Source organism: Phoxinus phoxinus (assembly GCF_949152265.1).
Source record: "Phoxinus phoxinus genome assembly, chromosome: 23".
In the NCBI taxonomy this organism is placed as follows: domain Eukaryota; kingdom Metazoa; phylum Chordata; class Actinopteri; order Cypriniformes; family Leuciscidae; genus Phoxinus; species Phoxinus phoxinus.
The window spans coordinates 604,767-676,855 of NC_136898.1; the positions used below are offsets into that span (position 1 = coordinate 604,767).

The following is a 72,089-nucleotide window of genomic DNA, read 5'->3' on the forward strand; positions in this document are numbered from 1 at the left end:
GGAGCTGTTGTTCAGATCACTGACACTGTGTTTGACACACACACACACACACACACACACACACACACACACACACACACAGCTTATTTATGTGTGTTAATTATAATTTATCATCATTAAATTTATATATATATATTATTTTTAACAGTAAAACTTAAACTTATCCACCTTCATAAAACATATAAAATTTATAAATAAATATATAGAAATAAATGTGATAGTAAATAAATAAATGTGGGAATAGAAACATAAATATAAAAATAAACGAAAGAGCAAATAAAAGTTTAAATAAATTAAGAATAAATACAAAAAATAGCTACTAAATAAAGGAAAAGCAATACAAAAATAAAACCGAGAATATATTTAATTAAAAATTAATTATATTTGTTTTGTCAAGTCATTTATTTATTTTCCTATTGTTAAATTAAATAAAGTAAATTTTTATATTTATATATTTATTCTGGTTTGGAATACTAATAGATGCCAGATACTGATATTAACATGACACATGGATAAAAATCAGTTTCTTTATATTAGATAATTATGTTAATTTCCTTTCCTTTTACTAATTGGTATGAACGTTTAAAATATAAAGTATAATATCAAATAAATAAATAAAAACAGCATATTAAAAACACACTTAATGAATTATATCTAATTTATGAAGAAATGTAATGTAATGTGACTTAAGTTCGCTGGTGGTTTATGATGTCATAGCGCCACCTATCTGAATCACATGATCATTACAGAAATATACACTTACATAAAACCAGCAGGATCTCAAAGTATGTAGAACAACATTTACAGTTTTAAATAAATAAACACAAAATGTGTTCAAGATAATCAATGTTCACGACACAAAATCAGCAATAAGCTTGACGCATTAGAATTTATGTGGCTCTGATTTCATCAATATTTGTATAAGAGTATTCATTTTATTTAAAGATCTCAATGAGAATTAGCATTCCTGTAAAATCTTTTGATTTTTTGCTAATTTATCTAGTCTTGATATCAGATAGACTTATATATTGTATTTATTATGTAGGCTACATATATTAGTTATTCACTGTTAGGATGCAATGACTGAGGAAAGGATAAATTATGTGTATTGCATTTAAATTGTACATTTTATTTTAGTAATAAATAAAGATATCAGCGCCACACAAAGACTTTTATTTGATCACACTAATTTACCCGCACGTGCTGAATAATACTCACACAGGTCAGATTATTAGACGAGTGAAGCTTGTGCGGTAACGCAGCGCTGTCTCACTCGCTCTACACTATCACACTAAACTGCATTTGAGTGAGTTAAAGTTATAATGTTAGCTTGTCTGTATGAGACTAGCAGTACGCTAGATCAACATTAATAACATACAGATCATATTCTAACATTTCATCGTGTTGAGCTATATAACATTGATTAGTGTTATGTACATTTGCTCACCTGTCTAATAAAGCACTTGCAAGATCTGCATCTCTGTCGTGAAGCTCTGTTCAGTGGAAGTTAATCGCGGACGCTAGCTCTCGGCATCTCGAAAACGCCACGCTGATATTGATCCTCGTTTTATTTCTCCTTTTGTCCCAAAGTCTGCTTGCCATGATCCAACGAAACAAGCACAGCGTGAGCGCGCCGCTATACTTAACGCAGTTGTCCACGTCTGTCGCCATGGTTACTACGGCAGTACGAGTGGAAACCAGGGATAACGCGGATATTACGCCATTAACCGGCGACTGGCACTGTTTAAAATTGTGAATTTCTCTGAATTTACTAATTATTGGAAAATTTTGGATATCGTAAGTACACAACTGCACGAATATATATAACATTGTGCAAGTGGTTTTTGGAGATTTAAATACAAAAATCGTGCATATTGTCTCTTGAGATGATATTTAAATGATTGAATTTAAAGCAACACCGAAGATAGTTTTTTACCTTAAAATAATGTTTCCAAAACCGTATCAGCGGTTCATCGAGTCGTAACGGTGAACACTTCTGCCTCCGCTATATCTGCTATAACCACACTATGAAGTTTGCCAGACCGGGTCGCGTTTCTGTAGTTCGAATGAGACATAAGAAAACTACAAATTAGACTTGCTTTACGGCAAGCGTTACAATAGTCATTATTTAGTTTTTCTTCGTTTCTGATGTCGCAATACATCATACTTTCATGACATCATGCATCATACTCGACCTCGTCTGTGGACATCGTTCGTTCCAGAGCCGGCGCTGGATAAACAGCGAGTGCGCGACAGTAGCTGCGTAGGGTAAATTATTTACGACAGCGGTAATGGACAATTCCGCTTCCAACCTGTAGGGCGACCGCAGAGGAAAAGTTCTCTAGTGCTGCTTTAATACAGAAATCCCTCACATTTGTCTCAGGAATAGTTTTGAGAAGAAGGAACTAATAGCTCGTTTACTCCGGTTTCCAAACATGAAGTTGGTGAAGCTGGGGACGTTCCAGTATTATGTTTTATTTGTATACTCAAGTTCTCTTTTTGGTTTATATCTTATTTGTATGTTATACATGCCAACATCTTACACATTACTGACAAAACCCACCACATTTTCAGTCAGGATAGGGGACGAGGAGGGGTATTAGCCATGCTAACAGCGTTCGTGTGTTGAGCTTGGCTCTCTGCCTCTTCTAAAGCGGCTACAAAAGTCATCGCAAACAAACTGCTAATGTGAACTTCCTCCCCTTCAACAGCGACACTAACGCGTGTCTAAAAGCCGCTTTGCACCAATGACTGTAGAAACATATGGACGTGAGTCCGTGGCGTTTTGAAGCCCAAAGTGGGCGGAGCCGGCCGTCGCCATCTTGGCACCGCAATAACCGAAAATGTGCCGCGAGGCGGATTAGCTGAGGTGACGTGCCGCTAACAGATAGCAGACAAACGGCTAGTAGTGACATCAGCGGCAATCCACCTGTCAATCAAGTGGCCACGCCCTTAATTATGCACAACTTAAAGCTTAAAACAGTTTGAGAACCAAATTATCAGAATTTCAAATTTCGTTTGACATTGAAAAATAAACCTGACAACGCCTCGTTTTCAGAAATCACGTGACTTGGCCAGTTTCACGAGTTCACACTTACAAATAAGTTTACTACGTTTACTGCGGTTTACTACGTTTACTGCGGTTTACTGCGTTTACTGCGTTTAGTGCGGTTTACTGCGGTTTACTGCGTTTACTGCGTTTAGTGCGGTTTACTGCGTTTACTGCGTTTACTGCCGTTTACTGCAGTTTACTGCAGTTTACTGCGTTTACTGCGGTTTACTGCGTTTACTGCGTTTAGTGCGGTTTACTGCGTTTACTGCGTTTAGTGCGGTTTACTGCGTTTACTGCGGTTTACTGCGTTTACTGCGGTTTACTGCGTTTACTGCGGTTTACTGCGTTTACTGCGGTTTACTGCGGTTTACTACGTTTACTGCGGTTTACTGCGTTTAGTGTGGTTTACTGCGTTTACTGCGGTTTACTGCGTTTACTGCGGTTTACTGCGTTTACTGCGGTTTACTGCGGTTTACTGCGTTTACTGCGGTTTACTGCGTTTAGTGCGGTTTACTGCGTTTACTGCGGTTTACTGCGGTTTACTGCGTTTACTGCGTTTACTGCGGTTTACTGCGTTTACTGCGTTTACTGTGGTTTACTGCGGTTTACTGCGTTTACTGCGTTTACTGCGTTTACTGCGATTACTGCGGTTTACTGCGGTTTACTGCGTTTACTGCGGTTTACTGAGTTTACTGCGGTTTACTGCGGTTTACTGCGGTTTACTGCGATTTACTGCGGTTTACTGCGTTTACTGCGGTTTACTGCATTTACTGCGTTTACTGCGGTTTACTGCGTTTACTGCGGTTTACTGCGGTTTACTGCGTTTACTGCGTTTACTGCGGTTTACTGCGGTTACTGTGTTTATGCGGTTTACTGTGTTTACTGCGATAACTGCAGTTTACTGTGGTTACTGCGGTTTACTGCGTTTACTGCGGTTTACTGAGTTTACTGCGACACAGAGCAGAAGTGTGTCATTTCTGCGACACTAGCATCATCAAACTGGTCTATTAAACAATTCTGATAATAAGCCATCTAGAATTATTCATGGAGCTGATGAAATACATAATCATTCATCATGTTTACATCCCTCTCCTTAAAAATGGTTTAAAGGCTGAAATGTTTCATTTTATCAAACGTTTTGTCAATACTTCATTTGAACATGTAATACATGTTAGTAGATAACATTATGTTGAAATAGTTCATTTAAAATTCCGGCATCACCGTTAATGTTATTATTCGTTTCTGCTGTTGTTGCATTTATTAAATACTTAACAACTGAAAAAAAAAAAACCCTCAACGCCACCGTTCTCAGACACTCCCTCTGTTCGCTGGTTGGACCGGTACAAAAATTGACAAAAAAAAAAGAAAAAAAGAATACACCGTAAACCCAGACGTGGTGCGGAAGAAAAATGAAAATTGAGCGGAAGTGCGTCGGAGGGCGGAGCCAGGCTAGATGTGTCCAGTGATGAGTAACGTTGAGTAAAGTTTAGCTTGTGCTTCATCTTACTGTGGCGTCTGGCTGTGGCTACAACAGAAATAACACACATTTACATAAATCAACACTACAAATGGTACAAATAATCTCAGAAAAAAATATATATTTCTGTCAGTGAAACAACTCGTATAATCCGTCTTGTAACAGAAAGAAAACACTGTTTAGTATCTATTGACTAGTTGATCGACTACTGAGGACATTGAGACGTGAGAAACTCACTGACAGATTCCCATGTTCAGAAGAGCCCGACTGGAGAACAGCAGGTCTGGGGTGGACAGTCTATGGCAAAAAACACATTATTTATTATTATCTGACTTGTAAATGCACAAACTCTTTTGCACATGTAGTTTTTGATATTTCTCTTACTGTGAGTGTGTCGTAGAGGTCAGATGATCTGGACTTGAGGTCAAGACCTGTATATATGCCTTCACTGGGATCAGTTCTGGGATCGTTCTACAGGGAAACAGAGAGAAGGACTATCACCATTTTCAATTTTGAAAAAATAAATAAAAAATTAATGTAAAAGATTTTAAATTGTTACCATGACAATCAAACGTTTAATCAGTCCACAGTCTCTACTCATAAACCATGTACAATCCTGAGTATATATATATGTGTGTGTGTGTGTGTGTGTGTGTGTGTAACGATCACCAGTGAGAGTACCTGGGATTACCACCAGAGGGCACTCCACACCACAGATCCACAGACTCCATTCCCCATAATCCTCAGTTCAGACTATCATCCATTATCACATTCTGTGTCTCATTACCTTGTTTGCTCACCCTATAATAGCCAAGGGGGTAATCCATCCGCCGGAAACTGAAGCCTCTCCGGGAGCCGCCATTGTAGCAGAACTTCACTTGCTGTTAGCATTTCATTGACTCCCATTCATTTTTGCGTCACTTTGACAGCGAATAACTTTACATCTGAGGCGTCCAAAGACTCCATTTGTCCATTATTTATTTCTAAAGAAACACGACAATGTATAAAAGGCTCCATTACCTTGTACCGTACGTTATGGCCCCGTAGAAGCCGTTTTTGTAAAAATAGGCTAACGGTTGCGTCATAACCCACGCGACTCTCTGTCGCACTGTAGAGAGATTACCGTATAGACCGGCGGAGAAGCTCGCAGGCAATCGGGGGACGTGGAGCATAAAGTCTGATAAAGTGAAGGGAGAAGCCCACAGAGAGTGATAAAGTTGATCCTGGTGCTAGCTCATGGACAGCTAATGCTCACGCTCTCCGTCTCTGAGAGACTCGGAAGGGAATGATTCCGATTTCTCTCGACACCGCTACTAGAAGACTGACAGCTGTCAGACAGGCTCACGTCACGAAGCTCAGTTTGAGCCTGCGCAGTTCGCCTGGCGATCAGGAAGTGAGTGCTTCAAATGGGCTTCACTTTTCTCCGTTGAAACCTATTGGGTCGCTGTGTCCATCTTATATACTGTCTATGATAATAGCCTGGTTTTCACATTCATTCTCTGCAAAGTCTTGTTTAGTGTGTTTACTGCAATTCTGAGTGTTGTGTCTGTTATTCCCGTGTTCTTGGTTTTGATCTCTGCCTGTCCTTGGATTTTCCTTTTTGCCTGTGACCCTGTGACCCCATGACCCCTGTGACCCTGTTATTGTTTGGATTGATAACCCAGTCTTTTTTGACCTCTTGCCTGTTTTCTGGATTACGTTTTTGGATTACTCTGTTCAAATAAACTGCATTTGGATCCTCAACCATTGTGTCTCAGAGCAGTCAGTGATAATATGTGTGTTCTACATGTACAAAGAAGCTGTAATTGATTTATTAGTATCATTCTGTGATTCGTTGGTCATCTCACCTCATACTCGTGTACTGCAGATCTACAGTTTATCCTTTTCTTCTGACTGTTGCAACGGAAACAAGCCATTTCATTGTTTTGTGTAATATTCAAATGTACTTTTGCATTAGTCTAAAAGCAAATTATATTACTCATTTTTGATACATTTTTATTTACATTGCATATAGTATGATGGTGATTATGATGGTGAATATTGCACATGCCACTGCGATCACTATCCAGACGAGCAGACCAGGACCACGAGGATCTGAAAGAGGGAGAACATCATAATTAAATCTACAAACTAAAAACGACACTAAGAAATTCTGTGGTGGGTCTGAAGCAGAAATCACAATAAATTTCACTTGACAATGTTTAGAGGATCTAATGTCACAGTTACTGAACCATCATAAACTCACTCATGACGTTTAAAGTCACAGCATCAGAGTATTTCTCTCCATGTTCATCGCTGGACTTGCACTTGTATTCTCCACTGTCACCAGAGCTGATGTTTGAGATGCTGTAGACTCTTCCAGATCCTACAATCGTTCCTCCTTTAATCCAGAGGATTTCTGCAGGAGGGTTTGAGTCACTGCAGGTCAGAGTCACTGAATCTCCCTCCACTATTACACCAGATGGACTGATGGAGATCACAGGATTCACTCGACGATCTACAGAAGAAATATACAGTATCACCCGTCACACACCCCACCAAAGCACTTCTATTTCTGTTCTTACATACAGTTGATGACAAGACAACAATAATTTAGCATAAACAACACAAATTGTTTACAAGGACAAAGACTTCGAGAACAAGACAAGGACTTCGAGAACAAGACAAGGACTTCGAGAACAAGACAAGGACTTCGAGAACAAGACAAGGACTTCGGGAACAAGACAAGGACTTCGAGAACAAGACAAGGACTTCGAGAACAAGACAAGGACTTTGACAACAAGACAAGGACTTTGGGAACAAGACAAGGACTTCGAGAACAAGACAAGGACTTCGAGAACAAGACAAGGACCTTGAGAACAAGACAAGGACTTCGAGAACAAGACAAGGACCTTGAGAACAAGACAAGGACCTTGAGAACAAGACAAGGACTTCGAGAACAAGACAAGGACTTTGAGAACAAGACAAGGACTTTGACAACAAGACAAGGACTTCGGGAACAAGACAAGGACCTTGAGAACAAGACAAGGACTTTGAGAACAAGACAAGGACTTTGAGAACAAGACAAGGACTTTGAGAACAAGACAAGGACTTTGACAACAAGACAAGGACTTTGAGAACAAGACAAGGACTTTGACAACAAGACAAGGACTTCGGGAACAAGACAAGGACCTTGAGAACAAGACAAGGACCTTGAGAACAAGACAAGGACTTTGAGAACAAGACAAGGACTTTGAGAACAAGACAAGGACTTTGAGAACAAGACAAGTACTTTGACAACAAGACAAGGACTTCGGGAACAAGACAAGGACTTTGAGAACAAGACAAGGACCTTGAGAACAAGACAAGGACTTTGAGAACAAGACAAGGACTTTGAGAACAAGACAAGGACTTTGAGAACAAGACAAGGACTTTGAGAACAAGACAAGGACTTTGAGAACAAGACAAAGGACTTTGAGAACAAGACAAGGACTTTGACAACAAGACAAGGACTTTGACAACAAGACAAGGACTTTGAGAACAAGACAAGGACCTTAAGAACGAGACAAGGACTTCGAGAACAAGACAAGGACCTTGAGAACAAGACAAGGACTTTGAGAACAAGACAAGGACTTTGAGAACAAGACAAGGACCTTGAGAACAAGACAAGGACTTCGAGAACAAGACAAGGACCTTAAGAACGAGACAAGGACTTCGAGAACAAGACAAGGACCTTGAGAACAAGACAAGGACTTCGAGAACAAGACAAGGACCTTGAGAACAAGACAAGGACCTTGAGAACAAGACAAGGACTTCGAGAACAAGACAAGGACATTAAGAACGAGACAAGGACTTTGAGAACAAGACAAGGACTTTGAGAACGAGACAAGAACTTCGAGAACAAGACAAGGACCTTAAGAACGAGACAAGGACTTCGAGAACAAGACAAGGACTTTGAGAACGAGACAAGGACTTCGAAAAAAAATTACGTTTTAGTTGCATAACATCGGTTAATGGAAACACCGTCATTTCGCAATAGTTTTTTATCGACATTTAGAAAATATTGCAAAAGTTTTGTGCAAATCTGTAATGGAAACGCGGCTAGTGATGAATCTCGCTCCACCATTACACCACATCCACTTACCAACACTGAGACGCTCCTGGGAGGATCTAATAACAATTATCAGATTATTTAAAAAAAAAAAAAATGTAAATGACTAATATGGACTGAATTTATCAAAACAGAAAATGTGCATCTTATGTTTTATCATAAACTCACACATGACGTTTAAAGTCACAGCATCAGAGTATTTCTCTCCATGTTCATCGCTGGACTTGCACTTGTATTCTCCACTGTCACCAGAGCTGATGTTTGAGATGCTGTAGACTCTTCCAGATCCTACAATCGTTCCTCCTTTAATCCAGAGGATTTCTGCAGGAGGGTTTGAGTCACTGCAGGTCAGAGTCACTGAATCTCCCTCCACTATTACACCAGATGGACTGATGGAGATCACAGGATTCACTCGACGATCTACAGGAGAAATATATGACATTTTTTATTTTTAATCTTCAGTTCACGAGCATGAGATCACAGACTTCATACCCGTCCCAGAATAGCTCAGAAGATAAGGACAGATTGTCCTCTTGTAATCTGCATTTGGTGACTAGCTACTTTTGTGGCTTAAGCCCCTGATTATTGTCAAATGCCCTGATATTTGTGAAGATTCACTCATATTATAAACGTCAAATAATATAGATTTTAATATAAATAAATTCTTGCACTTAATATAAATTCTTCACTCTAGCGAAGTGAAGAATAGGTTTAGGCAAAAAAAAAAAAAAAAAAAAAAGGAAACTTTAAAGAACACACTCACACATGACATTGAGCTGAACATCAGGAGAGATGTGTGTGTGTCCGTCGACACCACAGCTGTATGTCCCTGAATCCTCTCTTCTGACTGGATCGAGGAGGAGTTTGTGACTGGGTTTACTCTCAGTTAATATCTTCAGTGAGTTTCTGAACCAGATGAATGTGCTTCTGTCAGTCAGAGCGCATCTGCTTTTACACGTCAGAGTCACTGAATCTCCCTCCGTCACTCTCTCAGGAGACTCCACCTGGAGATCTGAACACAACACACACATTACATCTACTGAGGAGACTCCACCTGGAGATCTGAACACAACACACACATTACATCTACTGAGGAGACTCCACCTGGAGATCTGAACACAACACACACATTACATCTACTGAGGAGACTCCACCTGGAGATCTGAACACAACACACACATTACATCTACTGAGGAGACTCCACCTGGAGATCTGAACACAACACACACATTACATCTACTGAGGAGACTCCACCTGGAGATCTGAACACAACACACACATTACATCTACTGAGGAGACTCCACCTGGAGATCTGAACACAACACACACATTACATCTACTGAGGAGACTCCACCTGTAGATCTGAACACAACACACACATTACATCTACTGAGGAGACTCCACCTGGAGATCTGAACACAACACACACATTACATCTACTGAAGAGACTCCACCTGGAGATCTGAACACAACACACACATTACATCTACTGAGGAGACTCCACCTGGAGATCTGAACACAACACACACATTACATCTACTGAGGAGACTCCACCTGGAGATCTGAACACAACACACACATTACATCTACTGATGAGACTCCACCTGGAGATCTGAACACAACACACACATTACATCTACTGAGGAGACTCCACCTGGAGATCTGAACACAACACACACATTACATCTACTGAGGAGACTCCACCTGGAGATCTGAACACAACACACACATTACATCTACTGAGGAGACTCCACCTGGAGATCTGAACACAACACACACATTACATCTACTGAGGAGACTCCACCTGGAGATCTGAACACAACACACACATTACATCTACTGAGGAGACTCCACCTGTAGATCTGAACACAACACACACATTACATCTACTGAGGAGACTCCACCTGGAGATCTGAACACAACACACACATTACATCTACTGAGGAGACTCCACCTGTAGATCTGAACACAACACACACACATTACATCTACTGAGGAGACCCCACCTGGAGATCTGAACACAACACACACATTACATCTACTGAGGAGACTCCACCTGTAGATCTGAACACAACACACACATTACATCTACTGAGGAGACTCCACCTGGAGATCTGAACACAACACACACATTACATCTACTGAGGAGACTCCACCTGTAGATCTGAACACAACACACACATTACATCTACTGAGGAGACTCCACCTGGAGATCTGAACACAACACACACATTATATCTACTGAGGAGACTCCACCTGGAGATCTGAACACAACACACACATTACATCTACTGAGGAGACTCCACCTGGAGATCTGAACACAACACACACATTACATCTACTGAGGAGACTCCATCTGGAGATCTGAACACAACACACACATTACATCTACTGAGGAGACTCCACCTGGAGATCTGAACACAACACACACATTACATCTACTGAGGAGACTCCACCTGGAGATCTGAACACAACACACACATTACATCTACTGAGGAGACTCCACCTGGAGATCTGAACACAACACACACATTACATCTACTGAGGAGACTCCACCTGTAGATCTGAACACAACACACACATTACATCTACTGAGGAGACTCCACCTGGAGATCTGAACACAACACACACATTACATCTACTGAGGAGACCCCACCTGTAGATCTGAACACAACACACACATTACATCTACTGAGGAGACTCCACCTGGAGATCTGAACACAACACACACATTATATCTACTGAGGAGACTCCACCTGGAGATCTGAACACAACACACACACATTACATCTACTGATGAGACTCCACCTGTAGATCTGAACACAACACACACATTACATCTACTGAGGAGACTCCACCTGGAGATCTGAACACAACACACACATTACATCTACTGAGGAGACCCCACCTGTAGATCTGAACACAACACACACATTACATCTACTGAGGAGACTCCACCTGGAGATCTGAACACAACACACACATTACATCTACTGAGGAGACTCCACCTGGAGATCTGAACACAACACACACATTACATCTACTGAGGAGACTCCACCTGGAGATCTGAACACAACACACACATTATATCTACTGAGGAGACTCCACCTGGAGATCTGAACACAACACACACATTACATCTACTGAGGAGACCCCACCTGTAGATCTGAACACAACACACACATTACATCTACTGAGGAGACTCCACCTGGAGATCTGAACACAACACACACATTACATCTACTGAAGAGACTCCACCTGGAGATCTGAACACAACACACACATTACATCTACTGATGAGACCCCACCTGTAGATCTGAACACAACACACACATTACATCTACTGAGGAGACTCCAGCTGGAGATCTGAACACAACACACACATTATATCTACTGAGGAGACTCCAGCTGGAGATCTGAACACAACACACACATTATATCTACTGAGGAGACCCCACCTGGAGATCTGAACACAACACACACATTACATCTACTGAGGAGACTCCAGCTGGAGATCTGAACACAACACACACATTATATCTACTGAGGAGACTCCAGCTGGAGATCTGAACACAACACACACATTACATCTACTGAGGAGACTCCAGCTGGAGATCTGAACACAACACACACATTATATCTACTGAGGAGACTCCATCTGGAGATCTGAACACAACACACACACATTACATCTACTGAGGAGACTCCACCTGGAGATCTGAACACAACACACACATTACATCTACTGATGATTATTCAGCATAATGCACAGAAGAAGAGATCAAACTCATCAGCACCTGTGACATTAAGAGTCACTCCTGATCTACCAATCCAATTTCCACCAGGTTGATCAGTGATGAATCTGAAATAGTACATGTGTTCATCCTTCAGTGTCACATGACTCAGTCTGACGGTGGAGATCCGTTTATCTCCCAGAAACCGAAGCCTCCGACTGTATTCAGGGTCATCAGACAGATCTGGAAACTCTCCATTATCATTTATCTGTGTTTTGGTCCAGAACGCTTTCATGATCTGATGTCCAGTAGGGTGTGTATAATAGCATCTCATCAGCACTGTTGAGTTCTGTAGTGCACAGATGTGTGACCGACTGTAACTCACACTCCAGCCACCCCACTGGCTACACACTCCTGAAACACACATTAAAGGGATATTTCACACAACGATTGTTTCATAATTACTGACCCCTCGTGTTCATTACATTCTTTCATTTTTACACATTAAACACATTAAAAACAGTAATATAATCGTTATTGATGCACATATTTATATCAGACTGCCTTTATTTCTTACTTTATGGATGATTTATTTCCCCCACAGAAATTAATTTGTGAAAGGGGTTTTAACAGGGGGGTGCCGGTCGGACTCATGATTTGAAAGAAAGACTTTGAAAAGTGACTAAAGAACAATAAAATGTTCTCACCGTGAATCATGAGCAGAAACACCAGAGGAAGAGGAGGAGCCATCATCCGTGACATCACTACAAGCACAGCGATACAGCATCACACACACTGATCATTATACAACTATCTTTCTGTAGAAACATCTCCATAAACAACTTTTCATTGAGAATATTTCGTTCTGATTAGGTCGGTGGTTTCTACCCCAGTTTATAGACTATAGACACACAGTACCAGCGTAACTCTTACCGTGATCTGGAGTCTCTCCAGCGTTACACTGATGAAGTCCTCGCGGTCAACTCTATTTATAAACGCTTGCAGACAGAAAATGTTTCTTCCTCTTTCTTTACTCATGCCCACACAAGCAACTTCAGACAACTATTCATCATGATCCAATGGCATTTAGTGATATCTAAAAAGTCATTAACAATATGAAGAAGTTTGTCCACCACTTTGATTGGTCTTGTACACAGATTTATTAACATCTAGGATGTTTTTACAGTTTCACTTGAATTTCCACATTTTATGATTAAAGGGATGGTCAGATTTAGATGGAATAAAAATAAACGTGGGATTATTTAACTAAGTTTTTATAGCCTTTCTACCTGGAAACATTTTCTGAAGAATTATTTAGCAAGAAACTCCATATAGGCGGAACTTATTTAGAGTAAGACTGGACGTCGACTCTTTGACCGTGGACAGACAAGTTATATTTTGACATCCTTGAGAACATTTGTGTCTTCAGTTTATTGGCTAAAAGAAATAGTGACAGGAAGTGGTGGGCAGTAGCGGTGGGTGGGACAGGAAATGACCTCACCCACACATAAGTGCCAGCCCGTAATGAAGAACACACGCACAGTCCAATGTGTCTCAATGTACGTCATTGATCAAAATGAACTCTTAGCTAATATTGCTTAATACAAACCCCTAAAAGGACACGGAGATACTAAAGTATGAGATGGGAGGTGGGGGTGGAAGAGAAATTATATTTCATATATTCGACTTTAGGGGCTCTGTCTGTAAATGTTATTTTAGTCAAACGGGTTTAACCGACATGATTGACCCTCGTCTTCCCAAATATTAATATTAACCCAGCTATCACATTTAGTGGGTTATTCTGAGTTTAGGTCTTCAATGACCCAGAAACGAACACACACACGCATGAATTTGGTAAAACTGATATGGTCTTTTTATTTATACAGAAAACACATGAAGTCAAAAGTTCAAATGATTTTAAGAAACAAATGACCAAGCCAGTGACGTCACAAGATGTTTTTAGTCTCACTAAACACGTCTTTCCTTTGTATTCTGCTCTGGTAACGAAAAAAGATCACCGACACTGCATTCCTGACATCTATTTACCTGATTTAATGAATAATACATAACTGAGTGGATTAGCATGCTAAATTGACAGCGCTACTCTCAGAATATTGGCTTTGTCTTCATGATGGTCTCGTTTGCTCATTTGACTCGGCTGTAGATCACAGAAGCCTCTTCCACAGTCTGCACGTTTAATCGCCTAAAGAACATCAAATAAAACAACATGTTATGTATCAGATTGCATGATGATAAAAGTCATTAAACAATTCAGATGTTTCTGAAACATCAGTGGGACACAAATTCCAGATTTAAAGAACTATAAATTCTCCTTTCCTCATGAAAGTGACATGAGGGTGAGTAGATGGCAGATGTTTTATGTCTCTTTAAGCTCGTCCTTCTCACCTCGCGGCAGCGTCTGGCTGGCGGATCCTGATGCTGTCGTAGTGGCTTCCGTCCTCCTCCGCTCCTTTCATCTGTGTGTTTCTGTGATGTTGGACAGATGCGTACTGGATCTCCTCAGTATCTCTCTTCATCTGTGTGTTTCTGTGATGTTGGACAGATGCGTACTGGATCTCCTCAGTATCTCTGCGTTCAGGAGCGTCTCCGTCTCTGGGATTGCTGGAAGTAACACTGGCGTACTGAACGTCATCACGATCGGCTGATTCAGAAACATGAACGTCTCTCCCTGATACGGTAGAGTACGGATTGTCCTGAAACAGAAGAACATTTCATATTTATTATTCACATTTAAGGGCTGTTCACACAGAACACGGTTTTCCATTTCAGTGCACTACTTTTCCATTGGTTTTCTATGTAAACACGTGCTAGACCGAAGTGTTTGACCGCTATAAACACGGCACTCAAATGAAAAGGCGGTCAACTTTTAAAAACACATTTTTGTATTTTTTTGTCTCTCGTTCCACTGACTGGTCTCCCACGGTTTGTGTGAATGGCCCTGTCTAACTAGACTATTCACATGTTGAGGAAGATTTACCTGTTCTTCAGTGAGGTCTTCAGCTTTAGCAACTCTTCGTTTTCTCCTGATTTAACAGAGATTAAACTTGTAAACTGCATTTTAAGGATTAATTACTAATCACATTACATGAGGCTTTTCCACCACCACTAGTCTGAAAGTGAATTACATTCACTCGCTGTAATTGAGAATGATTTTAATCAAACTTACATTATAAACAGAATGATGATGATGACGATGAAGAATGCTAAACATGCCACAGTGATCCCCAACCAGACGAGCCAGCCATGACTACGACCCACTGAAAGATGAAGAATTTAAGAACTTTACAAAATAAAACCTTCATCTGTGATAGTTACAGCGTCTGATCTCTGAGATCCATGTTGATTGTGAGCCTGACAGTAGAAGCGTCCACTCTGTAGTAGGGGTGGGAATCTCTAGGCATCTCACGATTCGATTACGATTCAGAGGACCGCTGTAACGATTGATTCCACTGGACGCAAGTTGAGGTGAGAAGAAGACAAGACAAGGAGACAAGGAGACTTGTTCTCGAAGTCCTTGTCTCGTTCTCGAAGTCCTTGTCTCGTTCTCGAAGTCCTTGTCTCGTTCTCGAAGTCCTCGTTTTAGTTTAGAGTCTCCATGCCTCGTCATTAATCCTGTTTTGTAAATTACATTTGGGTTCTCACCTCAACTTGCGTCCAGTGGAATCAATCGTTACAGCGGTCCTCTGAATCGTAATTGAATCATGAGATGCCTGGAGATTCCCACCGCTACTACAGAGTGGACGCTTCTACTGTCAGGCTCACAATCAACATGGAGGACTTTGAGAACAAGACAAGGACTTCGAGAAAAAAAAAAGTTTTAATCGCATAACATCGGTTAATGGAAACACCGTCATTTCGCAATAGTTTTTTATCGACATTTAGAAAATATTGCAAAAGTTTTGCGCAAATCTGTAATGGAAACACGGCTAGTGATGAATCTCCCTCCACCATTACACCAGATCCACTTACCAACACTGAGACGCTTCTGGGAGGATCTAATAACAATTATCAGATTATATAAATAAATAAATAAATGTAAACTTTTATGGTTAGTTATATGGACTGAATTTATCAAAACAGAAAATGTGCATCTTATGTTTTATCGTAAACTCACACATGACGTTTAAAGTCACAGCATCAGAGTATTTCTCTCCATGTTCATCGCTGGACTTGCACTTGTATTCTCCACTGTCACCAGAGCTGATGTTTGAGATGCTGTAGACTCTTCCAGATCCTACAATCGTTCCTCCTTTAATCCAGAGGATTTCTGCAGGAGGGTTTGAGTCACTGCAGGTCAGAGTCACTGAATCTCCCTCCACTATTACTCCAGATGGACTGATGGAGATCTCAGGATTCACTCGACGATCTACAGGAGAAATATACAGTATCACCCGTCACTCACCCCACCAAAGCACTTCTATTTCTGTTCTTACATACAGTTGATAGGGGCAGAATTTAGCATAAACAACACGAATACATGGATCCTTGTGTCAACCGCTCATTTCACTTATTAGGAATTATCCAAAACGAAAAAAACTGTACTTTTGTGTGTGTGTGGTAATCAGTAAATCAGTGCTGGATAGATTACTTACAACTATAGTCAGTTACTGATTTAAAATTACATGACAGAAATTGTAGTTAGTAACATAATTGTTAGGTGTGGCTGTAGAAAGCGCTAGTGATGTTCGGTTCATGAACGAATCGTTCTTTTGTGCCGGTAGGAAGTAACAGGTCGAGCTGGTTCATTAATCAAACTGAATCGAACTTTAACTCCAGGTTAATGACGCAAAACACACAAACCAAAGTAGCATGTCCCACTCAAGACAAGAACGAGACAAGGACTTTGAGAAAGGACTTCGAGAACGAGAATGGGACTTCGAGAAAGGACTTTGAGAACAAGACATGGACTTTGAGAACGAGAATGAGACTTTGAGAAAGGACTTTGAGAACAAGACATGGACTTTGAGAACGAGAATGAGACTTTGAGAAAGGACTTTGAGAATGAGACAAGGACTTTGAGAACGAGAGTGAGACTTTGGAGAAAGGACAAGGAGAATGAGACTCCGAGAATGAGACTTTGAGAATGAGACTTTGAGAACGAGACAAGGACTTCGAGACAAGGACTTCGAGAACCAGAATGAGACTTTGAGAACGAGAATAAGACTTCGAGAAAGGACTTTGAGAACAAGACAAGGACTTCGAGAACGAGAACGAGACTTTGAGAAAGGACAAGGACTTCAAGAATGAGAATGAGACTTCGAGAAAGGACAAGGACTTAGAAAAAAAAATAGTTTTAGTCGCATAACATCGGTTAATGGAAACACCGTAATTTCGCAATCGTTTTTTATCGACATTTACAAAATATCGCAAAAGTTTTGCGCAAATCTGTAATGGAAACGCGGCTAGTGATGAATCTCCCTCCACCATTACACCAGATCCACTTACCAACACTGAGACGCTCCTGGGAGGATCTAATAACAATTATCAGATTATATAATAACAATTATCAGATTATTTAAAAAAAAAATGTAAATGACTTATATGGACTGAATTTATCAAAACAGAAAATGTGCATCTTATGTTTTATCGTAAACTCACAGATGACGTTTAAAGTCACAGCATCAGAGTATTTCTCTCCATGTTCATCGCTGGACTTGCACTTGTATTCTCCACTGTCACCAGAGCTGATGTTTGAGATGCTGTAGACTCTTCCAGATCCTACAATCGTTCCTCCTTTAATCCAGAGGATTTCTGCAGGAGGGTTTGAGTCACTGCAGGTCAGAGTCACTGAATCTCCCTCCACTATTACACCAGATGGACTGATGGAGATCACAGGATTCACTCGACGATCTACAGGAGAAATATATGACATTTAATTTTTAATCTTCAGATTTCAGACTTCATACCCGTCTCAGAATAGCTCAGTGTTGCTTTAAATGTTTTAAAGATTAGCCCCAATTACTATCATTTTTAAAGAAAAGGAGGGAAAAGTGGATCTACTGGCTTTGGAAAGAAAACTTTAAAGAACACACTCACACATGACATTGAGCTGAACATCAGGAGAGATGTGTGTGTGTCCGTCGACACCACAGCTGTATGTCCCTGAATCCTCTCTTCTGACTGGATCGAGGAGGAGTTTGTGACTGGGTTTACTCTCAGTTAATATCTTCAGTGAGTTTCTGTGCCAGATGAATGTGCTTCTGTAAGTCAGAGCGCATCTGCTTTTACACGTCAGAGTCACTGAATCTCCCTCTGCCACTCTCTCAGGAGACTCCACCTGGAGATCTGAACACAACACACACATTACATCTACTGAGGAGACTCCACCTGGAGATCTGAACACAACACACACATCACATCTACTGAGGAGACTCCACCTGGAGATCTGAACACAACACACACATTACATCTACTGAGGAGACTCCACCTGGAGATCTGAACACAACACACACATTACATCTACTGAGGAGACTCCACCTGGAGATCTGAACACAACACACACATTACATCTACTGAGGAGACTCCACCTGGAGATCTGAACACAACACACACATTACATCTACTGATGAGACTCCACCTGGAGATCTGAACACAACACACACACATTATATCTACTGATGAGACTCCACCTGGAGATCTGAACACAATACACACATTACATCTACTGAGGAGACTCCACCTGGAGATCTGAACACAACACACACATTACATCTACTGATGAGACTCCACCTGGAGATCTGAACACAACACACACACATTATATCTACTGATGAGACTCCACCTGGAGATCTGAACACAATACACACATTACATCTACTGAGGAGACTCCACCTGGAGATCTGAACACAACACACACATTACATCTACTGAGGAGACTCCACCTGGAGATCTGAACACAACACACACATTACATCTACTGATGAGACTCCACCTGGAGATCTGAACACAACACACACACATTATATCTACTGATGAGACTCCACCTGGAGATCTGAACACAACACACACATTACATCTACTGATGAGACTCCACCTGGAGATCTGAACACAACACACACACATTATATCTACTGATGAGACTCCACCTGGAGATCTGAACACAACACACACATTACATCTACTGAGGAGACTCCACCTGGAGATCTGAACACAACACACACATTACATCTACTGAGGAGACTCCACCTGGAGATCTGAACACAACACACACATTACATCTACTGAGGAGACTCCAGCTGGAGATCTGAACACAACACACACATTACATCTACTGATGAGACTCCACCTGGAGATCTGAACACAACACACACACATTACATCTACTGATGAGACTCCACCTGGAGATCTGAACACAATACACACATTACATCTACTGATGAGACTCCACCTGGAGATCTGAACACAACACACACATTACATCTACTGATGAGACTCCACCTGGAGATCTGAACACAACACACACACATTACATCTACTGATGAGACTCCACCTGGAGATCTGAACACAACACACACACATTACATCTACTGATGAGACTCCACCTGGAGATCTGAACACAACACACACACATTACATCTACAGAGGAGACTCCACCTGGAGATCTGAACACAACACACACATTACATCTACTGAGGAGACTCCACCTGGAGATCTGAACACAACACACACATTACATCTACTGAGGAGACTCCACCTGGAGATCTGAACACAACACACACATTACATCTACTGAGGAGACTCCACCTGGAGATCTGAACACAACACACACATTACATCTACTGAGGAGACTCCACCTGGAGATCTGAACACAACACACACATTACATCTACTGATGATTATTCAGCATAATGCACAGAAGAAGAAGAGATCAAACTCATCAGCACCTGTGACAGTAAGAGTCACTCCTGGAACACCAATCCATTTTCCATCAGGTTGATCAGTGATGAATCTGAAATAGTACATGTGTTCATCCTTCAGTGTCACATGACTCAGTGTGAAGGTGCAGTTCTGCTGTTTATCTCCCAGAAACCGAAGCCTCTGACTGTATTCAGGGTCATCAGACAGATCTGGATACTCGTCATTATCTTTTATCTGTGTTTTGGTCCAGAACGCTTTCGTGATCTTATGTCCAGCAGGGTATGTATAAGAGCAGCTCATCAGCACTGTTGAGTCCTTTAGTGCACAGATGTGTGACCGACTGTAACTCACACTCCAATAACTCCAATCATCCCACTGGCTACACACTCCTGAAACACACATACACACATAGGCAGGACAAGTAGTTTAAGGTTTGGTTTGTAGAGAATTTCAAACATGCACACATATATTCAAACGCACATAACTATAGAATTAATTCTTGATGCGCACGTGACCATCAGTGTTTCTCACGGGTTCGCGTGTAAAGTCTGTGTAGAGAGAACGTGTCGTCTTAGCGGTCTCTAATTTAATAACTAATGATCGTTGCTACGGAAGTGAATCAATCAAAACTAACTTTAGCTGGAAAATAACATTATTCAAGAACCGCTATAAAGCCAAAACTATGTTGAAACGCATGAGCAGAACACTGAACACTAACCATGAAATTCCTTCTGCTAGATGTTAGCAGCTTCAGCAGTTAGCATAAGCATTATATCAGAAAAAAACTGAATACACTTTTTTTGGAAGCAACAAATACAATAAATCACAGAATTTTCCCTACATTATAGTAGATATTTTACCAGTGATATTTGTTCCTGGGGCTAACAGCAGGGCTAACTATAACTGATCCATGCTAACTAGCCAATACCTTTTACTATTAGTTAGTAATGAACTCGTGTGTAATTATACAGAGAGACTCACCGGGAACCAGGAGCAGAAACACCAGAGCACGAGTCATCAGTGACATCACCACAGGACACTAAAGCATTTACACAACAGTTCAATATGTCATAAACACTATAATAACAGCCGTTTATTGCATTATAAACACTGCAAAAATGATTTAAAAAAATACTTTACAATCTTTCCTGTTAGTAGATTTCCACGGGTGAAACTCGTTTAAAGACAACGTTAGGAACACATGATCTCCGGATGTTCAGAGGTTTTCATGAGAGAAAAGTTTCTTCTGTGACTGGAGATTCATTAGTTAGACGATATTAATGACGTGTGTCTCTTACCGCTGCGAGTTCAGCCGCTGCAAACACACTCATGAGAGTAAACTGCAAATGCAAGCAAACTATTTTAAAGTTTTTTTCCTTCCTCTTTTTAAAGTCTAAGGAACCTGCCCATTTCAGAGACAGCAACAACACAAATGAAACCACTTGGTATAAAAAGATAAAATTCTCTCTAAAGGATTGATTAAAATATCTAAAAGCATGACTACAGAGCTTACATAACACATATTAAATGCAAATTTCAGTGTGAAGGGAAATTACTTCCTGTCATGGATGAATTTCATTATTTATTTATTTCATTTATTAATAATGAAAGAATATGATGGATGGATGGATGGTGTTACATTGAGGATGGCCAGATGTTGTATATGGGGAAGGTTATCTCTGTCATACTAGAATGGTTCCCTAGGGGGCAATAGCTGTTTAGTATTTAAAACGGGTTGTGTAGAGCTAGCTGAAGAAGTGTCAGTCAGCCTGTTATGCTCTGTATGGCTCATGCCCGTGTGAACCGAAGTAAAGCATTCTGATAAACGCTACCTCGCTGTCCGTCTTCCTTTATGAGTACTCAGGATACTACGACGAGGATGCTGGGGAGCTCGGAAGGGAACAAAGAGAAAGAACAATAAGAAGCTGGAGAGTACGAGTACGCTGAAACTCGGCGGATGTCGGATGACGAGGAAGCTAACGCTAACCAAGGCGTCGAGATGGCTATGGCAATGGTAGGAACACTTACTGCTTTTGACAGTCAGTCCCAAACATGGGAGGAATACGTCGAAGTGTTGGGACATTTTTTCGTTGCCAATGGAATCGTGGATGAGGAAAAAAAGAGGGCAATATTGTTAAGTTCTGTGGGTAGTCGGACATATAGTTTAATGAGAAACGTATGGGCCCGAACAAGCCTGGTGAAAAGTCATATAAGGATTTGACTGACCTGCTGCAGTCACATTATAACCCGAAGCCCAGTGAAATAGTCCAAAGATTTCAGTTTAATTCGAGGACTAGAACCGCGAATGAAACTGTGACGGAGTATGTGGCAGTGTTACGAGAGCTCGCTCAACATTGCAACTACGGCGATAAATTGAAGGAGATGCTTCGCGACAGGCTCGTGTGTGGCATAGCGGATGATCGCATGCAGAGGAGATTGTTGGCGGAGCTGGAGCTCACATTTGAAAAAGCCTTGAAAGTTGCGTTGGCCGTGGAGACAGCAAATAGGGATGTGCGTGATCTGCAACTGAAAACACTGGAGGGTACCGTGAGTACAGCTGCACCACACATGTTAGTGCATAATGTGGAGTCAAACCAGAGAGGGCTAGGAAAGGCAACACCGTTGACCTGTTACAGGTGCGGGGTGAGCATATGGCAAGAGACTGTCGTTTTGTCAATGAAAAGTGCCATGGCTGTGGTAAAAAGGGACATTTGAAGAGAGTGTGCAAATCCTTGCCTTTTGCAGACCAGCGTTTTAAGGGGGGAGGAAAAAACAAGCAGTCTGTGGGAAGTTTCAGAAATGATAAAAAGCAGTGGGCGCATCACATACGGGAATTCCCGGAGAATGTTACTAGTGATGAAGATGTATTTACGCTGTATAATATAACAGAGCCCAAGATAACGAAAGTAGACCCCATTACTGCACAGCTTAACATCAATAAGAACATTGTGGAATTCAAAGTGGATACTGGCTGTAGTGTGACGATTTTGTCAAGGGCTGAATATGCCAAGTTATGGACCGCAGGGGGTGCACGAGAGTTGCAGGACTGCTTAATGACTTTGAAAACATACACGGGCGAAAAAGTACCAACACTAGGAGCAGCAGATGTTACCGTAAAGTACAACGGCCACGTCAAACAGTTGCCAGTAGTGGTCGTAGCGGGGCCAGGACCAAATCTGTTAGACCGGGCAGGACAACTGGATAAAGGAGCTGGGAATGAACTGTGTTCGTATCAATAAGATGGAGCAGCAAGCAATGACATTGCAATATGTGCTAAGGCAGCATGAAGAGGTTTTCAAGGAGGAACTGGGCACTTGGAGAGGCCCACCAGCGAAAATTTATGTTAAAGAAGGCGTGGCTCCAAAGTTTTATAAACCCAGGCCAGAGAGAGCTTTTGAGGAGTCTAAGCGACTCATGCAGTCATCGGATGTGTTAGTGCATTATGACAGCCAAAAAGATCTGATCCTATCCTGCGATGCTTCTTCTTATGGAGTGGGAGTGGTGTTGTCGCATCGCATGCCAAATGGACAGGAGAGACCGATCAGCTTCATGTCGAGGACACTAACGTCCGCTGAATCGAATTACTCACAACTGGACAAAGAAGGTCTGGCGGTGATATTTGGCATTCAGCGTTTTCATAAATATTTATATGGAAGAAGGTTTGTCATTTGCACTAATCATAAACCATTACTGTCTCTCTTCAATGAGATGAAAGCTGTGCCTCAAATGGCTTCCCCCCGTATACAGCGGTGGGCAGTAACCTTGAGAGCGTATGAGTACGAGTGGGTTTACAAGCCGGGGAAACATCATAGCAATGCTGATGCGTTGAGTAGACTCCCTCTACCCCACCAGGCTGTCAAGAGTGGACAGGAGGAACGAGTTCTAATGATGGAGAATGTGACCCTCGTTTCGGCAGCTGCAATGAACCGATGGACCAGCCGAGATCCTGTGTTGTCCAGAGTGGCGCAGTTCGTCCAACTTGGTTGGCCGCCCCAAGACCGGGACCCAGCTTTCCAACCATATGCTGTTAGGAAAACAGAGTTAAGTGTACAAGATGGGTGTGTATTGTGGGGCTCACGCATAGTGGTGCCGCCACCAGGACGGGTCGCCTTGATACAGCAACTACATCATGGTCACATCGGCATCACTAGAATGAAGGCCTTAGCGCGAAGCTATTTCTGGTGGCCAAAGTAGTGAAAAGATGTGTCGTATGCTGTCACAGAGCTACCCTCTGTTCCCCTGGTTAGCCCTTTCTAGAAACACATGAACACATACTTGGGTTTTTAAAAGACACTTTATTTACCTTGATGTACCAACGAAGGGAGAGATGGATTACACCCACACCCACACAAACATGCACATACAACGAGACTGTTGTGTCTCAGACTGGCCACCTGAGCACTAGCCCAGTGGACATTTGGGCGTTTCGCGGGCCGTTGACGTGTCACCTGGCTCAGCATGCATGGTGGCGGCCATCTTGATTTTAGTAAAAGACCAGAATGGACTTTTGTTGTGCTTTTTGTACCTGTGCTGTGTTGCATCATGGGAGTGGGAGATACCAAGTATGGTGGGTAAGGGGTGGAATTGTTTTGAATTATTTATGTATAATTATTGTTGATTGATATAATTATATTTATACTTTCTATAATTATTGTTGAACTGAAGTTTGTGCTGTGTTATTTAAATTTGTGTGTTGAAGGAAATGGGGTTACTGGATCTTTAATACATGTTTATGGTATTTAATACTTCCCCATTTTATGATTGAGAAATGGTTGTACCCATGTGTATAAATGCTCACCTAAGGAAGTGGCCAGGAGGTCTATGACTGGTGGTAGTGAGTGCAGTATCTGCTGAGTACTCTGATTGAATTGTTATACCTGATCCAAGGTGATTGTTTTTTGTATATTGAAGTCTTTTTATTTATTTATTTTTTCCTTTTTGATGTTTCATGTTTTTGGCACCTGTGAGCACCGTGCACTTTCCTGGCTTGGGAGAATAAACTGAAAACTGGCATTTAACGTCCTCCATGTGTTGGTTTGAAGAACTCTAGATGGTATCCCTAGTTGCTCTTTTACATATGCCAAGAACATCGTAATTCGCCAGCTCCAGCACCACTTCATCCCTGGGAGTGGCCGAGCAAACCATGGCAAAGGTTACACATTGACTATGCGGGACCGTTTATGGGCCACCTGTTTTTGATCCTGATGGACGCTCACTCCAAATGGATGGATGTTTACCCTGTAACAACCTCAACGTCAGCCATTACGATTGAGTGTCTAAGGAAGAGTTTTAGCAATCAAGGAATTCCAGAAACAATTGTGTCTGATAATGGCTCATGTTTTGTGACTGCCGAATTCAGAGATTTCATGCAGAGAGTCAAGTCACAAAGTTGTAAGTCGCTTTGGATAAAAGCGTCTGCTAAATGACTAAATGTTTAAAAGACACACAAGGAAGACAAAAATCTATAAAACATATACATTATAAATTGCACAAAACCCATTAAAAGTGTAAATTTGCATTATAAAATTGCACAAGTATATTGCACAGGCCCCATAGATAACATGATATATTATATTATAGTACAAAGTTACGTTATAAATAAATAAATAAAGTGCACTAGTATTATTGCACAGGCCCTGGAGACAATAGTTCATTTTGTTTTGGCCAAGAGTCTCACTGTGGTTGGGAAAAAGCTCTTATAAAAGCGTGTTCTATCTGTGATAATGCTGTCCGCTCGTCTATGCCTGAGATTGTATGTGCAGTTTTTGTGTGTGAGCAGGGAGTGAGCTGGATGTAGTGTGTCTCTGGTAATTCTCTCTGCTCTTTTCTGACAGCGCTGTGTGTAGATTGTGTCCATGGAGGGGAGTTCTGTTCTAATAATCCTCTCTGCAGTTTTTATGACTCTTTGCAAAGCCTTCCTCTCTGTCTGTGTGGTGTTTCCATACCATACAGTGATGCCTGTAGTGAGGATGCTCTCTATCAGTCCTTTGTAGACCTGGGTGAGAGGGCGACAGTGCAGACCAGCTTTTCTGAGCAGCCTGATGAAATACACTCTCTGCTGGGCTTTTTTCACTGTGGCAGCAGTGTCTCAGGAATAGTTTTGAGAAGAAGAAACTAATAGCTCGTTTACTCCGGTTTCCAAACAAGAAGTTGGTGAAGCTGGGGACGTTCCAGTATTATGTTTTATTTGTATACTCAAGTTCTCTTTTTGGTTTGTATCTTATTTGTATGTTATACATGCCAACATCTTACACATTACTGACAAAACCCACCGCATTTTCAGTCAGGATAGGGGACGAGGAGGGTATTAGCCATGCTAACAGCGTTCGTGTGTTGAGCTTGGCTCTCTGCCTCTTCTAAAACGGCTACAAAAGTCATCGCAAACAAACTGCATATGTGAACTTGCTCCCCTTCAACAGCGACACTAACACGTGTCTAAAAGCCACTTTGCACTAATGACTGTAAAAACATATGGACGTGAGTCCGTGACGTTTTGAAGCCCAAAGTGGGCGGAGCCGGCCGTCGCCATCTTGGCACCGCAATAACCGAAAATGGGCCGCGAGGCGGATTAGCTGAGGTGACGTGCCGCTAACAGATAGCAGACAAACGGCTAGTAGTGACATCAGCGGCAATCCACCTGTCAATCAAGTGGCCACACCCTTAATTATGCACAACTTAAAGGCTTAATATAATTTAATCGGATGAGTTATAACCCCCCCTCCCCCTCAATGTGTCATGAAGCGCGTGATCAAAACAGTTTGAGAACCACAGTTTTAGCATCAAATGATCAGAATTTCACATTTAGTTTGACATTGAAAATAAACCTGACAGCGCCTTGTTTTCAGAAATCACGTGACTTGGCCAGTTTAATATACACTTTAAAGCACAGATTATCAACAGAATGAAACCTTTTTATCATTTAATGTTTTATTTGAAAATGAATAAAGAGGAAAATCTGTCACGTGGACCCTTTAATACACAGATACAATGAATCAAATATTACAGAAACAACTCTAAACTCATTTATTAATTACACATTGACTGTTTAGTCTGGCCGCTCTCCATTGACAAGCGTTAACTTCCTCGAAGGCGGTCCTCTGTTGAAGTTTAAAACTATTGGATCTGTCGTAACCAACCGCTAACGTTTGGTCGTGGCGAAACTTCAACTCAAACTAGCGCACGACCTCAACGCCACCATTCTCAGACACTCCCTCTGTTCGCTGGTTGGACCGGTACAAAAATTGACCAAGAATACACCGCAAACCCAGACGTAGTTCTGAAGGAAAATGAAAATTGAGCGGAAGTGCGTCGGAGGGCGGAGCCAGTGGTGGACAGTAACAAAGTACAATTACTTGACTTTTTACTGTCAAGGTCCTTGAGTAGAGAGTAGTAACGTCAGGGATGAGTTTGGTTGCATTTCGGTTGTAAATGGAAGTCTGGTTGGCGTCAGGACTCGACTGATGTTGGTTTCTGACGTCAACCCGATTTTCAACCACAATACAACATCTGTCCAACGTTGGAGATTAACGTCAATCTGACATTGGATTCTGACATCAACATGATTTTCATTTTCAACGTTGGGTTTGGTCTAAATGCGGATTTTGTCATTGTTTGGAGCACACTAGCTTATAGATAACAGCAAGGCGAACATATTCATACTAAAAGCCAAAAAACTGGGAACAGCCATTTGTGTGTCCGAAACCATTGTGGACATTATTGTACACTTATTCAATCCCACGACTGGAACTGTGTTATAGAAATACATGTGATATTGATATGAGGGTAGCAGGCAGAGATTCAGAGGCATAAGGCACTGTAAGTATTACATGCAACAATGCAACAATAATAAAACATTGCATTGACATTTACTTTTGATACTTAAGTACTTTTAAAAATGAGTACTTCTGTACTTTTACTTAAGTAAACATCGGTCTTTACAACTTTTACTTGTAACGGAGTAATATTTGACCAGTAGTATCTGTACTTTTACTCCAGTAAGGAAGTTGTGAACTTTGTCCACCTCTGGGCGGAGCCAGGCTAGATGTGTCCAGCGATGAGTCACGCTGAGTAAAGTTTAGCTTGTGCTTCATCTTACTGTGGCGTCTTGCTGTGGCTACAACAGAAATAACACACATTTACATAAATCAACACTACAAGTGGTACAAATAATCTCAGAAAAATATATATATTTCTGTCAGTGAGACGACTCGTATAATCCGTCTTGTAACAGAAAGAAAACACTGTTTAGTATCTATTGACTAGTTGATCGACTACTGAGGACATTGAGACTTGAGAAACTCACTGACAGATTCCCATGTTCAGAAGAGCCCGACTGGAGAACAGCAGGTCTGGGGTGGACAGTCTATGGCAAAAATACATTATTTATTTATTATTATCTGACTTGTAAATGCACAAACTCTTTTGCACATGTAGTTTTTGATATTTCTCTTACTGTGAGTGTGTCGTAGAGGTCAGATGATCTGGACTTGAGGTCAAGACCTGTATATATGGCTTCACTGGGATCAGTTCTGGGATCGTTCTACAGGGAAACAGAGAGAAGGACTATCACCATTTTCAATTTTGAAAAATGAAATAAAAAATTTATGTAAAAGATTTTAAATTGTTACCATGACAATCAAAAGTTTAATCACTCCACAGTCTCTACTCATAAACCATGTGCAATCCTGAGTATATATATATGTGTGTGTGTGTGTGTGTGTAACGATCACCAGTGAGAGTACCTGGGATTACCACCAGAGGGCACTCCACACCACACATCCACAGACTCCATTCCCCATAATCCTCAGTTCAGACTATCATCCATTATCACATTCTGTGTCTCATTACCTTGTTTGCTCACCCTATAATAGCCTGGTTTTCACATTCATTCTCTGCAAAGTCTTGTTTAGTGTGTTTACTGCAATTCTTAGGCCCTGTTTACACGAGAACGCTCGCGGGTCAAAACTTGAAAATATTTTATCGGATGTGCCTTTCGTTTACATGGCAACGGCGTTTTTGGGGCTTAAAAACAGAAAAAAGTGAACCCCCCCTCCAGAGTGGAGATCTTAAAAACACTCCACCGTCACGTTCCCGTCTAAAGGGTAAAAACGGTAAAAACGCAAAAGTCTGCTAGACAGTGAAGGCGTCGCGTACGCGTTTACGTCACAGGCATGCGCCAGTACAGGAAAATAACAAAACATTTATTAACAAGCTAAAATATAGCATTAATTTCATTGACAAAAATAAAATAAAAAATCTGTCATTATTGAGCGACACGTGAAGAGCAGCGAGGGTTAAAGCAGCCGCTTTACCGTATTAAACATGACAAACTGTGTCAGTGTCTCTTTCACTTTCAGTGCTCCACATCGCCACCTAGCCGCCTGGAGCACACTACATCCAGTTTCACACACTGTTGCGTCACCATATGCAGATTTCCCCCCATAACGCTCGTCTAAACGCAGAATAAAAAGTGATAACGCAACGCCACTTTTGCGTTTTCTCTTCAGATCGTTTCCATGTAAACACAGCCTGAGTGTTGTGTCTGTTATTCCCGTGTTCTTGGTTTTGATCTCTGCCTGTCCTTGGATTTTCCTTTTTGCCTGTGACCCTGTGACCCCGTGACCCCTGTGACCCCATGACCCCTGTGACCCCTGTGACACTGTTATTGTTTGGATTGAGTACCGGTCTATTTTGACCTCTTGCCTGTTTTCTGGATTACGTCTTTGGATTACTCTGTTCAAATAAACTGCATTTGGATCTTCAACCTTCGTGTCTCAGAGCAGTCAGTGATAATATATGTGTTCTACATGCACAAAGAAGCTGTAATTGATTTATTAGTATCATTCTGTGATTCTTTGGCCATCTCACCTCATACTCGTGTATTGCAGATCTACAGTTTATCCTTTTCTTCTGACTGTTAAAAAGAAACGGAAACAAGCCATTTCATTGTTTTGTGTAATATTCAAATGTACTTTTGCATTAGTCTAAAATATATTACTCTTTGTTGATACATTTTTATTTACATTGCATATAGTATGATGGAGATTATGATGGTGAATATTGCACATGCCACTGCGATCACTATCCAGACGAGCAGACCAGGACCACGAGGATCTGAAAGAGGGAGAACATCACAATTAAATCTACAAACTAAGAACGACACTAAGAAATTCTGTGGTGGGTCTAAAGCAGAAATCACAATACATTTCACTTGACAATGTTTAGAGGATCTAATGTCACAGTTACTGAACCATCATAAACTCACAGATGACGTTTAAAGTCACAGCATCAGAGTATTTCTCTCCATGTTCATCGCTGGACTTGCACTTGTATTCTCCACTGTCACCAGAGCTGATGTTTGAGATGCTGTAGACTCTTCCAGATCCTACAATCGTTCCTCCTTTAATCCAGAGGATTTCTGCAGGAGGGTTTGAGTCACTGCAGGTCAGAGTCACTGAATCTCCCTCCACTATTACACCAGATGGACTGATGGAGATCTCAGGATTCACTCGACGATCTACAGGAGAAATATATGACATTTAATGTTTAATCTTCAGTTGACAAGCATGAGATCACAGACTTCATACCGTCTCAGAATAGCTCAGAAGATAAGGACAGATTGTCCTCTTGTAATCTGCATTTGGTGACTAGCTACTTTTGTGGCTTAAGCCCCTGATTATTGTCAAATGCCCTGATATTTGTGAAGATTCACTCATATTATAAACGTCAAATAATATAGATTTTAATATAAATAAATTCTTGCACTTTATATAAATTCTTCACTCTAGCGAAGTGAAGAATAGGTTTAGAAAAAAAGAAAGAAAAAAAAGAAGAAGAAAACTTGGAAAGAAAACTTTAAAGAACACACTCACACATGACATTGAGCTGAACATCAGGAGAGATGTGTGTGTGTCCGTCGACACCACAGCTGTATGTCCCTGAATCCTCTCTTCTGACTGGATCGAGGAGGAGTTTGTCACTGAAGTTACTCTCAGTTAATATCTTCAGTGAGTTTCTGTACCAGATGAATGTCCTTCTGTCAGTCAGAGCGCATCTGCTTTTACACGTCAGAGTCACTGAATCTCCCTCTGCCACTCTCTCAGGAGACTCCACCTGGAGATCTGAACACAACACACACATTACATCTACTGAGGAGACTCCACCTGGAGATCTGAACACAACACACACATTACATCTACTGAGGAGACTCCACCTGGAGATCTGAACACAACACACACATTACATCTACTGAGGAGACTCCACCTGGAGATCTGAACACAACACACACATTACATCTACTGAGGAGACTCCACCTGGAGATCTGAACACAACACACACACATTACATCTACTGAGGAGACTCCACCTGGAGATCTGAACACAACACACACATTACATCTACTGAGGAGACTCCACCTGGAGATCTGAACACAACACACACATTACATCTACTGAGGAGACTCCACCTGGAGATCTGAACACAACACACACACATTACATCTACTGATGAGACTCCACCTGGAGATCTGAACACAACACACACACATTACATCTACTGAGGAGACTCTACCTGGAGATCTGAACACAACACACACACATTACATCTACTGATGAGACTCCACCTGGAGATCTGAACACAACACACACATTACATCTACTGAGGAGACTCCACCTGGAGATCTGAACACAACACACACATTACATCTACTGAGGAGACTCCACCTGGAGATCTGAACACAACACACACACATTACATCTACTGAGGAGACTCCACCTGGAGATCTGAACACAACACACACATTACATCTACTGAGGAGACTCCACCTGGAGATCTGAACACAACACACACATTACATCTACTGAGGAGACTCCACCTGGAGATCTGAACACAACACACACACATTACATCTACTGATGATTATTCAGCATAATGCACAGAAGAAGAAGAGATCAAACTCATCAGCACCTGTGACATTAAGAGTCACTCCAGATTTATCAATCCATTTTCCTTTATCAGTGATGAATCTGAAATAGTACATGTGTTCATCCTTCAGTGTCACATGACTCAGTCTGACGTTGCAGTTCTGCTGTTTATCTCCCAGAAACCGAAGCCTCTGACTGTATTCAGGGTCATCAGACAGATCTGGATACTCTCCATTATCATTTATCTGTGTTTTGGTCCAGAACGCTTTCTCGATCTGATGTCCAGTAGGGTGTGTATAAGAGCATCTCATCAGCACTGTTGAGTTCTGTAGTGCACAGATGTGTGACCGACTGTAACTCACACTCCACTCACTCCACTCACTCCACAGGCTACACACTCCTGAAACACACATACACACATAGGCAGGACAAGTAGTTTAAGGCTTGGTTTGTAGAGAATTTCAAACATGCGCACATATATTCAAACGCACATAACTATAGAATTAATTCTTGATGCGCACGTGAGCGCCAGAGTTTCTCACGGGTTCAGTGTAAAGTCTGTGTAGAGAGAACGCTGTCGTCTTAGCGGTCTCTAATTTAATAACTAATGGTGGTTGCTACGGAAGTGAATCAATCAAAACTAACTTTAGCTGGAAAATAACATTATTCAAGAACCGCTATAATGCCAAAACAATCTGTTCCCTTAAATTATACATTTATCTCTGTAAAGCAGCTTTGAAACAATCTACATTGCTAAAAGCGCTGTATAAATGAAGATGACTTGCCTTGACACATTAATGCCCATCTGAGAGTTAAAGAGGTCCATAAATGCTTATTAAAACTTCTTTACTTTTCTTTACAAAACTGTTGTTTATAAATGAAGAATTTCACTTATGATGTGATATGTGGAAAGCCTACAGACATGATGAAACGCATGAGCAGAACACTGAACACTAACCATGAACATCATTCTGCTCTAGATGTTAGCAGCTTCAGCAGTTAGCATAAGCATTATATCAGCAAAAACCTGAATAATACAAACTTTTTTTGGAAGCAACAAATACAATAAATCACAGAAATTTCCCTACATTATAGTAGATATTTTACCAGTGATATTTTTTCCTGGGGCTGACAGCAGGGCTAACTATAACTGATCCATGCTAACTAGCTAAAAGCTTTTACTATTAGTTAGTAATGATGAACTCGTGTGTAATTATACAGAGAGACTCACCGGGAAGCAGGAGCAGAAACACCAGAGCACGAGTCATCAGTGACATCACCACAGGACACTAAAGCATTTACAACAGTTCAATATGTCATAAAAACTATAATAACAACCGTTTATTGCATTATAAACACTGCAAAAATTATTTAAAAAAATACTTTACAATCTTTACTGTTAGTAGATTTCCACGGGTGAAACTCGTTTAAAGACAACGTTAGGAACACATGATCTCCGGATGTTCAGAGGTTTTCATGAGAGAAAAGTTTCTTCTGTGACTGGAGATTCATTAGTTAGACGATATTAATGACGTGTGTCTCTTACCGCTGCGGGTTCAGCCGCTGCAAACACACTCATGAGAGTAAACTGCAAATGCAAGCAAACTATTTTAAAGTTTTTTTCCTTCCTCTTTTTAAAGTCTAAGGAACCTGCCCATTTCCGAGACAGCAACAACCCAAATGAAACCAATAAAAAGATAAAACTCTCTCTAAAGGATTGATTAAAGTATCTAAAAGCATGACTACAGAGCTTACATAACACATATCAAATGCAACTTTCAGTGTGAAGGGAAATGACTTCCTGTCATGGATGAAGGATGGATGAACGAATTAATAAATGAAATAAATAAATAATGAAAGAATAGGCTATGATGGATGGATGGTGTAACATTGAGGATGGCCAGATGTTGTATATGGGGAAGGTTATCTCTGTCATACTAGAATGGTCCCCTAGGGGGCAATAGCTGTTTAGTATTTAAAACGGGTTGTGTAGAGCTAGCTGAAGAAGTGTCAGTCAGCCTGTTATGCTCTGTATGGCTCATGCCCGTGTGAACCGAAGTAAAGCATTCTGATAAACGCTACCTCGCTGTCCGTCTTCCTTTATGAGTACTCAGGATACTACACCAGACTTTACCTCCACTGCCCTGAAGAGGGAGCTGTTGTTCAGATCACTGACACTGTGTTTGACACACACACACACACACACACACACACACACACACACACACACACACACACACACACACACACACACACACACACACACACACACACACACACACACACACACACACACACACACACACACACACACACACACACACACACACACACACACACACACACACACACACACACACACACACAGAGCTTATTTATGTGTGTTAATTATAATTTATCATTAAATTTATATATATACATATATTATTTTTAACAGTAAAACTTAAACTTATCCACCTTCATAAAACACATATAAAATTTATAAATAAATATATAGAAATAAATGTGATAGTAAATAAATAAATGTGGGAATAGAAACATAAATATAAAAATAAACGAAAGAGCAAATAAAAGTTTAAATAAATTAAGAATAAATACAGAAAATAGCTACTAAATAAAGGAAAAGCAATACAAAAATAAAACCGGGAATATATTTAATTAAAAATGAATTATATTTGTTTTGTCAAGTCATTTATTTATTTTCCTATTGTTAAATTAAATAAAGTAAATTTTTATATTTATATATTTATTCTGGTTTGGAATACTAATAGATGCCAGATACTGATATTAAAATGACACGTGGATAAAAATCAGTTTCTTTATATTAGATAATTATGTTCATTTCCTTTCCTTTTACTAATTTGTATGAACGTTTAAAATATAAAGTATAATATCAAATAAATAAATAAAAACAGCGTATTAAAAACACACTTAATTAATTATATCTAAGTTATGAAGAAATGTAATGTAATGTGACTTAAGTTCGCTGGTGGTTTATGGTGTCATAGCGCCACCTATCTGAATCACATGATCATTACAGAAATATACACTTACATAAAACCAGCAGGATCTCAAAGTATGTAGAACAACATTTACAGTTTAAAATAAATAAACACAAAATGTGTTCAAGATAAATACACTGCAAAATCAATGATCAGGACACAAAATCAGCAATAAGCTTGAAGCATTAGAATTTATGTGGCTCTGATTTCATCAATATTTGTATAAGAGTATTCATTTTATTTAAAGATCTCAATGAGAATTAGCATTTCCGTAAAATCTTTTGATTTTTTGCTAATTTATCTAGTCTTGATATAAGATAGACTTATATATTGTATTTATTATGTACATATATTAGTTATTCACTGTTAGGATGCAATGACTGAGGATAGGATAAATCATGCGTATTAAATTGTACATTTTATTTTAGTAATAAATAAAGATATCAGCGCCACACAAGGACTTTTATTTGATCGCACTAATTTACCCGCACGTGCTGAATAATACTCACACAGGTCAGATTATTAGACGAGTGGAGCTTGTGAGGTAACGCAGCGCTGTCTCACTCGCTCTACACTATCACACTAAACTGCATTTGAGTGAGTTAAAGTTATAATGTTAGCTTGTCTGTATGAGACTAGCAGTACGCTAGATCAACATTAATAACATACAGATCATATTCTAACATTTCATCGTGTTGAGCTATATAACATTGATTAGTGTTATGTACATTTGCTCACCTGTCTAATAAAGCACTTGCAAGATCTGCATCTCTGTCGTGAAGCTCTGTTCAGTGGAAGTTAGCCGCGGACACTAGCTCTCGGCATCTCGAAAACGCCACGCTGATATTGATCCTCGTTTTATTTCTCCTTTTGTCCCAAAGTCTGCTTGCCATGATCCAACGAAACAAGAACAGCGTGAGCGCGCCGCTAGACGTAACACAGTTGTCCACGTCTGTCGCCATGGTTACTACGGCAGTACGAGCGGAAACCAGGGATAACGCGGATATTACGCCATTAACCGGCGACAAGTTACAAGGGACGGGCACTGTTTAAAATTGTGAATTTCTCTGAATTTACTAATTATTGGAAAATTTTGGATATTGTAAGTACACAACTGAACGAATATATATAACACTGTGCAAGTGGTTTTTGGAGATTTAAATACAAAAATCGTACATATTGTTCCTTTAATATAGAGCAGAAAAATGTTAGAATGCGGGGACAAAAACTTCTCTTGAGATGATATTTAAATGATTGAATTTAAAGCAACACCGAAGACAGTTTTTTACCTTAAAATAATGTTTCCAAAACCGTATCAGCGGTTCATCGAGTCGTAACGGTGAACACTTCTGCCTCCGCTATATCTGCTATAACCACACTATGAAGTTTGCCAGACCGGGTCGCGTTTCTGTAGTTCGAATGAGACATAAGAAAACTACAAATTAGACTTGCTTTACGGCAAGCGTTACAATAGTCATTATTTAGTTTTTCTTCGTTTCTGATGTCGCAATACATCATACTTTCATGACATCATGCATCATACTCGACCTCGTCTGTGGACATCGTTCGTTCCAGAGCCGGCGCTGGATAAACAGCGAGTGCGCGACAGTAGCTGCGTAGGCTAAATTATTTACGACAGCGGTAATGGACAATTCCGCTTCCAACCTGTAGGGCGACCGCAGAGGAAAAGTTCTCTAGTGCTGCTTTAATACAGAAATCCCTCACATTTGTCTCAGGAATAGTTTTGAGAAGAAGGAACTAATAGCTCGTTTACTCCGGTTTCCAAACATGAAGTTGGTGAAGCTGGGGACGTTCCAGTATTATGTTTTATTTGTATACTCAAGTTCTCTTTTTGGTTTGTATCTTATTTGTATGTTATACATGCCAACATCTTACACATTACTGACAAAACCCACCGCATTTTCAGTCAGGATAGGGGACGAGGAGGGGTATTAGCCATGCTAACAGCGTTCGTGTGTTGAGCTTGGCTCTCTTCTAAAGCGGCTACAAAAGTCATCGTAAACAAACTGCATATGTGAACTTGCTCCCCTTCAACAGCGACACTAACGCGTGTCTAAAAGCCGCTTTGCACCAATGACTGTAAAAACATATGGACGTGAGTCCGTGACGTTTTGAAGCCCAAAGTGGGCGGAGCCGGCCGTCGCCATCTTGGCACCGCAATAACCGGAAATGTGCCGCGAGGCGGATTAGCTGAGGTGACGTGCCGCTAACAGATAGCAGACAAATGGCTATAGTGACATCAGCGGCAATCCACCTGTCACTCAAGTGGCCACGCCCTTAATTATGCCCAACTTAAAGCTTAAAACAGTTTGAGAACCAAATTATCAGAATTTCAAATTTCGTTTGACATTGAAAAATAAACTTGACAACGCCTCGTTTTCAGAAATCACGTGACTTAGCCAGTTTCACGAGTTCACACTCACAAATAAGTCAGATGGAATAAATGGTATGCATATTTGGCGTGCTGTCCGAGGAGAGGGCTCCGGGCTCGGTATTCGGCCCGAACCCAGAGTACTCCCCCCGTATTGCTGGTTTAGGAAGTAACCAGGCGAGTGTGAGGAGACGATGCTGAAAAACTATAGGTCTGCACTCATGCTGATTGGATAGAAATGTTGATTACTGATTGTTGACAGCTGGTTGGAATGATGTGATAATTGGATCAATTATTTGAACGTGCTCCTCCCGAACTTTGTTTATAAAACATCATTTAATATACACTTTAAAGCACAGATTATCAACAGAATGAAACCTTTTTATCATTTAATGTTTTATTTGAAAAGGAATAAAGAGAAAAATCTGTCACGTGGACCCTTTAATACACAGATACAATGAATCAAATATTACAGAAACAACTCTAAACTCATTTATTAATTACACATTGACTGTTTAGTCTGGCCGCTCTCCATTGACAAGCGTTAACTTACTCGAAGGCGGTCCTCTGTTGAAGTTTAAAACTATTGATCTGCCCAGAGCCGCTCTGGATCTGCCGTAACCAACCGCTAACGTTTGGTCGTGACGAAACTTCAACTCAAACTAGCGCACGACCTCAACGCGTTTACTGAGTTTACTGCGTTTACTGCGTTTACTGTGTTTATGCGGTTTACTGCGTTTACTGCGGTTTACTGCGTTTACTGCGGTTTACTGCGTTTACTGCGGTTTACTGCGGTTTACTGCGTTTACTGCGTTTACTGCGGTTTACTGCGTTTACTGCGGTTTACTGCGTTTACTGCGGTTTACTGCATTTACTGCGGTTTACTGCGTTTACTGTGGTTTACTGCGGTTTACTGCGTTTACTGCGGTTTACTGCGTTTACTGCGGTTTACTGCGTTTACTGCGGTTTACTGTGGTTTACTGCGTTTACTGCGGTTTACTGCGTTTACTGCGGTTTACTGCGGTTTACTGCGTTTACTGCGGTTTACTGCGTTTACTGCGGTTTACTGCGGTTTACTGCGTTTACTGCGCTTACTGCGGTTTACTGCGTTTACTGCGTTTACTGCGTTTACTGCGGATTACTACGGATTACTGCGTTTACTGCGGATTACTGCGGATTACTGCGTTTACTGCGGATTACTGCGGATTACTGCGGATTACTGCGTTTACTGCGGATTACTGCGGATTACTGCGTTTACTGCGGATTACTGCGGATTACTGCGGATTACTGCGTTTACTGCGGATTACTGCGTTTACTGCGGATTACTGCGGATTACTGCGGATTACTGCGTTTACTGCGGATTACTGCGGATTACTGCGGTTTACTGCGTTTACTGCGGATTACTGCGTTTACTGCGGTTTACAGCGGATTACTGCGTTTACTGCGGATTACTGCGGATTACTGCATTTACTGCGTTTACTGCGGTTTACTGCGTTTACTGCGGATTACTGCATTTACTGCGTTTACTGCGGATTACTGCGGATTACTGCGTTTACTGCGGTTTACAGCGGATTACTGCGTTTACTGCGGATTACTGCGGATTACTGCATTTACTGCGTTTACTGCGGATTACTGCGTTTACTGCGGTTTACAGCGGATTACTGCGGATTACTGCGGTTTACTGCGGTTTACTGCGGTTTACTGCGGATTACTGCGGATTACTGCGGATTACTGCGTTTACTGCGGATTACTGCGGATTACTGCATTTACTGCGTTTACTGCGGTTTACAGCGGATTACTGCGTTTACTGCGGATTACTGCGGATTACTGCGGATTACTGCGGTTTACTGCGGATTACTGCGGATTACTGCGTTTACTGCGGATTACTGCGGATTACTGCATTTACTGCGTTTACTGCGGATTACTGCGTTTACTGCGTTTACTGCGGATTACTGCGTTTACTGCGGTTTACAGCGGATTACTGCGGATTACTGCGGATTACTGCGGATTACTGCATTTACTGCGGTTTACAGCGGATTACTGCGTTTACTGCGTTTACTGCGGATTACTGCGTTTACTGCGGTTTACAGCGGATTACTGCGGATTACTGCGGATTACTGCGGTTTACTGCGGTTTACTGCGGTTTACTGCGGATTACTGCGGATTACTGCGGATTACTGCGTTTACTGCGGATTACTGCGGATTACTGCATTTACTGCGTTTACTGCGGTTTACAGCGGATTACTGCGTTTACTGCGGATTACTGCGGATTACTGCGGTTTACTGCGGTTTACTGCGGATTACTGCGGATTACTGCGGATTACTGCGCTTTACAGCGGATTACTGCGTTTACTGCGGATTACTGCGGATTACTGCGTTTACTGCGGTTTACTGCGTTTACTGCGGTTTACTGCGGATTACTGCGGATTACTGCGTTTACTGCGGATTACTGCGGATTACTGCGGATTACTGCGGATTACTGCGGATTACTGCGGTTTACTGCGGATTACTGCGTTTACTGCGGATTACTGCGTTTACTGCGTTTACTGCGGATTACTGCGTTTACTGCGTTTACTGCGGATTACTGCGGATTACTGCGTTTACTGCGGATTACTGCGGATTACTGCGTTTACTGCGTTTACTGCGTTTACTGCGGTTTACTGCGTTTACTGCGTTTACTGCGTTTACTGCGGATTACTGCGTTTACTGCGTTTACTGCGGTTTACTGCGTTTACTGCGGTTTACTGTGTTTACTGCGGTTTACTGCATTTACTGCGGTTTACAGTGTTTACTGCGGTTTACTGCGTTTACTGCGGTTTACTGCGTTTACTGCGGTTTACTGCGTTTACTGCGGTTTACTGCGTTTACTGTGGTTTACTGCGTTTACTGCGGTTTACTGCGTTTACTGCGTTTACTGCGTTTACTGCGACACAGAGCAGAAGTGTGTCATTTCTGCGACACTAGCATCATCAAACTGGTCTATTAAACAATTCTGATAATAAAGCTATCTAGAATTATTCATGGAGCTGATGAAATACATAATCATTCATCATGTTTACATCGTTTTGTCAATACTTCATTTGAACATGTAATACATGTTAGTAGATAACATTATGTTGTAATAGTTCATTTAAAATTCCGCCATCACTGTTAATGCTATTATTCGTTTCTGCTGTTGTTGCTTTTATTAAATACTTAAAAAAAAATAAAAAAATAAAAAAACTCAACGCCACTGTTCTCAGACACTCCCTCTGTTCGCTGGTTGGACCGGTACAAAAATTGACCGAAAAAAAAAAAAAAGAATACACCGCAAACCCAGACGTAGTTCTGAAGGAAAATGAAAATTGAGCGGAAGTGCGTCGGAGGGCGGAGCCAGGCTTGATGTGTCCAGCGATGAGTCACGCTGAGTAAAGTTTAGCTTGTGCTTCATCTTACTGTGGCGTCTTGCTGTGGCTACAACAGAAATAACACACATTTACATAAATCAACACTACAAATGGTACAAATAATCTCAGAAAAATATATAGATTTCTGTCAGTGAGACGACTCAAATAATCCGTCTTGTAACAGAAAGAAAACACTGTTTAGTATCTATTGACTAGTTGATCGACTACTGAGGACATTGAGACGTGAGAAACTCACTGACAGATTCTTATGTTCAGAAGAGCCCGACTGGAGAACAGCAGGTCTGGGGTGGACAGTCTATGGCAAAAAATACATTATTTATTATTATTATCTGACTTGTAAATGCACAAACTCTTTTGCACATGTAGTTTTTGATATTTCTCTTACTGTGAGTGTGTCGTAGAGGTCAGATGATCTGGACTTGAGGTCAAGACCTGTATATATGGCTTCACTGGGATCAGTTCTGGGATCGTTCTACAGGGAAACAGAGAGAAGGACTATCACCATTTTCAATTTCGAAAAATGAAATAAAAAATTTATGTAAAAGATTTTAAATTGTTACCATGACAATCAAACGTTTAATCACTCCACAGTCTCTACTCATAAACCATGTACAATCCTGAGTATATATATATATATATGTGTGTGTGTGTGTGTGTGTATGTAACGATCACCAGTGAGAGTACCTGGGATTACCACCAGAGGGCACTCCACACCACACATCCACAGACTCCATTCCCCATAATCCTCAGTTCAGACTATCATCCATTATCACATTCACCTGTGTCTCATTACCTTGTTTGCTCACCCTATAATAGCCTGGTTTTCACATTCATTCTCTGCAAAGTCTTGTTTAGTGTGTTTACTGCAATTCTTAGGCCCTGTTTACACGAGAACGCTCGCGGGTGAAAACGTAAAAATATTTTATGGGATGTGCCTTTCGTTTACATGGCAACGGCGTTTTTGGGGCTTAAAAAAGCAAAAAAGTGAACCCCCCCTCCAGAGTGGAAATCTTAACAACGCTCCACCGCCGCGTTCCCGTCTAAAGGGTAAAAACGGTAAAAACGCAAAAGTCTGCTAGACAGTGAAGGCGTCGCGTACGCGTTTACGTCACAGGCATGCGCCAGTACAGGAAAATAACAAAACATTTATTAACAAGCTAAAATATAGCATTAATTTCATTGACAAAAATAAAATAAAAAATCTGTCATTATTGAGCGACAGGCGAAGAGCAGCGAGGGTTAAAGCAGCCGCTTTACCGTATTAAACATGAAAAACTGTGTCAGTGTCTCTTTCACTTTCAGTGCTCCACATCGCCACCTAGCCGCCTGGAGTGCACACTACATCCAGTTTCACACACTGTTGCGTCACCATATGCACACAGATTTCCCCCGATAACGCTCGTCTAAACGCAGAATAAAAAGTGATAACGCAACGCCACTTTTGCGTTTTCTCTTCAGATCGTTTCCATGTAAACACAGCCTGAGTGTTGTGTCTGTTATTCCCGTGTTCTTGGTTTTGATCTCTGCCTGTCCTTGGATTTTCCTTTTTGCCTGTGACCCTGTGACCCCGTGACCCCTGTGACCCCAGTGACACTGTTATTGTTTGGATTGAGTACCGGTCTATTTTGACCTCTTGCCTGTTTGCTGGATTACGTCTTTGGATTACTCTGTTCAAATAAACTGCATTTGGATCCTCAACCTTCGTGTCTCAGAGCAGTCAGTGATAATATATGTGTTCTACATGCACAAAGAAGCTGTAATTGATTTATTAGTATCATTCTGTGATTCTTTGGCCATCTCACCTCATACTCGTGTACTGCAGATCTACAGTTTATCCTTTTCTTCTGACTGTTAAAAAGAAACGGAAACAAGCCATTTCATTGTTTTGTGTAATATTCAAATGTACTTTTGCATTAGTCTAAAAGCAAATTATATTACTCTTTGTTGATACATTTTTATTTACATTTCATATAGTATGATGGAGATTATGATGATGAATATTGCACATGCCACTGCGATAACTATCCAGACGAGCAAACCAGGACCACGAGGATCTGAAAGAGGGAGAACATCACAATTAAATCTACAAACTAAGAACGACACTAAGAAATTCTGTGGTGGGTCTAAAGCAGAAATCACAATACATTTCACTTGACAATGTTTAGAGGATCTAATGTCACAGTTACTGAACCATCATAAACTCACAGATGACGTTTAAAGTCACAGCATCAGAGTATTTCTCTCCATATTCATCGCTGGACTTGCACTTGTATTCTCCACTGTCACCAGAGCTGATGTTTGAGATGCTGTAGACTCTTCCAGATCCTACAATCGTTCCTCCTTTAATCCAGAGGATTTCTGCAGGAGGGTTTGAGTCACTGCAGGTCAGAGTCACTGAATCTCCCTCCACTATTACACCAGATGGACTGATGGAGATCTCAGGATTCACTCGACGATCTACAGGAGAAATATATAGTATCACCCGTCACACACCCCACCAAAGCACTTCTATTTCTGTTCTTACATACAGTTGATGACAAGACAACAAGAATTTAGCATAAACAACACAAATTGTTTACAAGGACAAAGACTTCGAGAACAAGACAAGGACTTCGAGAACAAGACAAGGACTTTGAGAACAAGACAAGGACTTCGAGAACAAGACAAGGACTTCGAGAACAAGACAAGGACTTTGAGAACAAGACAAGGACTTCGAGAACAAGACAAAGACTTCGAGAACAAGACAAGGACTTCGAGAACAAGACAAGGACTTCGAGAACAAGACAAGGACTAAGGACTTCGAGAACAAGACAAGGACTTCGAGAACAAGACAAGGACTTTGAGAACAAGACAAGGACTTCGAGAACAAGACAAGGACTTCGAGAACAAGACAAGGACTTCGAGAACAAGACAAGGACTTTGAGAACAAGACAAGGACTTCGAGAACAAGACAAGGACCTTGAGAACAAGACAAGGACTTTGAGAACAAGACAAGGACTAAGGACTTCGAGAACAAGACAAGGACTTCGAGAACAAGACAAGGACTTTGAGAACAAGACAAGGACTTCGAGAACAAGACAAGGACTTCGAGAACAAGACAAGGACTTCGAGAACAAGACAAGGACTTTGAGAACAAGACAAGGACTTCGAGAACAAGACAAGGACCTTGAGAACAAGACAAGGACTTTGAGAACAAGACAAGAACTTCGAGAACAAGACAAGGACCTTGAGAACAAGACAAGGACTTTGAGAACAAGACAAGAACTTCGAGAACAAGACAAAGACCTTGAGAACAAGACAAGGACTCCGAGAACAAGACAAGGACTTCGAGAATAAGACAAGGACTTCGAGAACAAGACAAGGACTTCGAGAACAAGACAAGGACTTTGAGAACAAGACAAGGACTTCGAGGACAAGACAAGGACCTTGAGAACAAGACAAGGACTTTGAGAACAAGACAAGGACTCCGAGAACAAGACAAGGACTTCGAGAACAAGACAAGGACTTCGAGAACAAGACAAGGACTTCGAGAACAAGACAAAGACCTTGAGAACAAGACAAGGACTTCGAGAACAAGACAAGGACTTTGAGAACAAGACAAGGACTTCGAGAACAAGACAAGGACTTTGAGAACAAGACAAGGACTTGAGAACAAGACAAGGACTTCGAGAACAAGACAAGGACTTGAGAACAAGACAAGGACTTTGAGAACAAGACAAGGACCTTGAGAACAAGACAAGGACTTTGAGAACAAGACAAGGACTTCGAGAACAAGACAAGGACCTTGAGAACAAGACAAGGACTTTGAGAACAAGACAAGGACTTCGAGAACAAGACAAGGACTTCGAGAACAAGACAAGGACTTAGAGAACAAGACAAGGACTTCGAGAACAAGACAAGGACTTCGAGAACAAGACAAGGACTTGAGAACAAGACAAGGACTTTGAGAACAAGACAAGGACCTTGAGAACAAGACAAGGACCTTGAGAACAAGACAAGAACTTCGAGAACAAGACAAGGGCTGCGTCCGAAATCGCGTTCTATGTGAGTAGGTACTACATTTAAATTAGAACGTACTTCTCGACCGTTAAAAAAGTACGTTCTATATAGTATGAATACGGGTAGTATGAATGGAGTCCGGACGTACTACATGCGCCATGTTGGTATTGTCACGTGACATGCGCTGCCGCTGTCACATCAGCGCGAAAACTTAAAGAGCCTATACTGACTACCAACTTTGTTTTTAGTTCTGCTTTCGTCTGCGTTTTTACGTCGTTCCTGCTCACAATTCAGAGTCGTCGTCGGTCAGCTGCTCGCAGATCACGCCTTCGTCGAGTTGTGTAATTTCTTTAAAAAACGTAAGTATCATTATTTGGCTAATACGTTTTATCTCAGTCAGAAAAAAACAATGTTGATTTTTGGTAAGGAAAAAGTTATTTACTTGCTTGTGATATTACCGTCAATGAATAAACATGAATGAATCAATAGAGATGAATGCATGCGTGTATCTCTGTTAATTCATTCATTGGGGGTAATATCACAAGCAGTGTGTGTGTGTGTGTGTGAGTGTGTGTGTGTATGTACACACACGCGCACACACACACACACACACATTGAAGACTTCAGATGTAAAAGAATAAATGTATTTCTAAAATAATTTACCAAGCTTGTGTATTTAGGTTCAGTAATTTAACTTTAATGACAATCAATAGGTCCTTTTCATTGCCATTGTGAAATAACTGAACAAACATACAAGAAGAAAATTTCAGATGGCACATAGAGGCTTTTACATCTGTGTCAAAAATACATAAGAAATTGATCATATAAATACTGTACATATATTTATAAATAAGCCAACGCAGAAAACATACAAGCGTCTTGTCGATTCAAATTGTATTTGAATATAAACTATATACACGTTTACAGATTGTGAGCCCTACAACCTACTGCCACCTCAATGCTGCTGTGCTAATTCTTCATCTATATTTTAAAGATGGAGCTGACCTCCGCCCCAACCTCCGACGTTTATGCCAGTCCATCCAGACAGTCACTGTTTGCGACCATGGGCGGGGAAAAAAAGGACATCGAGGTTCTGGTGTTCCAGCTACAGATCACATATTTGAGCTTAATTTTTACAAATTATTTACATTAAATTTGGGTAGGACCATTTCAATTGAAAATCAAAAAATTACCCAAGGTGTAAAGCCCTCATCTTGTACACATCAGGTTACCTTACTGAAGCTGCTGAAGTTCATTTTCTTCCCTCAAGATGACATAAGAATGTTTTAAAACTTTTGGTGTTGCTTTAAACTCTTACTACTTTTTGCCAAAGTTTTAAGCTTTGTATTCTGTATCCATTTAAAAGTTAATTGCGTACACAAAAATAAAGCAAATACATTTTAAAGGTGTCTAGAGTGTGTGGGTATTTCTCTACAGTGCAGCACTCATATTCAGACAATTTCCAGATATACCTGCAATTTGCTGGTTTCAAAAACAATCTGGAATTTGCCACAAAATAAGTGCATACACAACACACTTTACACGTATATGAATTACACAATGCCACATATTAAACACTTTACTGACAATCTAGCTACTGTGAGTACCTGGGAATTAAGTGTTTTGTAATAAAACTGGCTAAAACAGCTTGACACAATTAACTTACTAACAAATAAATGGAAAGAGAGTGCGTAAAATTAGTTGTCTTTATTAATATTTCTTTTAGCAATTATTACTAAAAGCTGAAGGAATCTTTCCTTTTTCTCTGGCCTCCTGTTCTTGTCTCTCCTCAAACTCTCGTCGATCTCCTTTACTTTCCTCCCTTTCATTAGCCACTCTATAAGAACACTGGTGTGTTCATCAGTCCCCTGCAAAATCAACACAGAATTTAACATTAGTGATGAACCATGGTCAATCTATATTATTAATATTAAAGTTACATGGACAAGTTGAGGTAACGTTACACTTGTTAACAGTAGCTAGCAGCCAACAAATATTACATCATATCAACTCTGGTAAAGGAGAAATAAAATCGTTGTAACATTAAAAATAAAAGTTTTGTAACTACGTTATCTTAACTGCAAAACAACGAACGTCGTTGCTTAAAGAAAACAGTGTTAGCTAGCTGACAGGCATTAGCTCGTACTGTTCGGTAATAATAATGATAAAATAGAAATTTAGCAGCCAATTCAGAACATTTTAACCTCGATTTATATTATTTCAACTTTTAACAAGTCGGTCGTTTACTTTTATGATGTTAAACAAATACAAATTAACCACAAAGAAACAAAAAGTGTTTTATAAAGTACTTACACTTGAAAACAGCCGCGTCTCCGGTTTCCGCCATTTTCAAACAAAACGACGACAACTCCTCTCCCGTGGCATCATGGGATAGTAAAGTGTCCATCGTATGCGCACTTCAGAATCTCGCCGGAAGTAGTAGGCCATCCGGGTACTTTTCGCGTACTGTTTTTCGAATTCTATGAATTCGGACATACTACTCTGCTCGCGTACTGTTTTTCGCATACTATATAGTAGGGAAGTATTCGATTTCGGACGCAGCTAATGACTTCGAGAACAAGACAAGGACTTTGAGAACAAGACAAGGACCTTCAGAACAAGACAAGGACCTTGAGAACAAGACAAGGACCTTGAGAACAAGACAAGGACCTTAAGAACGAGACAAGGACTTTGAGAACAAGACAAGGACTTTGAGAACAAGACAAGGACCTTGAGAACAAGACAAGGACCTTGAGAACAAGACAAGGACTTGAACAAGACAAGGACTTCGAGAACAAGACAAGGACCTTGAGACCAAGACAAGGACTTGAACAAGACAAGGACCTTGAGAACAAGACAAGGACTTGAACAAGACAAGGACCTTGAGAACAAGACAAGGACCTTGAGAACAAGACAAGGACCTTGAGAACAAGACAAGGACCTTGAGAACAAGACAAGGACCTTGAGAACAAGACAAGGACCTTGAGAACAAGACAAGGACTTCGAATTTTTTTTTAGTTTTAGTTGCATAACATCGGTTAATGGAAACACCGTCATTTTGCAATCGTTTTTTATCGACATTTAGAAAATATTGCAAAAGTGTCAAGACAAGGACCTTGAGAACGAGACAATGACTTCGAGAACAAGACAAGGACTTTGAGAACGAGACAAGAACTTCGAGAACAAGACAATGACTTTGAGAATGAGACAATGACTTCAAGAACAAGACAAGGACTTTGAGAACGAGACAATGACTTCGAGAACAAGACAAGGACTTTGAGAACAAGACAAGGACTTTGAGAACGAGACAAGGACCTTGAGAACAAGACAAGGACCTTGAGAACAAGACAAGGACTTTGAGAACAAGACAAGGACCTTGAGAACAAGACAAGGACCTTGAGAACAAGACAAGGACTTCGAGAACAAGACAAGGACCTTGAGAACAAGACAAGGACTTGAACAAGACAAGGACTTCGAGAACAAGACAAGGACCTTGAGAACAAGACAAGGACTTGAACAAGACAAGGACTTCGAGAACAAGACAAGGACCTTGAGAACAAGACAAGGACTTGAACAAGACAAGGACCTTGAGAACAAGACAAGGACCTTGAGAACAAGACAAGGACCTTGAGAACAAGACAAGGACTTCGAGAACAAGACAAGGACCTTGAGAACAAGACAAGGACTTGAACAAGACAAGGACCTTGAGAACAAGACAAGGACCTTGAGAACAAGACAAGGACTTGAACAAGACAAGGACTTCGAGAACAAGACAAGGACCTTGAGAACAAGACAAGGACTTGAACAAGACAAGGACCTTGAGAACAAGACAAGGACCTTGAGAACAAGACAAGGACCTTGAGAACAAGACAAGGACTTCGAGAACAAGACAAGGACCTTGAGAACAAGACAAGGACTTGAACAAGACAAGGACTTCGAGAACAAGACAAGGACCTTGAGAACAAGACAAGGACTTGAACAAGACAAGGACTTCGAGAACAAGACAAGGACCTTGAGAACAAGACAAGGACTTGAACAAGACAAGGACCTTGAGAACAAGACAAGGACCTTGAGAACAAGACAAGGACTTGAACAAGACAAGGACTTCGAGAACAAGACAAGGACCTTGAGAACAAGACAAGGACTTGAACAAGACAAGGACCTTGAGAACAAGACAAGGACCTTGAGAACAAGACAAGGACTTTGAGAACAAGACAAGGACCTTGAGAACAAGACAAGGACCTTGAGAACAAGACAAGGACCTTGAGAACAAGACAAAGGCCTTTGAGAACAAGACAAGGACCTTGAGAACAAGACAAGGACTTTGAGAACAAGACAAGGACTTTGAGAACAAGACAAGGACCTTGAGAACAAGACAAGGACCTTGAGAACAAGACAAGGACCTTGAGAACAAGACAAGGACTTGTTGTTTGAGAACAAGACAAGGACCTTGAGAACAAGACAAGGACCTTGAGAATAAGACAAGGACCTTGAGAACAAGACAAGGACCTTAAGAACAAGACAAGGACTTTGAGAACAAGACAAGGACCTTGAGAACAAGACAAGGACCTTGAGAACAAGACAAGGACCTTGAGAACAAGACAAGGACCTTAAGAACGAGACAAGGACTTCGAAAATTTTTTAGTTTTAGTTGCATAACATCGGTTAATGGAAACACCGTCATTTTGCAATAGTTTTTTATCGACATTTAGAAAATATTGCAAAAGTTTCAAGACAAGGATCTTGAGAACGAGACAAGGACTTTGAGAACGAGACAAGGACTTTGAGAACGAGACAAGGACTTCGAGAACAAGATAAGAACTCCGAGAACAAGACAAGGACTTCGAGAACAAGACAAGGACTTTGAGAACAAGACAAGGACTTCGAGAACAAGACAAGGACTTCGAGAACAAGACAAGGACTTTGAGAACGAGACAAGAACTTCGAGAACAAGACAAGGAATTTGAGAACGAGACAAGGACTTCGAAAAAAAATTAAGTTTTAGTTGCATAACATCGGTTAATGGAAACACCGTCATTTCGCAATAGTTTTTTATCGACATTTAGAAAATATTGCAAAAGTTTTGTGTAAATCTGTAATGGAAACGCGGCTAGTGATGAATCTCCCTCCACCATTACACCAGATCCACTTACCAACACTGAGACGCTCCTGGGAGGATCTAATAACAATTATCAGATTATTTAAAAAAAATAAAAATGTAAATGACTAATATGGACTGAATTTATCAAAACAGAAAATGTGCATCTTATGTTTTATCATAAACTCACACATGACGTTTAAAGTCACAGCATCAGAGTATTTCTCTCCATGTTCATCGCTGGACTTGCACTTGTATTCTCCACTGTCACCAGAGCTGATGTTTGAGATGCTGTAGACTCTTCCAGATCCTACAATCGTTCCTCCTTTAATCCAGAGGATTTCTGCAGGAGGGTTTGAGTCACTGCAGGTCAGAGTCACTGAATCTCCCTCCACTATTACACCAGATGGACTGATGGAGATCACAGGATTCACTCGAGGATCTACAGGAGAAATATATGACATTTAATGTTTAATCTTCAGTTCACAAGCATGAGATCACAGACTTCATACCCGTCCCAGAATAGCTATGAAGATAAGGACAGATTGTCCTCTTGTAATCTGCATTTGGTGACTAGCTACTTTTGTGGCTTAAGCCCCTGATTATTGTCAAATGCCCTGATATTTGTGAAGATTCACTCATATTATAAACGTCAAACAATATAGATGTTAATATAAATTCTTCACTCCAGCGAAGTGGTGATGAAAAAAGTTTGTTAACAAAAAACAAAAATAGGTTTGTTATCTGAACATAATGCATTACACAGACATCTTGATGCCAGTTTTTTCACTCCATGTGAAGTTAAAGCTTTAGCTCGTCTTGACACACTGCGCTTTTTTTGTTCGAGGTTTTTTTTTTTGTGCGCATTTTGTTCACATTTTTAAAAGCACAAACACGTTCCTTCGTTTAGCTCACTGCAGTTTTAAAGCCCTCATTATCTGCTCCATAGACATAATAAATACATAGATGCTTATGTCTATGGGATTGTCATTCTGCAGGTTTCAATAACCCGTTATTGATTCAAAGCACTGATAATGTAATAACAAAGATGTTCTTGATAACATCTGCCTAATAACTAGTTTACAATGTAACATTTTAAATGTTTAGCTTTATGGTTTAATGGAAAATACATAAAATGCAATAAATGCAGGGTATTGAAGTTATTGATGCATTTCAAAATGTTCTTAGCAACTGAACTGTAATTCACTAAATAAAATAGACACTCACACATGACATTGAGCTGAACATCAGGAGAGACGTGTGTGTGTCCGTCGACACCACAGCTGTATGTCCCGGAATCCTCTCTTCTGACTGGATCGAGGAGGAGTTTGTCACTGAAGTTACTCTCAGTTAATATCTTCAGTGAGTTTCTGTACCAGATGAATGTGCTTCTGTCAGTCAGAGCGCATCTGCTTTTACACGCCAGAGTCACTGAATCTCCCTCTGCCACTCTCTCAGGAGACTCCACCTGGAGATCTGAACACAACACACACATTACATCTACTGAGGAGACTCCACCTGGAGATCTGAACACAACACACACATTACATCTACTGAGGAGACTCCACCTGGAGATCTGAACACAACACACACATTACATCTACTGAGGAGACTCCACCTGGAGATCTGAACACAACACACACATTACATCTACTGAGGAGACTCCACCTGGAGATCTGAACACAACACACACACATTACATCTACTGAGGAGACTCCACCTGGAGATCTGAACACAACACACACACATTACATCTACTGAGGAGACTCCATCTGGAGATCTGAACACAACACACACACATTACATCTACTGATGAGACTCCACCTGGAGATCTGAACACAACACACACACATTACATCTACTGATGAGACTCCACCTGGAGATCTGAACACAACACACACACATTACATCTACTGAGGAGACTCCACCTGGAGATCTGAACACAACACACACACATTACATCTACTGAGGAGACTCCACCTGGAGATCTGAACACAACACACACACATTACATCTACTGAGGAGACTCCACCTGGAGATCTGAACACAACACACACACATTACATCTACTGATGAGACTCCACCTGGAGATCTGAACACAACACACACATTACATCTACTGAGGAGACCCCACCTGGAGATCTGAACACAACACACACATTACATCTACTTATGAGACTCCACCTGGAGATCTGAACACAACACACACATTACATCTACTGAGGAGACTCCACCTGGAGATCTGAACACAACACACACATTACATCTACTGAGGAGACTCCACCTGGAGATCTGAACACAACACACACACATTACATCTACTGAGGAGACTCCACCTGGAGATCTGAACACAACACACACACATTACATCTACTGAGGAGACTCCACCTGGAGATCTGAACACAACACACACACATTACATCTACTGAGGAGACTCCACCTGGAGATCTGAACACAACACACACATTACATCTACTTATGAGACTCCACCTGGAGATCTGAACACAACACACACATTACATCTACTGAGGAGACTCCACCTGGAGATCTGAACACAACACACACATTACATCTACTGAGGAGACTCCACCTGGAGATCTGAACACAACACACACACATTACATCTACTGAGGAGACTCCACCTGGAGATCTGAACACAACACACACATTACATCTACTGAGGAGACTCCACCTGGAGATCTGAACACAACACACACATTACATCTACTGAGGAGACTCCACCTGGAGATCTGAACACAACACACACACATTACATCTACTGAGGAGACTCCACCTGGAGATCTGAACACAACACACACATTACATCTACTGAGGAGACTCCACCTGGAGATCTGAACACAACACACACATTACATCTACTTATGAGACTCCACCTGGAGATCTGAACACAACACACACATTACATCTACTGAGGAGACTCCACCTGGAGATCTGAACACAACACACACATTACATCTACTGAGGAGACTCCACCTGGAGATCTGAACACAACACACACACATTACATCTACTGAGGAGACTCCACCTGGAGATCTGAACACAACACACACATTACATCTACTGAGGAGACTCCATCTGGAGATCTGAACACAACACACACACATTACATCTACCGAGGAGACTCCACCTGGAGATCTGAACACAACACACACATTACATCTACCGAGGAGACTCCACCTGGAGATCTGAACACAACACACACATTACATCTACCGAGGAGACTCCACCTGGAGATCTGAACACAACACACACATTACATCTACTGAGGATACTCCATCTGGAGATCTGAACACAACACACACATTACATCTACTGAGGAGACTCCAGCTGGAGATCTGAACACAACACACACACATTACATCTACTGAGGAGACTCCACCTGGAGATCTGAACACAACACACACATCACATCTACTGAGGAGACTCCACCTGGAGATCTGAACACAACACACACACATTACATCTACCGAGGAGACTCCACCTGGAGATCTGAACACAACACACACACATTACATCTACTGATGAGACTCCACCTGGAGATCTGAACACAACACACACACATTACATCTACTGAGGAGACTCCACCTGGAGATCTGAACACAACACACACACATTACATCTACTGATGAGACTCCACCTGGAGATCTGAACACAACACACACATTACATCTACTGAGGAGACTCCATCTGGAGATCTGAACACAACACACACATTACATCTACTGAGGAGACTCCACCTGGAGATCTGAACACAACACACACACATTACATCTACTGAGGAGACTCCACCTGGAGATCTGAACACAACACACACACATTACATCTACTGAGGAGACTCCACCTGGAGATCTGAACACAACACACACACATTACATCTACTGAGGAGACTCCAGCTGGAGATCTGAACACAACACACACACATTACATCTACTGAGGAGACTCCAGCTGGAGATCTGAACACAACACACACACATTACATCTACTGAGGAGACTCCACCTGGAGATCTGAACACAACACACACATTACATCTACTGAGGAGACTCCAGCTGGAGATCTGAACACAACACACACATTACATCTACTGAGGAGACTCCACCTGGAGATCTGAACACGACAACACACACACATTACATCTACTGAGGAGACTCCAGCTGGAGATCTGAACACAACACACACATTACATCTACTGAGGAGACTCCACCTGGAGATCTGAACACAACACACACATTACATCTACTGAGGAGACTCCAGCTGGAGATCTGAACACAACACACACATTACATCTACTGAGGAGACTCCACCTGGAGATCTGAACACAACACACACATTACATCTACTGAGGAGACTCCACCTGGAGATCTGAACACGACAACACACACACATTACATCTACTGAGGAGACTCCAGCTGGAGATCTGAACACAATACACACATTACATCTACTGAGGAGACTCCACCTGGAGATCTGAACACAACACACACACATTACATCTACTGAGGAGACTCCACCTGGAGATCTGAACACAACACACACATTACATCTACTGAGGAGACTCCAGCTGGAGATCTGAACACAACACACACATTACATCTACTGATGAGACTCCAGCTGGAGATCTGAACACAACACACACATTACATCTACTGATGAGACTCCACCTGGAGATCTGAACACGACAACACACACACATTACATCTACTGAGGAGACTCCAGCTGGAGATCTGAACACAATACACACATTACATCTACTGAGGAGACTCCACCTGGAGATCTGAACACAACACACACACATTACATCTACTGAGGAGACTCCACCTGGAGATCTGAACACAACACACACATTACATCTACTGAGGAGACTCCAGCTGGAGATCTGAACACAACACACACATTACATCTACTGATGAGACTCCAGCTGGAGATCTGAACACAACACACACATTACATCTACTGATGAGACTCCACCTGGAGATCTGAACACGACAACACACACACATTACATCTACTGAGGAGACTCCAGCTGGAGATCTGAACACAACACACACATTACATCTACTGAGGAGACTCCACCTGGAGATCTGAACACAACACACACATTACATCTACTGAGGAGACTCCAGCTGGAGATCTGAACACAACACACACATTACATCTACTGAGGAGACTCCACCTGGAGATCTGAACACAACACACACATTACATCTACTGAGGAGACTCCACCTGGAGATCTGAACACGACAACACACACACATTACATCTACTGAGGAGACTCCAGCTGGAGATCTGAACACAATACACACATTACATCTACTGATGAGACTCCACCTGGAGATCTGAACACGACAACACACACACATTACATCTACTGAGGAGACTCCACCTGGAGATCTGAACACAACACACACACATTACATCTACTGATGAGACTCCACCTGGAGATCTGAACACGACAACACACACACATTACATCTACTGAGGAGACTCCACCTGGAGATCTGAACACAACACACACACATTACATCTACTGAGGAGACTCCACCTGGAGATCTGAACACAACACACACATTACATCTACTGAGGAGACTCCAGCTGGAGATCTGAACACAACACACACATTACATCTACTGATGAGACTCCACCTGGAGATCTGAACACGACAACACACACACATTACATCTACTGAGGAGACTCCAGCTGGAGATCTGAACACAACACACACATTACATCTACTGAGGAGACTCCACCTGGAGATCTGAACACAACACACACATTACATCTACTGAGGAGACTCCACCTGGAGATCTGAACACAACACACACATTACATCTACTGAGGAGACTCCACCTGGAGATCTGAACACAACACACACATTACATCTACTGAGGAGACTCCACCTGGAGATCTGAACACAACACACACATTACATCTACCGAGGAGACTCCACCTGGAGATCTGAACACAACACACACATTACATCTACTGAGGAGACTCCACCTGGAGATCTGAACACAATACACACATTACATCTACTGAGGAGACTCCAGCTGGAGATCTGAACACAATACACACATTACATCTACTGAGGAGACTCCACCTGGAGATCTGAACACAACACACACATTACATCTACTGAGGAGACTCCACCTGGAGATCTGAACACAACACACACATTACATCTACTGAGGAGACTCCACCTGGAGATCTGAACACAACACACACACATTACATCTACTGAGGAGACTCCACCGGGAGATCTGAACACAACACACACATTACATCTACTGAGGAGACTCCACCTGGAGATCTGAACACAACACACACATTACATCTACTGAGGAGACTCCACCTGGAGATCTGAACACAACACACACATTACATCTACTGAGGAGACTCCACCTGGAGATCTGAACACAACACACACATTACATCTACTGAGGAGACCCCACCTGGAGATCTGAACACAACACACACATTACATCTACTGAGGAGACTCCACCTGGAGATCTGAACACAACACACACATTACATCTACCGAGGAGACTCCACCTGGAGATCTGAACACAACACACACACATTACATCTACTGAGGAGACTCCACCGGGAGATCTGAACACAACACACACATTACATCTACTGAGGAGACTCCACCTGGAGATCTGAACACAACACACACACATTACATCTACTGATGAGACTCCACCTGGAGATCTGAACACAACACACACATTACATCTACTGAGGAGACTCCACCTGGAGATCTGAACACAACACACACATTACATCTACTGAGGAGACTCCACCTGGAGATCTGAACACAACACACACATTACATCTACTGAGGAGACTCCACCTGGAGATCTGAACACAACACACACATTACATCTACTGAGGAGACTCCAGCTGGAGATCTGAACACAACACACACATTACATCTACTGAGGAGACTCCAGCTGGAGATCTGAACACAATACACACATTACATCTACTGAGGAGACTCCACCTGGAGATCTGAACACAACACACACATTACATCTACTGAGGAGACTCCACCTGGAGATCTGAACACAACACACACGCATTACATCTACTGAGGAGACTCCACCTGGAGATCTGAACACAACACACACACATTACATCTACTGAGGAGACTCCACCTGGAGATCTGAACACAACACACACACATTACATCTACTGAGGAGACTCCACCTGGAGATCTGAACACAACACACACACATTACATCTACTGAGGAGACTCCATCTGGAGATCTGAACACAACACACACACATTACATCTACTGAGGAGACTCCATCTGGAGATCTGAACACAACACACACACATTACATCTACTGAGGAGACTCCACCTGGAGATCTGAACACAACACACACATTACATCTACTGAGGAGACTCCAGCTGGAGATCTGAACACAACACACACACATTACATCTACTGAGGAGACTCCATCTGGAGATCTGAACACAACACACACACATTACATCTACTGAGGAGACTCCATCTGGAGATCTGAACACAACACACACACATTACATCTACTGAGGAGACTCCACCTGGAGATCTGAACACAACACACACACATTACATCTACTGAGGAGACTCCACCTGGAGATCTGAACACAACACACACACATTACATCTACTGAGGAGACTCCACCTGGAGATCTGAACACAACACACACATTACATCTACTGAGGAGACTCCACCTGGAGATCTGAACACAACACACACACATTACATCTACTGAGGAGACTCCACCTGGAGATCTGAACACAACACACACATTACATCTACTGAGGAGACTCCATCTGGAGATCTGAACACAACACACACACATTACATCTACTGAGGAGACTCCATCTGGAGATCTGAACACAACACACACACATTACATCTACTGAGGAGACTCCACCTGGAGATCTGAACACAACACACACATTACATCTACTGAGGAGACTCCACCTGGAGATCTGAACACAACACACACACATTACATCTACTGAGGAGACTCCACCTGGAGATCTGAACACAACACACACACATTACATCTACTGAGGAGACTCCACCTGGAGATCTGAACACAACACACACACATTACATCTACTGAGGAGACTCCATCTGGAGATCTGAACACAACACACACACATTACATCTACTGAGGAGACTCCACCTGGAGATCTGAACACAACACACACATTACATCTACTGAGGAGACTCCACCTGGAGATCTGAACACAACACACACACATTACATCTACTGAGGAGACTCCATCTGGAGATCTGAACACAACACACACACATTACATCTACTGAGGAGACCCCACCTGGAGATCTGAACACACACACACATTACATCTACTGATGAGACTCCACCTGGAGATCTGAACACAACACACACATTACATCTACTGAGGAGACTCCACCTGGAGATCTGTACACAACACACACACATTACATCTACTGAGGAGACTCCTCCTGGAGATCTGAACACAACACACACACACATTACATCTACTGAGGAGACTCCATCTGGAGATCTGAACACAACACACACACATTACATCTACTGAGGAGACTCCACCTGGAGATCTGAACACAACACACACATTACATCTACTGAGGAGACTCCACCTGGAGATCTGAACACAACACACACATTACATCTACTGATGAGACTCCACCTGGAGATCTGAACACAACACACACACATTACATCTACTGAGGAGACTCCATCTGGAGATCTGAACACAACACACACATTACATCTACTGAGGAGACTCCACCTGAAGATCTGAACACAACACACACACATTACATCTACTGATGAGACTACACCTGGAGATCTGAACACAACACACACATTACATCTACTGAGGAGACTCCACCTGGAGATCTGAACACAACACACACACATTACATCTACTGAGGAGACTCCACCTGGAGATCTGAACACAACACACACACATTACATCTACTGAGGAGACTCCACCTGGAGATCTGAACACAACACACACATTACATCTACTGATGAGACTCCACCTGGAGATCTGAACACAACACACACATTACATCTACTGAGGAGACTCCACCTGGAGATCTGAACACAACACACACATTACATCTACTGAGGAGACTCCATCTGGAGATCTGAACACAACACACACACATTACATCTACTGAGGAGACTCCATCTGGAGATCTGAACACAACACACACACATTACATCTACTGAGGAGACTCCACCTGGAGATCTGAACACAACACACACATTACATCTACTGAGGAGACTCCACCTGGAGATCTGAACACAACACACACACATTACATCTACTGAGGAGACTCCACCTGGAGATCTGAACACAACACACACACATTACATCTACTGAGGAGACTCCACCTGGAGATCTGAACACAACACACACACATTACATCTACTGAGGAGACTCCATCTGGAGATCTGAACACAACACACACACATTACATCTACTGAGGAGACTCCACCTGGAGATCTGAACACAACACACACATTACATCTACTGAGAAGACTCCACCTGGAGATCTGAACACAACACACACACATTACATCTACTGAGGAGACTCCATCTGGAGATCTGAACACAACACACACACATTACATCTACTGAGGAGACCCCACCTGGAGATCTGAACACACACACACATTACATCTACTGATGAGACTCCACCTGGAGATCTGAACACAACACACACATTACATCTACTGAGGAGACTCCACCTGGAGATCTGTACACAACACACACACATTACATCTACTGAGGAGACTCCTCCTGGAGATCTGAACACAACACACACACACATTACATCTACTGAGGAGACTCCATCTGGAGATCTGAACACAACACACACACATTACATCTACTGAGGAGACTCCACCTGGAGATCTGAACACAACACACACATTACATCTACTGAGGAGACTCCACCTGGAGATCTGAACACAACACACACATTACATCTACTGATGAGACTCCACCTGGAGATCTGAACACAACACACACACATTACATCTACTGAGGAGACTCCATCTGGAGATCTGAACACAACACACACATTACATCTACTGAGGAGACTCCACCTGAAGATCTGAACACAACACACACACATTACATCTACTGATGAGACTACACCTGGAGATCTGAACACAACACACACATTACATCTACTGAGGAGACTCCACCTGGAGATCTGAACACAACACACACACATTACATCTACTGAGGAGACTCCACCTGGAGATCTGAACACAACACACACACATTACATCTACTGAGGAGACTCCACCTGGAGATCTGAACACAACACACACATTACATCTACTGATGAGACTCCACCTGGAGATCTGAACACAACACACACACATTACATCTACTGATGAGACTCCACCTGGAGATCTGAACACAACACACACATTACATCTACTGATGAGACTCCACCTGGAGATCTGAACACAACACACACACATTACATCTACTGAGGAGACTCCACCTGGAGATCTGAACACAACACACACACATTACATCTACTGAGGAGACTCCACCTGGAGATCTGAACACAACACACACATTACATCTACTGATGAGACTCCACCTGGAGATCTGAACACAACACACACACATTACATCTACTGAGGAGACTCCACCTGGAGATCTGAACACAACACACACACATTACATCTACTGAGGAGACTCCACCTGGAGATCTGAACACAACACACACACATTACATCTACTGAGGAGACTCCACCTGGAGATCTGAACACAACACACACATTACATCTACTGAGGAGACTCCACCTGGAGATCTGAACACAACACACACACATTACATCTACTGAGGAGACTCCCCCAGGAGATCTGAACACAACACACACATTACATCTACTGAGGAGACTCCAGCTGGAGATCTGAACACAACACACACATTACATCTACTGAGGAGACTCCACCTGGAGATCTGAACACGACAACACACACACATTACATCTACTGAGGAGACTCCAGCTGGAGATCTGAACACAACACACACATTACATCTACTGAGGAGACTCCAGCTGGAGATCTGAACACAACACACACATTACATCTACTGAGGAGACTCCACCTGGAGATCTGAACACAACACACACATTACATCTACTGAGGAGACTCCAGCTGGAGATCTGAACACAACACACACATTACATCTACTGAGGAGACTCCACCTGGAGATCTGAACACAACACACACATTACATCTACTGAGGAGACTCCACCTGGAGATCTGAACACGACAACACACACACATTACATCTACTGAGGAGACTCCAGCTGGAGATCTTAACACAACACACACACATTACATCTACTGATGAGACTCCACCTGGAGATCTGAACACGACAACACACACACATTACATCTACTGAGGAGACTCCAGCTGGAGATCTGAACACAACACACACATTACATCTACTGAGGAGACTCCACCTGGAGATCTGAACACAACACACACATTACATCTACTGAGGAGACTCCACCTGGAGATCTGAACACAACACACACATTACATCTACTGAGGAGACTCCACCTGGAGATCTGAACACAACACACACATTACATCTACTGAGGAGACTCCACCTGGAGATCTGAACACAACACACACATTACATCTACTGAGGAGACTCCACCTGGAGATCTGAACACAACACACACATTACATCTACCGAGGAGACTCCACCTGGAGATCTGAACACAACACACACATTACATCTACCGAGGAGACTCCACCTGGAGATCTGAACACAACACACACATTACATCTACTGAGGAGACTCCAGCTGGAGATCTGAACACAATACACACATTACATCTACTGAGGAGACTCCACCTGGAGATCTGAACACAATACACACATTACATCTACTGAGGAGACTCCACCTGGAGATCTGAACACAACACACACATTACATCTACTGAAGAGACTCCACCTGGAGATCTGAACACAACACACACATTACATCTACTGAGGAGACTCCACCTGGAGATCTGAACACAACACACACATTACATCTACCGAGGAGACTCCACCTGGAGATCTGAACACAACACACACATTACATCTACCGAGGAGACTCCACCTGGAGATCTGAACACAACACACACATTACATCTACTGAGGAGACTCCACCTGGAGATCTGAACACAACACACACATTACATCTACTGAGGAGACTCCACCTGGAGATCTGAACACAACACACACATTACATCTACCGAGGAGACTCCACCTGGAGATCTGAACACAACACACACACATTACATCTACTGAGGAGACTCCACCGGGAGATCTGAACACAACACACACACATTACATCTACTGATGAGACTCCACCTGGAGATCTGAACACAACACACACATTACATCTACTGAGGAGACTCGACCTGGAGATCTGAACACAACACACACATTACATCTACTGAGGAGACTCCAGCTGGAGATCTGAACACAACACACACATTACATCTACTGAGGAGACTCCAGCTGGAGATCTGAACACAATACACACATTACATCTACTGAGGAGACTCCACCTGGAGATCTGAACACAACACACACACATTACATCTACTGAGGAGACTCCATCTGGAGATCTGAACACAACACACACATTACATCTACTGATGAGACTCCATCTGGAGATCTGAACACAACACACACACATTACATCTACTGAGGAGACTCCACCTGGAGATCTGAACACAACACACACATTACATCTACTGATGAGACTCCATCTGGAGATCTGAACACAACACACACACATTACATCTACTGAGGAGACTCCACCTGGAGATCTGAACACAACACACACACATTACATCTACTGAGGAGACTCCACCTGGAGATCTGAACACAACACACACACATTACATCTACTGAGGAGACTCCATCTGGAGATCTGAACACAACACACACACATTACATCTACTGAGGAGACTCCACCTGGAGATCTGAACACAACACACACACATTACATCTACTGAGGAGACTCCATCTGGAGATCTGAACACAACACACACACATTACATCTACTGAGGAGACTCCATCTGGAGATCTGAACACAACACACACACATTACATCTACTGAGGAGACTCCACCTGGAGATCTGAACACAACACACACATTACATCTACTGAGGAGACTCCAGCTGGAGATCTGAACACAACACACACACATTACATCTACTGAGGAGACTCCATCTGGAGATCTGAACACAACACACACACATTACATCTACTGAGGAGACTCCATCTGGAGATCTGAACACAACACACACACATTACATCTACTGAGGAGACTCCATCTGGAGATCTGAACACAACACACACACATTACATCTACTGAGGAGACTCCACCTGGAGATCTGAACACAACACACACACATTACATCTACTGAGGAGACTCCACCTGGAGATCTGAACACAACACACACATTACATCTACCGAGGAGACTCCACCTGGAGATCTGAACACAACACACACACATTACATCTACTGAGGAGACTCCACCTGGAGATCTGAACACAACACACACATTACATCTACTGAGGAGACTCTACCTGGAGATCTGAACACAACACACACACATTACATCTACTGAGGAGACTCCACCTGGAGATCTGAACACAACACACACACATTACATCTACTGAGGAGACTCCATCTGGAGATCTGAACACAACACACACACATTACATCTACTGAGGAGACTCCACCTGGAGATCTGAACACAACACACACATTACATCTACTGATGAGACTCCACCTGGAGATCTGAACACACACACACACATTACATCTACTGATGAGACTCCACCTGGAGATCTGTACACAACACACACACATTACATCTACTGAGGAGACTCCTCCTGGAGATCTGAACACAACACACACATTACATCTACTGAGGAGACCCCACCTGGAGATCTGAACACACACACACATTACATCTACTGATGAGACTCCACCTGGAGATCTGAACACAACACACACACATTACATCTACTGAGGAGACTCCACCTGGAGATCTGAACACAACACACACATTACATCTACTGAGGAGACTCCACCTGGAGATCTGAACACAACACACACATTACATCTACTGAGGAGACTCCACCTGGAGATCTGAACACAACACACACATTACATCTACTGATGAGACTCCAGCTGGAGATCTGAACACAACACACACATTACATCTACTGATGAGACTCCAGCTGGAGATCTGAACACAACACACACATTACATCTACTGAGGAGACTCCAGCTGGAGATCTGAACACAACACACACATTACATCTACTGAGGAGACTCCACCTGGAGATCTGAACACAACACACACACATTACATCTACTGAGGAGACTCCACCTGGAGATCTGAACACAACACACACACATTACATCTACTGAGGAGACTCCCCCAGGAGATCTGAACACAACACACACACATTACATCTACTGAGGAGACTCCACCTGGAGATCTGAACACAACACACACACATTACATCTACTGAGGAGACTCCATCTGGAGATCTGAACACAACACACACACATTACATCTACTGAGGAGACCCCACCTGGAGATCTGAACACAACACACACATTACATCTACTGATGAGACTCCAGCTGGAGATCTGAACACAACACACACATTACATCTACTGATGAGACTCCAGCTGGAGATCTGAACACAACACACACACATTACATCTACTGAGGAGACTCCCCCAGGAGATCTGAACACAACACACACACATTACATCTACTGAGGAGACTCCACCTGGAGATCTGAACACAACACACACACATTACATCTACTGAGGAGACTCCATCTGGAGATCTGAACACAACACACACACATTACATCTACTGAGGAGACTCCACCTGGAGATCTGAACACAACACACACACATTACATCTACTGAGGAGACTCCATCTGGAGATCTGAACACAACACACACACATTACATCTACTGAGGAGACCCCACCTGGAGATCTGAACACAACACACACATTACATCTACTGATGAGACTCCAGCTGGAGATCTGAACACAACACACACATTACATCTACTGATGAGACTCCAGCTGGAGATCTGAACACAACACACACACATTACATCTACTGATGAGACTCTGGAGATCTGAACACAACACACACATTACATCTACTGATGAGACTCCACCTGGAGATCTGAACACAACACACACACATTACATCTACTGAGGAGACTCCACCTGGAGATCTGAACACAACACACACATTACATCTACTGATGAGACTCCACCTGGAGATCTGAACACAACACACACACATTACATCTACTGAGGAGACTCCACCTGGAGATCTGAACACAACACACACACATTACATCTACTGAGGAGACTCCACCTGGAGATCTGAACACAACACACACACATTACATCTACTGAGGAGACTCCACCTGGAGATCTGAACACAACACACACATTACATCTACTGAGGAGACTCCACCTGGAGATCTGAACACAACACACACACATTACATCTACTGAGGAGACTCCACCTGGAGATCTGAACACAACACACACACATTACATCTACTGAGGAGACTCCACCTGGAGATCTGAACACAACACACACATTACATCTACTGATGAGACTCCACCTGGAGATCTGAACACAACACACACACATTACATCTACTGATGAGACTCCACCTGGAGATCTGAACACAACACACACATTACATCTACTGATGAGACTCCACCTGGAGATCTGAACACAACACACACACATTACATCTACTGAGGAGACTCCACCTGGAGATCTGAACACAACACACACACATTACATCTACTGAGGAGACTCCACCTGGAGATCTGAACACAACACACACATTACATCTACTGATGAGACTCCACCTGGAGATCTGAACACAACACACACACATTACATCTACTGAGGAGACTCCACCTGGAGATCTGAACACAACACACACATTACATCTACTGAGGAGACTCCACCTGGAGATCTGAACACAACACACACACATTACATCTACTGAGGAGACTCCACCTGGAGATCTGAACACAACACACACACATTACATCTACTGAGGAGACTCCACCTGGAGATCTGAACACAACACACACATTACATCTACTGAGGAGACTCCACCTGGAGATCTGAACACAACACACACATTACATCTACTGAGGAGACTCCACCTGGAGATCTGAACACAACACACACACATTACATCTACTGATGAGACTCCACCTGGAGATCTGAACACAACACACACACATTACATCTACTGAGGAGACTCCACCTGGAGATCTGAACACAACACACACATTACATCTACTGAGGAGACTCCACCTGGAGATCTGAACACAACACACACATTACATCTACTGATGATTATTCAGCATAATGCACAGAAGAAGAGATCAAACTCATCAGCACCTGTGACAGTAAGAGTCACTCCTGGAACACCAATCCATTTTCCATCAGGTCGATCAGTGATGAATCTGAAATAGTACTTGTGTTCATCCTTCAGTGTCACATGACTCAGTCTGACGGTGGAGATCTTCTGCCGTGTATCTCTCAGATACTGAAGCCTCCGACTGTATTCAGGGTCCTTAGACAGATCTGGAAACTCTTCTTCATCTTTTATCTGTGTTTTGGTCCAGAACGCTTTCTCGATCTGATGTCCAGCAGGGTGTGTATAAGTGCAGCTCATCAGCACTGTTGAGTCCTGTAGTGCACAGATGTGTGAACGACTGTAACTCACACTCCAGCTACCCCACTGGCTACACACTCCTGAAACACACATTAACACACATGCCCATCTGAGAGTTAAAGTCTGCGTGAACCGGAAGTACTAAATGAGGACAAATAGTGGGCGTGGCTTTTTCCCCAACTAGCACCTGATTGGATCTAGAAAAGTAGGTGTTTCATTCAGCCGGTCTACTGTCAGTTGGAGGGGCGTGGCTACGGATGTTAAGCAGACACCAAACCGCCAAACCTACGTCCTCAGGGACATTTTCAGATTTTGATTAAAGATTACGAAGCCAATTTTTTTTTTGTGTGGATTGACTTGCATGGATGAATTGTTCACCACAAAACGATAAATTTAGGCAAACAAAGTAAATATGGTCAATTTTGATATCATGTGGACTTTAAAGAGGTCCATACATGCTTATTAAAACTTGTTTTTCTTTACAAAACTGTTGTTTATAAATGAAGAATTTCACTTATGATGTGATATGTGGAAAGCCTACAGACATGATGAAACGCATGAGCAGAACACTGAACACTAACCATGAACATCATTCTGCTCTTAGCAGCTTCAGCAGTTAGCATAAGCATTATATCAGCAAAAACCTGAATAATACACACTTTTTTTGGAAGCAACAAATAAATCACAGAAATTTCCCTACATTATAGTAGATATTTTACCAGTGATATTTTTTTCCTGGGGCTAACAGCAGGGCTAACTATAATCCATGCTAACTAGCCAAAAGCTTTTACTATTAGTTAGTAATGAACTCGTGTGTAATTATACAGGAGAGACTCACCGGGAACCAGGAGCAGAAACACCAGAGCACGAGTCATCAGTGACATCACCACAGGACACTAAAGCATTTACAACAAATGATAAAAAAAATGCCGTTTATTGCATTATAAACACTGCAAAAAATTATAAACAAAAATACTTTACAATCTTCACTGTTAGTAGAAACGTTAGGAACACATGATCTCCAGGTGTTCAGAGGTTTTCATGAGAGAAAAGTTTCTTCTGTGACTGAAGATTCATTAGTCAGACAATATTAAAGACGCGTGTCTCTTACCGGGTTCAGCCGCTGCAAACTGACTCATGAGAGTAAACTGCAAATGCAAGCAAACTATTTTAAAGTTTTTTTCCTTCCTTTTTTAAGAGTCTAAGAAAACTGCCCATTTCCGAGACCGCAACAACACAAATGAAACCATTGGTATAGAAACAGATAAAACAACAAAACAACAAGATAAAAGGGCAACACCTACAAAACCACCTTACAAACATTAAGCACAATACAAAAAAGAGACTGGGTTGGTCTAACTATTACATCTAAGCTTAAATTAAACGTCACGGCAAAATATTCGGCACAGGCTTAATGTGGATTTACAGTGAATCTCTTATTCATGTTATTTGACATTCATATCCAGGGCTAATTATGAAGAGTGCAATAGTCTTTATATGCAGTGCGTTCCATCCATCTGAGAGTAACAGGATCAAATTAACTATATTTTCAGCGGCCCTTTTGCTTCGTTTGATGTCTGATTGGAAAACAATGACTATCTCCACGAAGAATGGCTTTGATAGTGCAGTTCATAAAACCAGCAAGTGAAGAAAAGTGTATTCAAAACTCAAAAGCCAGTCAAGCCATTCATATGCATTTCTTATTCAAGTTAGCAATGTGCTAATTCATGGTAACAACATGCTAATTAATTCTAGCAACATGCTAAACTAAAAATATGCTAGCAATGTACCAATTCAAACAAGAAACATGTTATCTAGGCCTAATGCTAGCAACATGTTAAATCATGGTAGAAACTTGTTAAAACATGATAGCAATTAATGTTAGCAATGTACTAATCATGCCAACAATGTTCTATGTCATACTAGAAACATCCTATAAAACATGCTAATAACATGTTAATGAATGCTAAAAATGTGTTAGCACATGCTAGTAACATGTTAATTTATCTTAACAACATGCTAAATTTATGCTAGCAATGTGCTAATTCATGCTAGTAATAATTCACAATTCATGCTAACAACCTGCTAATTCATTCTACCAACATAAAATAAAAACATGCTATCAATGTGCCAATTCAAGCTAGCAACATGTTCTCTAATATGTTTAATATATCTAGAAACATGCTAAAACATGCTATTGACAATGTTCAACAATTTGTGCCAACAATGTTCTAAATCATACTAGAAACATACTATCAACGTGTTAAAACATGCTAAAAACATGTTCATTTATGCTAACAATGTGTTACCACATGCTAGTAACATGTTAATTTATCTTAACAACATGCTGATTCATGCTAGCAATGTGCTAATTCATGCTAGCAATGTGCTAATTCATGCTAGCAATGTGCTAATAATAATTCATGCTAGCAATTCAAGCTAATAATAATTCATAATTCATGCTAGCAACATGCAAATTCATTCTACTAATATAAAATAAAAGCATGCTAGCAATATGCCAATTCAAGCTAGCAACATGTTATCTAATACTAGCAATATGTTAAATCTATGCTATACACATGTTAAAACATGTTAACAACTTACCAATTCATGCTAGCAAATGTGCTAATCATGCTAGTTGTATGCTAAAAAAGCTACCAATGTAATAAATCATGCCAACAATGTGCTAAATCATACTAGAAACATACTAGAGCATGTTAAAAAATACTAGCAATGTGTTAAAACATGCTAATAATAATAATAATATGTTAAATCATGTTAGCAATGTGTTAAAACATGCTAGCAACATGATTGTTCATGCTAACAATGTTAATTAATCTTAAAAACATGCTAATTAATGCAATCAATGTGTTAGCACATGCTAGTAACATGTTAATTAATCTAAAAAAATGCTAATTCATGCTATCAATGTGCTAAAACATGCTAGCAATGTGCTAATTTGTGCTATTAGTGTATTAAAATCTGCAACAAACATGCTAGCAAAACTTTCAGTAACTGCCAACATACAAGTTTGTCCTAACGAACTTTACTTTCTAGTTAATCTTATTCTTCATACTCAAAATCTGTAAGGTCATGATCCTGTCACACTTAATATCAGATGAAATATCCTCTCTTAGAGCAGATTTACCACTGAAACCAGTGCCTCTCTAATGCAACACAACACTGACAACAACAAAACGGTTACAAATAAACCATGAACATGGAAACACATTAAAATGAAAACACTATCAGATTATATTCTTCTAACATTAGTGTTTTGTGCAGATTAATGGCAAACAAGTAACCTCACTTATCTCTGTCAAGTTTTCACCAATGTAACAACATAACATATTCATTAAGAATAAATCAACACCATAAAAAGACAGATTATATTGCAAACAAATAAATATAAGTACATTTAGTGTCCTTTTTTATTTATGTAGTAGGTCTGTGTCTGACTTAGCAGCACATGGATTTATTAAACAATGTACAATCATATATTTTTATCCGTTTACACTTATAATGCATATAATTAGATCGAAAGGCACTTCAATATCTGTGCAGTGACGCCCTCTGCTGGATCAGGATCACAATGGCGCATGCGCAGTGACGCCCTCTGCTGGATCACACTGGCACATGCGCAGTGACGCCCTCTGCTGGATCACACTGGCACATGCGCAGTGACGCCCTCTGCTGGATCACACTGGCACATGCGCAGTGACGCCCTCTGCTGGATCACACTGGCACATGCGCAGTGACGCCCTCTGCTGGATCACTCAGACTCTGCCCTCTGCCTCGCGCTCGCAACGTCTCTCTTAACTTCACTTCAGTCTGTCAAATAAAAACACACGATGATTTTGATATGTCATCAGTATGTTTTCAGTACAGTTTCCTCTGAGGTTCGGAAGGGTTTGTGATGATCCAGATGAGTGTGTTCAGTTCTGTGGACGCGTTTAGTCTGTGACGTACATTTGATTCGGTTCGTGCGCTGGATTAATATCTGAGGAATCTGTCAATCATTGGTTGAAAATAGACGGGTAAGTATTTATTTTCGTGTTGTTTATTGTTTAATACACATATAAAATTGGATGACATGTGTGAAATCAAGCCTGTTTGTTTTATTAAAAATGTTCAAGTTCAGTGACTAATGGAAAGTTTATTCGGGTGTGTGCGCGCGCGTGAGAGTGTGTGAGAGAGATAGTGTGTGTGTGTGTGTGTGTGTGTGTGAGAGTGAGTGAGTGTGTTTGTGCGTGTGTGTGAGTGTGTGTGTGTGTGTGTGTGAGTGAGTGAGTGAGTGAGTGTGTGTGTGTGTATGTGTGTGTGTGAGTGAGTGAGTGAGTGTGTCAAGATGGGGCAAATTGTCACATTTATCTCAAGACAAGATGATTTCAGTTTTTAAATCTCGAACAGGTTTGATGTTTTATCTGTTTGTTTTAGTAAAAATGTTCAAGTTATTAATAGAAGCTCATAATGTGAAGTTAAACCGTGACTCATGATGTTTATATCAGTCTTATTCAGCCTGTTCGACCCCTGTTTCAGGTCAAAGGTCGTGCACTATGGAGGCGGTCCTGGAGAGGCTTCAGACGCTGACCTCAGATCAGCTGAGAGACCAGGTCATCAGCGCTGGACTCAAGTGTGGCCCGATAACAGCCACCACCCGGAGCATCTTCGAGAAGAAGCTGGCTCGAACCCTCCTGGAGGGCAGTGATGTGGCCGTGGTGCATTCTGGGAGTTCAGATCCTGTCGAAGAGCCAATCAGCGAGACCGAAAACGGAGAGGAAACGAGTCATGACGCTCAAACGTCCACGGAGAGTCCGTCTGTGTATTACGGCGTGTGTCCTCAGCTGGACGAGCCTTCGCTGGAAGACGGTCTGTGTTTAATCATCATTCTTGTTTAAATAGGATCGGCACACTTTATTTTACAGTGTCCTTGTTACATATGTTAGTACCATAGTAATAACAGTAAATTATGCATAATTACATGCAATTAACCCTCAACCAAATCCTACCCTAACCCTATAGTAACTACATGTAGTTGATAATATTACTCAGTACTAAATATATAATTACACCTTTTAATAAAGTGTAACCATAGGATCTAATAATCTAGTTTTCAGGCTCCACTAGAACATGTTTTCCTGCTTGAATGTTGATTATTCTCCTCATATTCTCCATTGTTGCGGCTCCTCTCTTC

At 41.5% G+C, this 72,089-nt stretch overlaps 3 protein-coding genes and 1 long non-coding RNA gene across 4 annotated transcripts in view; 1 reads left to right on the forward strand and 3 right to left on the reverse strand.

Annotated features, from left to right (window-relative positions):
* Positions 1 to 4,489: 4,489 nt before the first annotated feature.
* On the reverse strand, positions 4,490 to 5,002 carry LOC306991252. The gene is made up of 3 exons (XR_013796062.1): positions 4,914 to 5,002; positions 4,767 to 4,826; positions 4,490 to 4,577 (listed from the first exon to the last, which is right to left on the reverse strand). It is a non-coding gene; the product is annotated as an uncharacterized lncRNA (long non-coding RNA).
* Positions 5,003 to 6,501: 1,499 nt separating this feature from the next.
* Positions 6,502 to 13,360, reverse strand: LOC306991950 (B-cell receptor CD22-like). The gene is made up of 7 exons (XM_079600278.1): positions 13,287 to 13,360; positions 13,061 to 13,117; positions 12,417 to 12,767; positions 9,383 to 9,631; positions 8,788 to 9,039; positions 6,775 to 7,026; positions 6,502 to 6,623 (listed from the first exon to the last, which is right to left on the reverse strand). Exons 2-7 carry the CDS (start codon positions 13,113 to 13,115, stop codon positions 6,529 to 6,531), a joined length of 1,254 nt encoding a protein of 417 aa, XP_079456404.1. The 5' UTR covers positions 13,116 to 13,117; positions 13,287 to 13,360; the 3' UTR covers positions 6,502 to 6,528.
* An 846-nt stretch (positions 13,361 to 14,206) lies between these two features.
* LOC306991310 (B-cell receptor CD22-like) lies at positions 14,207 to 33,783 on the reverse strand. Its single transcript, XM_079599041.1, has 19 exons — positions 33,541 to 33,783; positions 33,384 to 33,441; positions 32,196 to 32,552; positions 31,103 to 31,351; positions 30,496 to 30,747; positions 30,254 to 30,344; positions 30,099 to 30,144; positions 28,684 to 28,770; positions 28,534 to 28,593; positions 28,327 to 28,344; positions 21,213 to 21,270; positions 20,258 to 20,620; positions 18,411 to 18,659; positions 17,973 to 18,224; positions 16,489 to 16,740; positions 15,541 to 15,631; positions 15,352 to 15,397; positions 14,760 to 15,067; positions 14,207 to 14,556 (listed from the first exon to the last, which is right to left on the reverse strand). Exons 2-19 carry the CDS (start codon positions 33,427 to 33,429, stop codon positions 14,499 to 14,501), a joined length of 2,883 nt encoding a protein of 960 aa, XP_079455167.1. The 5' UTR covers positions 33,430 to 33,441; positions 33,541 to 33,783; the 3' UTR covers positions 14,207 to 14,498.
* A 36,849-nt stretch (positions 33,784 to 70,632) lies between these two features.
* LOC306992108 (ankyrin repeat and LEM domain-containing protein 2) overlaps positions 70,633 to 72,089 on the forward strand; it is a 17,055-nt gene continuing 15,598 nt past the window's right edge. Inside the window, exons 1-2 of the mRNA XM_079600586.1 lie at positions 70,633 to 70,932; positions 71,435 to 71,764. Of these exons, the coding sequence (XP_079456712.1) occupies positions 71,452 to 71,764 (313 nt within the window). The 5' untranslated portion in view covers positions 70,633 to 70,932; positions 71,435 to 71,451. The remainder of the gene's footprint in view (positions 70,933 to 71,434; positions 71,765 to 72,089) is intronic.

Coding starts and splice junctions, on each gene's coding strand:
- LOC306991310 (XM_079599041.1), bottom strand. CDS start 33,429: ATGTCACTGATGACTCGTGCTCTGGTGTTTCTGCTCCTGCTTCCCG. Junction 30,748..31,102: donor TGTTCAGCTCAATGTCATGT/GTGAGTGTGTTC, acceptor TTTCTCCTGTAG/ATCGTCGAGTGAATCCTGAG. Junction 18,225..18,410: donor TGTTCAGCTCAATGTCATGT/GTGAGTGTGTTC, acceptor TTTCTCCTGTAG/ATCGTCGAGTGAATCCTGTG.
- LOC306991950 (XM_079600278.1), bottom strand. CDS start 13,115: ATGTCACGGATGATGGCTCCTCCTCTTCCTCTGGTGTTTCTGCTCATG. Junction 9,632..12,416: donor AGTGACTCTTAATGTCACAG/GTGCTGATGAGT, acceptor TGTTGTGTTCAG/ATCTCCAGGTGGAGTCTCCT. Junction 7,027..8,787: donor TGTGACTTTAAACGTCATGT/GTGAGTTTATGA, acceptor TTTCTTCTGTAG/ATCGTCGAGTGAATCCTGTG.